General features: G+C 45.2%; 2 protein-coding genes across 2 annotated transcripts; one reads left to right on the top strand and one right to left on the bottom strand.

Moving 5' to 3' along the window:
* Positions 1-21,673: 21,673 nt before the first annotated feature.
* LOC126989143 (uncharacterized) lies at positions 21,674-23,478 on the bottom strand. Its single transcript, XM_050847709.1, has 2 exons — positions 22,683-23,478; positions 21,674-21,736 (listed from the first exon to the last, which is right to left on the bottom strand). Exons 1-2 carry the CDS (start codon positions 23,310-23,312, stop codon positions 21,674-21,676), a joined length of 693 nt encoding a protein of 230 aa, XP_050703666.1. The 5' UTR covers positions 23,313-23,478.
* A 1,144-nt stretch (positions 23,479-24,622) lies between these two features.
* On the top strand, positions 24,623-33,093 carry LOC126989142 (uncharacterized). The gene is made up of 3 exons (XM_050847708.1): positions 24,623-24,752; positions 29,167-30,774; positions 32,984-33,093. The coding sequence occupies exons 1-3, from the start codon at positions 24,623-24,625 to the stop codon at positions 33,091-33,093; spliced, it is 1,848 nt and encodes a 615-aa protein (XP_050703665.1).
* The last annotated feature ends 38,996 nt before the right edge of the window (positions 33,094-72,089 follow it).

Here is a 72,089-nt window from a genome sequence, read left to right as displayed (position 1 = left end):
CCTCCACATGAAAATAATGACTCACGTAAAGTTTAGAGAGTGACTGATGGTATGGATGACATTGTAGTCCACCCCTTGGCCGGGCTTCACTGTTCCATTTGGCCAGCGGATCACCCTGAAGTAGGGTACATTGTCAACCGTGGCCACAAAAAGTTGACGTCCACGGAAATTCTGATAAACCTTCAAAGGACTTGGGAACAGAGTCTGTCCAACGCGGCTCACACAGTCATGCATATGTCGCTCATGACAAGTGGCTATCATCTCAAACCTGTGTTCCAAGAGAAAACATTCATTATTTAATATGAATAAGATGATTCCTTACAGTGATGGAATAAAAGCAAGGACAAATTGATGTGAAGAGATATTAGGAGGATTTAGGGCAGTGTTTGAAAAATTTTGGAAATTATCGAAGTGCAATAATAATTTGTTTCACATACAACCTGCTTCTTATATTAGCATTTACAATGCTCCCTACTACCCAGCCGTCTTATCCCACATTCAAAAGAATTTACGTCGCATTTAATCCTTGGCAACCTCTGGCAACTCATGGCAACCCTGCCTTCATCCTCTGTGACTGTCATTCTTGAGACACACTACCTTGCGGACTCAAGTTTTCTACAGTGCTTTCTTGTGTTTACTGCCCAGCTGTCTCTCATATTAGCCTTATAGCTGAGTCACCTCACTACCAGGAGAGTTTGCTCTGACCGTCTCCTGTGTTGGTCAGTGTCGGCGAGGCTTCCTACGGCCAGGTTGTCATAGACAGGCAGGAGCAGTGCTGGCTGCCCTCTGTTCCTGGCTGTTCCCCCTTGGTTTACAAAGAAAAAGGCGAATCTCTATGAACACGGATCCGTGTACGCTGCTGGTCGCTTGTACATGGCTGTCCCCCCAGTGTTTTCAAGCATGGGAGGGCATATTGTTGTATTCTTTCATAGGAAAAACATACATAAATCCTCTACAGTACTCTGTTTTGCAATAGGTGAAGTGACGGGCCAATAAATAGCCTTCACGCAGTGATTTATGAGTAAATTTACGGGAAATAACATTTTGCTATTTTCAAAAACCAAAACTGCCCTAATTTGCATATGCATGCCTGTAATTTTGGCAGATATTTTGGGGGACTAGAAGGCATCATAGGTTCATGAGGTTCGGGGGTGGGGAGGGACGAGCGAGGTGAGCAAAGCGGAAGCTGACTGGAAGACCTATAGCAGGAGACTGGATGAAGAAATGCAGGGATGCAGTGAGAAAGGGGAGGCAACAATAACCCAGTGGGAACAGAGTATAAAAAGAACATTACTAAAATAAGCAAAGAAAAAGTGGAGGAAACAAAAGATTCAAAGAAGGGAAGACAAGGCTAAAAGGATGGTGGGACAAAGAGGTGGAAGAAGCATGGAGCACCAGGAAAAAATAGAACAGGAGGTAGAGAGACCTGAGCAAAATGGTGACGCAGCATGGGGAGCAGTAAAGACGAAAATGGCAAGAGGCATGGGACACCTATAAGAAGGAGAAGAAGAAAACACAGATACTGATAAGTAAGAAGATAGCAATATGGGAGGAGGAGCAGGCACAGAAACTGAACGAGATGCCTCCAAGAGAAGGAGAGAAAGAGGGATGGAAAAGACTGCGCAGGAACCTGAGAGGTAGAGAAACGAACCAGGAAGGGAAGCTGAAGATAGAGGGAAGAGAAACCAGCAACGATGAACAGATAAGAACGGCAATAGAGAGATGCTGGTGGAACATAGTGCAGACCAACAATGAGAAGACCAAACGGGAGATCCAACAATATACAGTGACAACAAATAAATGGGAGGTGTTACAATAGCACTGAAGGATGTGGAAAAGCACTAAAAGGTATAAAGAATGGAAAAGCAGGCGGAGCGGATGGAGTACTCGGTGAATTTATAAAATATGGAGGAGAAAGACTCAAACATGTCCTGCACGAAATGTTCCAAATAATACTGGAGGAGGGTGAGATCCCACAAGACTGGAAAAGAAGCAGAGTAACACTGATTCACAAAGGAGGAGGGAAACCTAAGGAGGAAATAGAAAACTATAGGACCATTTCAGTCATGAACATCATGGCAAAGATATTTGGAAAAATCTTGAATGAAAAGCTGAAAGTGTGGGCAGAGGAATCCAAAGCGTGGGAAGAACAGAGTGGATTCAGAGAAGGAAGAAGAGGGCTGGAAAATGCGTTGGTTCTCAAGGAAATAATAAACATAAATAAGAAGCAAGGAAAAGAGCTGTTCCTGATATTTATAGACATTGAAAAGGCATATGACACAGTGGACAGAAGCAAGCTAATGAAATTGTTAAAGCACATTGGAATATATAGCAAAGTGGCAGAGGTGATAAAGGAGATGTACAATGAAAATATGGTAAAATTCTCATTGGGAGACACCACCACGGACTGGACGGAGAACAATGTTGGAGTGAGACAAGGATGTGTGATGTCACCAACATTGTTTAACTTTTACTAAGAACTCCTAGAGAAAATCAGAAAAGGAGTAGGAGTAGGAGACAGAAAACTTGGGTGCTTAGTGAACGCAGATGACATCGTATTCATGGCAGAAGACGAGGCAGATATGGAGGAGCTACTGAGGATTACCAACGAGTATGGGAGGGAGTGGAAGATGAAATTCAGTGCCAGGAAATGTAAGGCCATATAATATAACAACAATGCCAATAGCCAGTGGGTCCTAGGAAACATCATAATAGAGGGAGTGGAAAAGTACACATACTTGGGATTGGAGGTCAGCAAAGAAGGAGTAGGAGGAGAGAAATAAAGGAAAATAAACGAAGGAAAAGCCAGGAGGATGGTGGGCATGATCATGATCGAACGCAGGCAGCAGGACTATTAATAAATACGAGGTAGTCAGGAGTATGTGGAAAGGGATAGCGGTGCCATACTGCCTGTACGGGTCAGAAATAACAGAGTACAGGGAAGGAGACCAGGCAAGACTAGAAAAGGTGCAGAACACCATGGGCAGATGGGGACTGGGTGCTCCTAGATGCACAGCCGTCGAGGCCTTAAGGGGAGAAATGGGATGGAGTACATTTAAGGAGAGAATTATAAAGGGCAAGATGGGATTCATGAAGAAAATTGATGGAGTAAGTGAAGAAAGATGGGTAAAAAAGGTGATAAAAGAGGACAGAACAATATCCTCATGGAAAAAAGAAATAGCTAGACGGAAGAGGAGATAAAATCTTGACAATGATTGGGATAGAATGAGGGTTAAGGACATCAAGAAATGCATTCCCACCAATGGCCTGAAAAAATGTCAAGCAGGAGCAGCAGAAAAGTCAACTTTAAAATGATACAAGAGAAAACAAAAGCCCGAAAGAGAGAATTGGTACCGGGGAGACCGACGGAGTAAGCTGCTGTTCAAGGCAAGGACTGGAACTCTAGAAGTGAAGGGGAGAAGTAGAGACGAGCAGGACCAAAACTGCAACGTTTGTATAAGGGAAAAAGAAACAATAGAGCACCTGATAGTGGCCTGTGACAGGTATGAAGAGGAGAGGCAAAGTCTATTAGCATCTGTGGTGGAGATCATTGGGGAAGAGGAGTGATATAGCAGAGTGGAGGAGGAAAACGGAGGAGTAAGTACCGTGTTAGGACTTGTATATGGATGTAAGGAGGAAGCAGTGAAATTAATACATCACACAAAAATTTTCTTGGCATGTTGCTGGGAAAAAAGATCTGAGCAGTGAAAGTTGAGTGAAAAGTGTAATAGTGGAAAATAGCAAAAGCACATTGGCAAGCAAATCAGGGAAAGAAAAGGACAGAAAACCTAAGCTCAGGATGAAGTGCTTAAGAAAGTGATGCAATACTGAAAAGGAAAGTGTGAATAAGTGAATAAGAAGAAAAGAGGAACGAGAGGAGGACCTAAGAAGCAATACAAAGTGTTACAGGTCAAAATAAGAAGAAGAAACCATGAGGTCGGAGGATCCGTGAGAACTGCTCCGTTTATCAAAGAGTCCTTGTTTGTTTACATTCGCTTCTGAGCATACACAGTTCGCAGGAGGACAGCCAGGGATAGGTGGACAGCCAGGAACACAACACTGTTTCCTCATATGGCTCTTATTTGCCTTCGTCTCATCATTCCTCGTCTTCGCATTTCACCAGGAGAGTCTGTGCTTCTTCTGGTTGCAGGGAGGTAATTGGGAGTGCCCTCAACGACCCACACACTGTATGCATTGTCTGTCGTGATGGTTTCTGTGATGTAAACAATAGGTGTCACGAATGTGCTGAGTGGAGTTCCAAGCTGGTTCTCAGTGCCCTTAAGTACCAGCAGAGATTGCAGAAGAGGCAAGAATGTAAAGCTAAGAGGAAATCTTCCCTCTCTTCAGGGAATGTAAGGGCTGGGACCAATCCCACCCCCTTCCCTATCTCGCGTGACGCTTTTCAGTCACCCGCTCCCTAGGGATCAGACAGTGGTTTCGTGTATGGATCGGTGGGACCGGATGATTCAGTGTCCCAGATTCCCAGTTCTTCTAAGGATTCTCCCTGGGACATGTCTACCTTCTTCAAGTGGTTTGCTTCTTTCCTGGGTCTTTCTGAAGGCAGCCAACAAGGTTCTCTCCCTGCCATGTTGTCTGCATTGGTGGCTAAGGAGATAGAGAGTAGGTTAGCTGCTAATACTGCCTCTTTTCCAGCTACCTTCTTACCCTCGGCTCAAGGTGCAGTGCAGTCCACTACCAACCCCCTTTCTGGCCTCGACGCAAGGCAGAGTTATTCCTAGTTGATGTGCCAGTGGGGGGTAACCAGGGGCAGGAGAGGTCTGGGGGTGATTTAGGTTTAGCTCAGGCACCATCCTCCCTTGCTCCCTCCATGGGTAAATGTTCTAGGCCACCCAAGGATATTCCATGGAGGATAAAGCGATCATGCCCTGGTGTGGGTGAGACCTGGCTCCACCACGTCAAGGCTCTTCAGGACTTGATCAGAGCAGGGACAGGTGTGTATGTACAGACCAACACCCCCGCCCACAGGCCCTGGGTGAGGGCCAGGCTGTGAGTCACCAGGGCATTTTGATTGAGGACTCGGTCAAGCCCAAACAGCCAGAGGGGGGTGCAACGCATGCCCTTCCTTGGTCCACAAGGGACACAGGAGCTCCAAGCCACACAGCCACTTCCTCCAGTGTCTCCTACCACCATGCTCAGATCCAACCTGTCGCCCTACACCCTCAGTTTGCAACACCAATATCTTTGGTTGGACCACTACAGAACTCTGGTCCACCACTTCCCCAGTCAGGTATCCTGGGTCCATCTCTAGCTGCTTCCTCCACTGGGGCCCCTGAGGTTCTCTGGGGAGATTTTTTGGAGGATGAATCTGGTGCAAGAGCCAATACAGATGACGGGGCGAGACGACAGTTTACCCCCCAATCTTTCACACTTTGATTTCCTACATTGCCCGCTGTTTTCCGAAGACGCTTGGATATGCGCAAAAGGCTCGCCGTCCAGCCCCATCAGGGGAAGTCAGGCCTGTGGAGGATAAACACATTAGATTTACTAAGGCACAGCCTATGTATTTCTCCCTAGATGCTTCCACCAAGGCTCTTATCTCTGCTATTGAGGGATCTATTGGCCGTCCCTTGCCCATTACCCGTCCAACAGGTTCGGGAGGATCTACGCTGATAGTGGGCATTAATTGGCAGGGAAAGCAGCTAAGCTAAACACTGACTTGGCTCTTGCCCTTACCACTAAGGGTAAGGAGCCTCAGGTGGTGGTCCAGCATGCAGATATGGTTCGCATCGAAGGAGTCTTAGTGAGCCAACACAAGGCACAGAATTTCCTGTTTTGGAGTATTAGAGCATTCTGCAGGCTCTTTTCTTCCTTACAACCTGGACAAGAGGACAAGCTTCCGGCTGATCAACTGTTTCAAAGCATTCAGTTGGCCATGGTGGACACGGCTAAGGATTCGGCTTTTGCCTTAACCAATGTGAAGGCCATGAGGCAGGAGGCGATCCTCTCTCGCCTCCCACTGGTTTTCAAGTCAGCGACCAAAGTGGACCTAAGAAAGTCGGCAATTGACTCTGCTTTCCTTTTCGATGAAGATAGGGTTAAGGAAGCCCTTCGGGTAGCAGATAAAGCAGTTTTCATTTCTTTCCAGCAAGCGGCAACTCAGGTGCTTGTTAAGCCTCGTCCAACTACAGGCACTCCTTTGGTGGAACGTGGTTCCCAACCCAATCCTGTAGGTGCTGCTTCTTATCACCAGTCTTCATGATCAACTTGTCACACGGACATGTCTTACCACCCAAGAGCACCACAACATCAGAAACCTACTTCTGGACTTCTTCCTAATACCCGCCGTAAGAATACGGGTACGTATTTTCACAAGTAGTCCCACACCCCTCGAGGATTCCAGTTGGAGGTTGCCTTGCCAAAAAGTTGGACGACTGGATTGATATTGGAGCGAAGGCTTGGGTTCTCACCGTCCTCAGCGAGGGCTACAAGATCCCGTTCGCTACCCCTCCACCAGTCACCTCCGAACCCATTGGGTTTCGGTCTTACTCCTTGGACTCCGAGAAGGGCAAGGCACTGGAATCCGAGGTTCAACATCTCTTAGCAAATGGAGCAATAGAAGAGGCACCAGCAACTCCATGATTTTACAGCCATCTTTTTGTAGTGACCAAAGCCACCGAAGGCTTCCATCCAATCCTCAACCTATCTTCCCTGAATCGGTATGTCATCACCACTCAGTTCAGGATGGATGTAAGAATAGTCATGTCCGCGGTTCGCAGTCATGACTTTATGACGGCCATCGATCTCAAGGACGCTTACTTCCAGATCCCAGTCCACCCAGACAGCCGCAAGCTCCTTCGTTTTATTGGGAAGGGTCGTCAATTCCAGTTCAATGCCCTTTGGTTCGGCCTCTCCACGGCTCCACATGTTTTCACCAGGATGATGTGTCCAGTTTCAGCGGTTTCATATCGGCAGGGAATTCGCCTCCTCCATTATTTAGACGACTGGCTGCTGTTAACACACTCAGAACAGAAAGCTCTTGAGGCGACCAGTTGTCTTTCCCACCTGTGTGCCTCTCTGGGGATTCAGGTCAATTGGGAATTTGTTTTTCTTACCCCATCCCAGTCGATGACATATTTGGGGATGGAGATTCGTTCTCCTCTTTTGAAGGTTTTCCTGACACGGCAGTGCCTGGAGAACCTATACCACCAAATCGAGTCCCTCCTCAGTGTTCAATCTCCCCCAGCAAAGGTTTGGTTAACTCTCTTAGGTCACATGTCCTCTCTCCTCCATCTAATTCCTGGGGCGAGACAAAGGATGCAATGCGTACAATTACGTCTTTCCCGGTCGTGGAACCGAAGGTCCTATCGAGACGACTTTCCGGTTCCCTGGGACAGCGAAATTCTAGAGGATCTTTAGTGGTCGTCGTCAGATCACTACCTACGAGTAGGACAGTCCTTGTAATTGTCATCCCCAAATGTGTGCCTGTACACAGATGCCTCAAACCTAGATTGGGGAGCGTCAGTTTTACACGACTCAGTGAGCGGTCTGTGGACCCCACACGAGCATTCTCTCCATATCAAGCTCTTGGAGCTCAAAGCTATTCGCCTTGGCCTCTCCCACTTCACAGAGTACGTTCGCAGAAAGACTGTTACGGTGTTCTCTGACAATACCATGGCCCTGCTGTATTTAGCCAAGGAAGGTGGGACCCATTCGGGACTTCTCAATGCAGAGGCACAAGTGATTCTACAATGGGCAGAAGATCATGCCATCCAGATGCTCACCCAGTTTGTGAAGGGGTCGTCCAATGTCCTGGCGGCTTGCCTCAGCAGACAGGATCAGATTATCTTTACAGAGTGGACTCTTCACCAGGACATCTGCAGTCAACTGTGGAGGCCTTGGAGTTACCCCACCTGTTTCCCACAAGGCTCAACTTCCGGTTTCCGAATTTTGTCTCACCATTTCGGGAGCCAATGGCAATAGCCACGGAAACTTTCCTGTACAACTGGGATCACCAGGACCTATATGGTTTTCCTCCCTTCCCATTGATCAGGAAGGTTATCAACAAGTTGAGAACAGCTCATTACACCACCCTCATCGTGATTGTACCATTTTGTCCACAGAGAGAGTGTCTCCCAGATCTCAAACAAGCTTCAGTGGACTCCCCACAGCGCCTTCCACAGCGCATACCTTCTTGGTAAGCCCCACATTCCCAGGTTCCATCAGGGTCTCTCCATGCTGCACTTAGCCGCGTGGAAACTATCAAGTGTATCCTCCGTCACAGAGGCTATTCCTCTCGAGTTACGGAATTCCTGGCGAGATCTAAATGGCATTCCACTCTTATGAACAATCAATATCAGTGGAAGAAGTTTAGGGAGTGATGCAAGAGAGAAGGTCACACTGTCTCTAATCCATCCAGCCAAATGTTTGCAGAGTTTTTAGTTTTTCTAAGGCAGGATTGCAATCTGTCTGTCTCCGCCATTAAGGGGTACAAGGCTATGCTAAATGGCGTGTTTTCCTTTAAAGTCTTCGATCTGTCTTCAAACCTAGTTCTCCGGGAAGTCATAAAGACCTGTTCATGGCAAGTACACCATCCACCTGGCAGAGCTCCGTCTGGCATGTAGACAGGGTCCTTAAGGCCTTAACATGTCCTCCTTTTGAGCCCTTAAATCGGTCACCCTTACGGGATTTGACAAGCAAGACCCTTTTTCTGGTAGCCCTGGCTACAGCTAAGAGGGAGGGTGAGCTTCATGCCCTGTCTAGAGTCGCAGCCACACAGGGGGAGGATCTCATTCTGTTTTACCTTCCTGAGTTTGTGGCAAAGACAGAAACAGGCCTTAACCCCATTCCTAGAGAGCTCCGTCTTCACAGCCTTTCCTCAGTTGTGGGAAGATAGGATGAGGAGTGTCTGCTTTGCCCAGTGTGGGCTCTACATGAATACCTTCAAACAACATCTTCCCCCTCTCGGTATAGGATTCTTTTCATCTCGGTGCGGGATCCCAAATGGCCAATATCTAAGCCGGCAATATTCTTTTTCTTCGGGATACAATTAACCCTTTCATGGCTAAATGCTCGCAGTGAGCGTTAGGCGTATTTGTTGGTGGTGCTAAACGCTCGCTGTGAGCTCCAGCTCCACTCAAATCTCCCGTGTATGAGAGTGTTCTAACAATATTTCTCACAACACAGGATTGCCAATTGAGTAGGTTCTCCACTAAATTTGGTGGAAAATCATATCAGCCCAGCGCGGAAAATTTACGGACGAGTAACTGGTGGATGTTCTTGTCCAATATAGCGGATTTTTGCATAGCTTCACCTATTACCTGACTGATTTTTTGACCAAATAGTTGTAAATATTGCAGTTGGCAATATTACCTTGCCAGAACCTCAAAGAGAGATGTCCGCAGTTCCCTCAAAATGGCTGATCATTGCGCACGCACTGACGTAGGTGTTCACATTCAACACTCCCTGAACGTGCATGTACGTTCACAGGAAAGGCATACATAACCAACTCCTATAGATCTGGGCCTTTCTTTTCTTTGGGGTTTTAGCTGTGATGAATAGTTTTTGAGATACAGAGGTTAAAATGTGCCCAACTGCACCTGAGGGGATAGTCGCGTCCGCACCACACGCAAAGAAAGTGTTAAGACAGCCCACGAGTCTTTTCCCGGGGATTTAGGCACTTTGTTCAAGGTCCGGGCACATGAGATCAGGGGTATTGGCACAATTATGCTTCTATGGTAGAACAGTTCCATTGCCTCCATTTTAGAAGCAGCCTGCTGGAAGACCCATTCAGTCTTTGTGGACTACTACCTTAGGGACATTCAGAGGCAAGAGGAGATGTCTCTGCCCTGGGTCCAGTGATCGTCGCTGGGGACTTGGTCGGTTAACTTCCCCATCAGTATGACCATCCCTCAAGGCAGCAGCAGGTGGTAGGTGAAAAAACATTTTATCTCTGAAAATGTAATTTTCTTTCTACAGTTTAAATCTAACTTGACAAACAGTCTTCAGGATAATCCTTTTATATATTTTAAGAAAGATAAATCAAGGAAAAACCATAAGTACAATAATTGCCAGCAAGATGTAGCTTCCTAAAAAGCAGCTACAGGAAGATGCCAAGAGAATGATCCATTTTGGTTCGGACATTCACCTCATAAAAATACTTAAAAATATTGAAATGAAATCTGAGGAGTAATGTTATTTGTTTATCAGTCTGTACACATTGGCAAGTTGTAAGCCACCACTGACCTCACTTGGTTAAAGTCATTGATGTGAGAAGTGAGCAGTTCATAAACGCCCTGGGGATGCTGAACCACAAGCAGAACCTGAAAGCCACCAGAACTTTTGATGTGAAAAGGTAAATCTTATCACTAGTCAACATGTGTTTGTGTATTTGCCTAGTTGTGATATGCAGGTGTGATTGTGGGGTCCCATCTCTGAACCTCAGCTGGTCATATTTAGCTTTAACCTCTTCAATCTGTCGACTTATCTATACGTCATACAATAATCAGTCCACCATGAACCTCAGCAAACTGTTGTGAATGACTAATCTATTTATGCTTAAGCTTGGTATATTATATTTGGGAGAAAGAGAGGCAGAGAGTGTTATGTGGCTGTAATAGACAGTACAGAGGGGACACAACTCTCTCTCTCTCTCTCTCTCTCTCTCTCTCTCTCTCTCTCTCTCTCTCTCTCTCTCTCTCTCTCTCTCTCTCTCTCTCTCTCTCTCTCTCTCTCTCCCAGACCTGACAAAGTATATCCTATACTGCTTAAAGAAACAGAGAGCGAAATACTCTCCTCCCTCACAGTCGTATTCAATATGTCCTTGCGACAAGGCATCGTCCCTTCGGATTGGAAAAAGGCTAACGTGACACCGATTTTTAAGAAAGGAGACGAAAAATTATCAGGTAATTAAAGACCCATTAGTCTTGATTTCCAGAAAGCGTTTGATAAAATCCCACATCATAAATTACTTTACAAATTAAAGCAAATATGTATTGACGGTCAAGTACACCAATGGATCGCGAATTGGTTGAACAACAGACAACAAAGAGTGGCGATTAACGGATTAAACTCAAAGTGGGCGCCGGTCACTAGTGGCGTCCCTCAGGGCTCGGTTCTTGGCCCAGTGCTCTTCATTATCTACATCAATGATGTGGATGTTGGACTCAATAATCGCATTAGTAAATTTGCACAAAATTTCAGCTTGGTCGGATAGATGGGAGATGCCCTTTAACGTAGACAAGTGCCAGGTCCTTCAAGCTGGAACAAGAAATAAGAAGTTCGATTACGAAATGCGCGGCGTTGAACTCAAAAGCGTTCAGTGCGTTAAAGACTTGGGGGTCAAAATCGCGTCAAACCTCAAATTCTCACAGCAATGCATCGATGCAGAAAATAAAGCGAGCAGTATGTTGGGCTTCATTAAAAGAAACTTTTTATTCAAGAATAAAGATGTAATACTTCCACTCTACAGTAGTTTAGTCAGACCCCACTTGGAATATGCGGTACAGTTTTGGTCTCCCCACCATGCAAAGGACATTGCTAAATTAGAAGGTGTTCAGCGTCGGGCAACAAAAATGATCCCTTCCTTGCGCAACAAATCCTATGAAGAAAGGCTATCCGTTCTTAACATGCTCTCTCTTGAGAAACGTCGCCTCCGAGGAAAACTGATCGAATGTTTAAAATACTTAATGGTTTCACGTATGTAGACAGATCAGCATTGTTTATGATCGATGACACTTTGTGTATGAGGAACAATGGCATAAATCTCAAATGTAGACAATTAAATTCAGACTGCACAAATTTTTTCTTCACCAACGTTGTAGTGCGAGAATGGAATAAGCTCCCACCTTCAGTGGTCCAGTGTAACACGATTGACTCCTTTAAAACAAGCTCGACCGTCATTTCCTTCAACTTAATGTTAACCAGAGTTGAAATGCAACGTTTTGGAGCCATCTGATTAATGTAGAATCGCTTAGCTTTAAGGACAGACCACCTAGTCTGGACCATGAGGTCTGTGTGGTCTGATTTTCTTGTAAATCTCTCTCTCTCTCTCTCTCTCTCTCTCTCTCTCTCTCTCTCTCTCTCTCTCTCTCTCTCTCTCTCTCTCTCTCTCTCTCTTCTGTCTTGATGGATAGACAGGTGAGATGTGCAGACCCAGGGAAGCACATAAACAGCGAGCACCACCTGAGTATCCTCCTGCAGCACCTCTTCCAGGCCACCGGGGACGCCCCCCTCGGCCAGAACAAGCCATCTCGGTAGTCGGTCACCTAGCTGCTCACCGTACACCTGTGGGTATAATCTATTTGTTGACCAGCATTCAAAAAGTGTCACTCACCAATATGCATGCAGAAGACAAATTCAAAATGATAAGTTGTTGGTAAGATTTATCTATAAGGGAAAACAAATATAAACAACAGAATCATAATCATTTAAGAACCAAAAAAGGGTTTTCCCACCAAGACCATGAACACTGAATAACTTTATTTTACATGTGGGTAAAAAAACAAACAACCCTTAAACTGTAGAGAATGCAATGCAGGAGGAAACTACCTCACAGGATAACAGTATGAGAAAGTTGGCAAAGAAAAATGTGAGAGAAATGAAAGAAGAGTATGTGAGAGGGATGTTAACCCGTCCGCTGCGATTGGCACGGATTTGGCTTTCACTGGTAGCCTGGTCAAATACACTCCCAGGTCTTTCTCTGCCTCTGTGGTGGATAGCTGAGTGTTTCCCATGTGGTTTTGGTATGCTGGATATCCCCTCCCAAGGTGCATGACTTTACATTTTTCTTCATTGAATTGTAGCAGCCACATTGTTCCATTTCTTCAGCTTGGTGATGTCTTCTTGGAGGAAATCCCAGTCAGGGAGGTAAAGAAAAATAATGAGCCTGAGGGAAGCAGGGGAGTATTCAGCTAGACACCTCCTACAATGAGCACATAAAGTGATAAGCGGGTGCTGCAAATTTAACAGACTCTCTCCTATGTCCTCACTTTCCATGTTGCATTTCCTTTTATCTTCTGCCAATAATTTCATGCTAACTATTATTTTGTATTTGCCAACTGCATGCCTCTGTCTTTCTTGTGGCCTCACTTCACACAACTTTTTACTCTTGCTCATCCCTATACTATATAAACCCCTTATGCAAGAGTTAACCAGCATACTCATCCTTTTATCCCTGTCACTGGTCATTTCTAAAGCAGCCTTCCTCACAACATGAACACTTTAAAGCGGGGACAATCAGCATGTCCGACGTCGCTCTCCAATCATATTTGAATATTGAATTTGGATTTTCTCGTGTCTACTTTTTGCAAGCATTGCTTTTTTGTTTAGTTTTTGCCTATGACTTCCTGTTATGCTGTAAAAAAGAGAAAAAAAAATTGAGAGGCAGGAATAGTGACATTTTTACTATGCAGGAAGTATTGGTGTATTTATTAACACTGTGGAAACTATTCCATTTATATATACATGTATATGATTGGGAATTATTAATCTACAGCCTTTCAGATAAAATTAAGTAACAAGTGGTGGTAGTTAATTCCACAAAGAGTAATTAGAAGTGGTAGGTTTCATTTTTGTCTATGTGGCAAAGGTCGACGTGGTAACCACAATTGACATTAGAGGTTGGAAACGCAACCGCTGGCTCTCTCGCTTACTAGACTTCAGACTGAACACATCTCACTCGGGCCAGCCTTGCCACGAAGCTGTGTCCACGTTTACCTCGACTTCTGCCTTCTCCCGACTCTGAACTCCAACAGCTAAGTACAGGATAGGATTGGCCAATGCTAGTTTTGTCTTAGTTCCAGATAGGAGTTAAGGAGAAGTTTAAAGGTAGCTCACCACCTTGGATTCTCAGCTTGGTGACTACCCACCATCTTTTCATTTTGAAACTGATTAGTCATTACAAACACAGAGTTTCTTGAAGTATGCTCCGCGGACCCCTTGGGGTTCACAGAACGTTCCAAGGGGTCCACAGGCTACTCTGAATATCAGATAAAATGTATAATAATATCTTGAAACAATGTAACTGACAACTGAATGAATAAAGTTATGCGAGTTAAAACTTGAAAAGTTATGTTAAAGTTAAATCATTAATAAATAATTCAGTAACAATTTTAGTATATATTCTAGCAAACAAACACCTTTTAAACTCTAGACTATTGTAAGGGGGCAATTTTCTCATAAATAAGGGTCTGCCACATGATTAGTTCAAGGAAAAGGGGTTTGCTGCATGAGAAAGTTTAAGAACCATTGTATTAACATCTTTTTTGGTTTGAGTAAAAACACATGAATCAGTGAATGACTACACAAGATGGTCTCTTTCATTTTTACTTGAAACTAAATAAAAACAAACAAATGTTTTTTTGTTTAAAGGCAGCTGCTCTCACAAAAGATTATCTTTTTCTCCCGGCAGAGGAAATAGCACGAAGGCAAGAACCAAAAGAAAAAAAAAAAAAAGGCCGCTCAGCACTGCTCCTACAAAAGCAAGTAGGAAGTGAGTGGTCGTGGTCCTGAGTGGATGTGTGTTGCGTCTAGCTCCACACAAAGTGTCGACATAGCTGTCAGGGCCAAGGGACTGGGGGATTTGGGCTTGTTTGTGTGGAATTCTCAGGCGAGAAGTGGATTGGATGTTGTTTGTGTCATAGGTGGTGTCATGTGAAGTGCGTGCTAACTTGACTGGGATCAAACAGGACAATTACCCAAAATAAATTGGATATGCACCCCATGCCTCCATAAAGCATCTCTGGCTACCAACATTGTGGAAAAATCGGATGAATTCAAGCAAGAATTATCTAAAGAAATATCTGTGGTTAAGGATGAGGTTGAATCAAGGGCTGAGAATGTGCATGAGGAGCTGGGATCAGTTGTTGACACGCTTCATGCTGAGCATGCTGAAGCCAATTGGGCTGAGGTGGCAAAGAGAGGCAGGGAAGTGAAGTTGAATCTCCTGGATCTGGATCTGAGTGTATGATGCGCAGGACACTTTTCAAGTGCATAACACGCATATTTGTGTTGGCTGTTGGGGGGACGGGGGAGCCGAGTGTGCAGGAGAGGGAAGTGAATCAAGTAAAATTGTTAGTGTTGGTGTGTTGTGGTGACAAGTGAGTGTGTATTTGTTCTGAATGAGTCTATTGTACCGCAGTCTAAAATCTGATGAGGGAGGCTGTTCCAGTCGCGTATGGTGCGTGGAGAGTATGAGTGCTTGTATGCGTCAGTGTTAGTGTGATGTGTTTGGTATTTATGGATGTGTGTGTTACGAGTACGCTGACTGTTTGCGTTGTGTAGGTATGTTTGGGGTCAATGTCAATGTGAGTGTTTGTGATCTTGTACATAAGTGTAAGTCTGTGTGCTTGTCTGCGTATGTGAAGAGGTGAAGAGATGTTTATCTGTTATTTGATCCGTGTTGTGATTCCAGGCGTTCGTGTGTAATTGTTTGTAATGAACCTAGCCGCCTTGGTGTTGATTTGTTCTAACCTATCAATGTTTCTGTATGTGTAAGGATCCCACACCGTGGAGCAGTATTCAAGTGTTGGTCTTACAAGTTGTCATAAGCTATGTGTTTGATGTCAGGTGTGCAGTTATGCAAATTCCTCCTCAGGCTGTGGCACTGATGTGGTCTATGTGGGTGTTGAACTTAAGGTTAGTGGATAGGTGGACACCAAGATACTTGTGTGCGTGGACTGATTCTAGTTCTGAATTATGGAGAGTGTAAATGTGATGGATGGGGTTGTGAGCTCTGGTGAATCTTAACAGTTTGCATTTCTCTGGTCGGAAGTGCATTTGCTAGGTGCGCTCCCACCGCTGGAGGGTGTCCAAGTCTATTTGTAGAAGTCTGCAGTCGTCGGTAGTCTTTACTGCTCTAAATAGCACACTATCGTCGGCAAATAGTCTAGTAGAAGAGTTAGGCGTTGACAGTGGAAGATCGTTAATGTACAGGAGGAAAAGAAGGGGGCCTAGAACGGTGCCTTGTGGGACACCTGGAGAAACAGGGACAGTGTCAGATGAAGATCCCTCAAGAAGAACACGTTGAGTCCTGTTAGTAAGAAATGCAGTGATCCAGTGTAGAATAGGTCCTGAAATACCGTAGTATTTCAATTTTAATATCAGTCTTTTGTGCGGGACTTTGTCGAAGGCTTTGGCAAAATCTAAAACAATAGGAAATAGGGACTGGAGAGAGTGAAAGGGTAGAATAGGGTGAGGGTGATAGGGCAGGCCTAGAGTTGTTAGTAAAGGAAGTGAGAGGTGAGTTGTGAAAGCCTCTACCCAGGAAAAGAAGGCAACATATATGAAGGATTAAGTCTCCCAAGTATTTAATGGCATTCAAATAACTGATTCAGGATTCACAAATGGAGGTAATATTGTCATGAACTTTGACAATGAGAACACAAGGGCTGAGGCTGCTCAAAAACTGGAGTCTGTTGAGCAAATTAGTACCAAGAATGTTGGAAAGATGAAACCAATGACAGACTCACTATGATGTTTGAGAATAAGTGCATCGAGGATTATTATTGAGGCTAACATTGTGATTGTTGACGGCCCTCGCAGAGCGCTGCACTAGCAGTGGAGCGGGGCCTGAAACTTCATCAACGGCAAACAGTAAACGGTAAAAGAACGGCTAAACGAGAAATCAACTATTGATGGAGAGGTATCTTGATATTTCATTCCTGAAAGAGTTCAAGTCATAGGCAGGAGGAAATAGAGGAAGGAAGGCTGTTCCAAATTTACCAGAGACAGGAGTGAAAGGATGAAAATGCTGGTTGATTCTTGCATAAGGAAATTGGATAGCAAAGGAGCGAGCTTGAGTAGAAAGTCCTGTGCAGTGGGGCCACGAGAGAGGGGGAGGCATACGGTTAGCAAGATCAAAAGAGTAGTCAGCATGAAAATAATGATAAAAGATAGAGAGGCAATATTGTGGCGGAATTTTAATATACTTACATATCTAAAGAGAGACGTGATGTCAATTGGAATCATGACAATCACAACACTGTTTGTGATGCCTGTCCTTTGCACAGCCTTGCAAAGGTGTGATCCTTGCTGCACCACAGTGGCAGGGACTGCGGCACTGGCAGCTGTCTCCATCACTTGCTTCACAGTTGGCTGACGGAAGTCTGCAAACACAGGAAAAGAAGGTGAGTTGAAAGAATCCCCTTACAAGGGACTAGTAGCACAGCTTACATTTAAATATGCTAACAGAGCCACTTTAGTGCAAGGGATATATGAAACTGCTTGGGGCCCCTTTGTCTAAAGGGCCCATATATATATATATATATATATATATATATATATATATATATATATATATATATATATATATATATATATATATATATATATATATATATATAAAATTTTACAACAAAGGAAACGACTCAAGGGCAACAAAAAGTGTAGAAAAAAAAGCCCACTACTCACCGCTCCCACAACAGACAAAAGTAAAGAGTGGCCAAAAGAGAGATAAATTTCGGGTGGAGAGGTGTCGTGATTCACTCTTCTTGAAAGAGGTCAAGTCACAGGCAGGAGGAAATGCAGATGAAGGAAGGCTGTTCCAGAGTTTACCAGTGTAAGGGATGAAAGAGTGAAGATGCTGGTTAACTCTTGCATAAGGGGCTTGGACAGTATAGGGATAAGCTAGAGTAGAAAGTAGGGTGTAACGGGGCTGCGGGAGGGGGGGAGGCATGCAGTTAGCAAGTTCGAAAGAGCAGTCAGCGTGAAAATATCGATAGAAGATAGAAAGAGAGGCAACAGGGCGGCGGAATTTAAGAGGTAGATGACTGTCGGTAAGAGGAGGGGAGTTGATGAGACGAAGACGTCGAAGAGACGTTGACTCTACTCTGTCCAAGAGAGCTGTGTGAATGGAGCCCCCCCACACATGTGATGCATACTCCATACGAGGGCAGACAAGGCCCCTATATATGGACAGCATCTGTGCAGGGGAGAAGAACTGGCGGAGACGATACAATACGCCCAACCTCGAGGAAGCTGATATATATATATATATATATATATATATATATATATATATATATATATATATATATATATATATATATATATATATATATATATATATATATATATATATATATATATATATATATATATATATATATACACACACACACACACACACACACACACACACACACACACTCACAGTAATCCCTCGCCATATCGCGGTTCACTTATCGCGGTGTTGCTGTATCGCGGTTTTTTAAATTGTATCATATCTCGGATTGTTCGCTATATTGCGGGATTTTACGGTAAAATAAGCATTTTCTAGCCTAAAAAATGAAAACGATAAAAATCAACGTCAGTAGGAACACATCTAAATAAGCACCTACGTCACCCACCTATTTTTTTCCGTCGCGGCATATTGCGCCGTTAGACTTTTCCCTGGTTCACTCCTCCCCCTCTTCCTTTCTTTCTTCTCCCTCTCCGTCCCCGTATTTTTCTCCTTCCTTCTCATTCCTTTCTTCTTTTTCTTTCACCTCCTTCCCAGTTTTTCTCTTTTAATCTCTTTCCCTCCCACTCACACCCTTTCTCTCCCCCTCTTTCTTCACCTTTACCTGACCCTCCCTACCTCTCTCTTTTAATCTCTTTCCCTCCCACTCACACCCTTTCTCTCCCCCTCTTTCCTCACCTTTACCTGACCCTCCCTACCTCTCTCTTTTAATCTCTTTCTCTCCCACTCACACCCTTTCTCTCTCCCTCTTTCCTCACCTTTACCTGACCCTCCCTACCTCTCTCCTTTAATCTCTTTCTCTCCCACTCACACCCTTTCTCTCCCCCTCTTTCCTCACCTTTACCTGACCCTCCCTACCTCTCTCTTTTAATCTCTTTCCCTCCCACTCACACCCCTTCTCTCCCCCTCTTTCCTCACCTTTACCTGACCCTCCCTACCTTTCTCTTTTAATCTCTTTCTCTCCCACTCATACCCTTTCTCTCCCCCTCTTTCCTCACCTTTACCTGACCCTCCCTACCTCTCTCTTTTAATCTCTTTCTCTCCCACTCACACCCCTTTCTCTCCCCCTCTTTCCTCACCTTTACCTGACCCTCCCTACCTCTCTCTTTTAATCTCTTTCTCTCCCACTCACACCCTTTCTCTCCCCCTCTTTCCTCACCTTTACCTGACCCTCCCTACCTCTCTCTTTTAATCTCTCTCTCTCCCACTCACACCCTTTCTCTCCCCCTATTTCCTCACCTTTACCTGACCCTCCCTTCCTCTCTATTTTAATATCTTTCCCTCCCATTCACATCCTTTCTCTCCCCCTCTTTTTTCACCTTCACCTGACCCTCCCTACCTCTCTCTTTTAATCTCTTTCCCTCCCACTCACACCCTTTCTCTCCCCCTCTTTCCTCACCTTTACCTGACCCTCCCTACCTCTCTCTTCTTTTCCCGTCCCATTTCCTCCACTCATTTCCCTTGTTTCCTCCTTTTTCACACCCTCTTATCTTTAGTCTTATCTCTCACTTTATCACTCTTCCTCCCTTTCTCCTTCCCCATTAGATTATATCAATACACACACACACACACACACACACTCATGCGCTCACTCGCTCGCTCGCACGCACACACACACACACACACACACACACACACACACACACGCACACACACACACACATACACAGAAGGGGAAACGGGAAGGGTGTGTGGAGGGAGGGGCAGAAGTGAGTGAGGTCATATCCTGACCAAAGTCCTGACATGTCTCTCCCTTCTGCCACTCCCTCCCCACACCCTTCTCATTTCCCCTTCTGTGTGTGTATGTGTGTGTGTGTGTGTGTGTGTTTTCACACACACACACACACACACACACACACACACACACACACACACACACACACACACAGTTTGGTAGGAGTGGTAAGATATGTGAATATGATTATAAGATGGAAGTGAGATCATATGCAAAGGAATGGAAGAAAAAGATTCGGGAGTGACTATCTCAGAGAACATTTCACCGGACAAACACATCAACAGGATAACGGGACAAACTATGAATTTGCTGAAGAACATAAGGATGGCATTTGTGTATTTGGATGAAGAGATGATGAAGAAAATAATAGTTACAATGATAAGGCCAAGGTTGGAGTATGCAGCAGTGGTCTGGTCTCCTCACGAAAAGAAGAACATAAGAAAGCTCGAAAGAGTACAGAGAATGGCAACTAAGATGGTACCGGAACTTAGGGATCGGACTTACGAAGAGACTCAATAGCATGGGGCTCACAACCCTGGAAAGAAGAAGAGAAAGAGGAGACCTGATAGCGGTGTACAGGATGGCGAGCGGTGTGGAGAATCTGGACAGAGAGAACCTGTGTTTGTGGAGCGAGAGAGAAACGAGAGGACATGGAAAGAAGTTGAAGGCGACCACGTGTAGGCGAGATGTGAAAAAGTTTAGCTTCCCAAACAGAAGCATTGAGCTGTGGAATGGACTGGAGGAGGAGGTGGTTTGTGCAAGAAACATTCATGATTTTAATTAAGGAAAAATTGGATAAGAGCGGATACGGAAACGGGACAGCGCGAGCGTAGCTCTTTATCCGTATGTCACAACTAGGTGAATACAACTAGGTAAATACACACACACACACACACACACACAGAAGGTGAAATGGAAAGGGTGTGGGGAAGGAGGGGCGGAAGTGAGAGTCAGGTCATGTCCTGACTAAGGCCCTGACCTGACTCTCTCTCAGGACCTCACCTGACTCTCCCTCAGGACCTGACATGACTGTCCCTCCCTCCCCACACCCTTCTTGTTTTCATCCTCTTTATCTCTCCCTGTTTCCTCCACTACTTTCCCTTGTTCTCCCTTCTTACATCCTCTATCGGTATTTTTTTCATGACTCACTCTGTCACTCTCCTCCCTTTCCCCTTCCGTATTTACCTGGCTGTGATAAAAAAGAAGTGAGATACGCTCATATTGTCCTTTCTCTGAGTATTCTTCCTCCCCGCCAAACTAATTCCTGCGTGAAGTTCGTATTTACGAAGCAAATGTCGAAAGTCGAAACAAGAATTATAGTATTGTTACACCAACGGCCCGCACCCCACACCCCAAGCACGGGCAGACGGTGTAGCGGGTACTTTCCGAGCCTCGTCGGAGGAGTTAGCCACCAGCACCGTGACTGACTCCTCCCCCGCTCCTTCGAGACTGTCCGGCTGCCACACCATCAGCCAGCTGCAGGCCCTCCGTGGACTCCACCGTGCCTTCCGCTGGCATCGCGCCCGACCGGCAACACACGACCCTGGCCTCCGTCCCCGGGGCAAGGTGCAGTCGCTCCACCGCGACTACCTCTGCACAGCCAACCTCTGGGAGCAAAAACGCTTGTCCGCGCAGCCTCTCCAGCTCCCGTCCACAGTCGGCACATGCCTCGCCCTGCGTCAGGTAGTCGAGGCCCAGCATCTCGATGGGCGACGTCCACCGGCCGGCGCTCCACAGCGCTGCCCACGCCGGTACGAGCCTCCACTGGGCCCTTGGACTGCACGCAGTGCCCCGTGACGCCACACAGCCTCTGTGGCGCGTCCTGGAGTCGTGTGGTGGCCAGCATGTCAGGCCGCCCCAAGGTCCTCTCGGCGCTCCCCGCCAAGCGGCCTGGCTCGTCCACTGAGCCCCGTAGCGCTGTTGCCAACTGCAGCGCCTACTCAGCCTCGCCCCAGCCCTGGGCAGCAGCTAGCATCTCGAACTGGGCCTCCCATGCCAGCTTCCCGTCGTGCTCCGCTGGCTCAAGCCTCCCTGAGCGTCGGGAGGCTGAGGGGCCGCAGCGGGAAGAGGGCGGACCACGTGAGCTGCAAGCCGGCCAGCATGCTGGAGAGGGAGGCGGTGAGAGAGGCAACGAGGCGGAGTTAATGGGTCCGACCCCAGCACCAGCTGGACCCAAGGGAGCAGCTCCGACTGTTCCCCAGCCTCCTGCAGCCTCCACCGGCTCCGCCACGACGCCACCAGGCTTCACGTGGAGCCCAGCCAGTCCGCCACCACGGCGCCCGTCGCCAGCACACGTGACTCTTCCTGTTCCTCCGCGCAGGAGGTTGGGGAGCCAACAGAGCCGCTCCCTCGGGTCCAGCCGGCGCCGAAGTCGGACCCATTCACCCCGCCTGGTGGCCTCCATCAACCCCTCCCTCCCCTCCATGCCGGCCGGCTCGCAGGTCACGTGGTCCGCTCTCTCTCCATTGCAGCCCCTCACTTCCTGCCGTTCGGAGAGGCGGCGACGAGAGGTGGCACCGTCGTGCGCGGAGGAACAGGAAGAGTCACGTGTGCTGGCGACGGGCGCCGTGGTGGCGGACTGGCTGGGCTCCACGTGAAGCCTGGTGGCGTCGTGGCGGAGCCGGTGGAGGCTGCAGGAGGCTGGGGAACAGTCGGAGCTGCTCCCTTGGGTCCAGCTGGTGCTGGGGTCGGACCCATTAACTCCGCCTCGTTGCCTCTCTCACCGCCTCCCTCTCCAGCATGCTGGCCGGCTTGCAGCTCACGTGGTCCGCCCTCTTCCCGCTGCGGCCCCTCAGCCTCCCGACGCTCAGGGAGGCTTGAGCCAGCGGAGCACGACGGGAAGCTGGCATGGGAGGCCCAGTTCGAGATGCTAGCTGCTGCCCAGGGCTGGGGCGAGGCTGAGTAGGCGCTGCAGTTGGCAACAGCGCTACGGGGCTCAGTGGACGAGCCAGGCCGCTTGGCGGGGAGCGCCGAGAGGACCTTGGGGCGGCCTGACATGCTGGCCACCACGTGACCTGCGAGCCGGCCGGCATGGAGGGGAGGGAGGGGTTGATGGAGGCCACCAGGCGGGGTGAATGGGTCCGACTTCGGCGCCGGCTGGACCCGAGGGAGCGGCTCTGTTGGCTCCCCAACCTCCTGCGGCAGTAACTGGCTCCACCACGACGCTACCAGGCTCCAGCTGGACCGCCGCCCTGGCGCTCCCCGCCAGAACTGAGCCCCGTTCCTCCATGTACGGCCTGCCACCTCTCGCTGCTGCCTCTCCGCCACAACTTCCTCCCTCAGGCCCTGAACCTCGCCTTCCAAGGTCTGCTGCACCTCCTCCAGCCGTTCACTCCTCACGCTGTCGCAGGCCCGGTCCGTGCATGGCTGCGTTTCCACTTTCAGAGACGAGAAACTGCACAGGATAATCTCGGCAAGATGGCGGGCCTGCTCTTCTGCCCTCCGAGCTTGCTCGCATGCCCTCTCTTCTGTTCTCTGAGCCTGCTCGCGTGCTATCTCGTCTAGCCTTCTGGCCCTCTCGTCTGCCCTTTTATCCAATTCCTCCCTCATACTGGCCAGCATGGCAGCGATGAAGTCCATCTCGCTCGGTGTAAACTCTCCCGCACCAGCCTCGGCCTTGCCCGCCTCCTCGTCTTCACGGCGGCCATCCTGAGACGCCATGAAGACACGGCGAGCCTCACTGTTCACTGTTCACTAATCCTCACTCCTATGACTAGGGGTGGGCAGGTACCGGTACCAGTACCGGTACTAACGGTACCAGCTAAACGGTACGGTACCGGTACCAGATTGCTCGAATTTATTTATTGGATTTATTGATAATTCTTCATGTCCGATTTTTTTTTTTAGGTTGCTACTAAATATTGTTATTGTTATTAGACTATGATCGAGTACATCCATAATAACTATACATGCTATTTTTTTATCGAAAAAATAAATATTCACTTCATTCAGACAGAGAGAGAGAGAGAGAGAGAGAGAGAGAGAGAGAGAGAGAGAGAGAGAGAGAGAAAGCAGGACAAAATGGTGGGAGCCTGGGGGGACGGTCAGCGAGGCAGTGACTCAGCGTCTCCATACATGGCCCATACCGCGTGATGCCACATGGAGGCGGGCGGGTGAGCGCCGAGCGTCACTAAGATCCAGACGGTACCGGTACTAGCGGCAATGCGCAGTGCCGAGTGATCATGACGCTTCCCGGCACCCAAGTGATTATGAGACTTCTCGGTACCAGGTACCGGTACCGGGTACCGCGAGGAATCGATTCCTCGCGGTACCCGGTACCGGTACCTGGTACCGCGAGGAATCGATTCCTCGCGGTACCACATACCGGTACCTGGTACCGCGAAGCCTCATGATCACTTTGGTGCCGGGAAGCGTCATGATCACTCGGCACTGCGCATTGCCGCTAGTACCGCTACCGTCTGGATCTTAGTAACGCTCGGCGCTCGCCTGCCCGCCTCCATGTGGCATCACGCGGTATGGGCCCTGTATGGAGACGCTGAGTCACTGCCTCGCTGACCGTCCCCCCAAGTTCCCACCATTTTGTCCTGCTTTCCGTTTCCATCACAGCTCCCGTTTCCATTATTTTATTATTTTATTTATTTATTGGAGTTACTGGATAATTCTTCATGTCCGATTCTTTTTCTTTTTTAGGTTGCTAATAAATATTGATATTGTTATTAGACTATGATCGAGTACATCCATAATAACTATACATGCTATTTTTTTATCGAAAAAATAAATATTCACTTCATTCAGAGAGAGAGAGAGAGAGAGAGAGAGAGAGAGAGAGAGAGAGAGAGATTTCTTTACAGGAAATTTATTTGGGAATTTCATCAGAAATCATTGAGATGAAAAAAATACTCCTTCGGGTACGGGTACCTGTACCGGTACTAACGGTACCTGAGTTTTCGGTACCGGTACTACCGGTACTCAAATTAACGGTACTTGCCCATCCCTACCTGTGACACCAAATGTTACACCACCGGCCCGCACACCACACCCCAAGCACGGGCAGACGGTGTGCCTCAACCCCAGACCACCGCACGCGGGTCGTGAACACTCCAGAACAGCAAGACACACCACGAGGCCACACTCCCCAAGGCCGCCAACACACCACGAGCGGACAAGGCAGGGCAAAGAGGCTCACAGTGTAGGTTTTCTACTTTACTGAACAGCTTCAACACGCACAGAACACTGGTTTACGAGGCACAGTAACTCCCAGTACTCAGAGGGGGGCAGACACAGCACAGGGCTCACAAAAGCGGGCAAGGCACACAGGGGCAGGGCACACACAAGCGGGCAGCACACGTCTCTTCTGTACCGCAGCACGGCTCTCTCTCCCTGCCAGTGTTGCCACCTCGAAAGAAAAAAATGTACCGCATGTTGCACTGAAAAAGTACCATTCGTACCACTAAATTTTAAAAATGTACCACAAAATGTACCACTTTCTATTTAATGAAAATATGATGGCTGATAAATAAATATACAGACAAATCCTTGATAATCAATGCGACAAGGGAATACATCCATTGTTTACTTCAATTTAGTTGATATTAGCGTAACCCGTTTCTGGGTCGTGATCTGGCGTGTTCCATTTTGCGGAACCGATCAGCTGACGCCGCAACCTGCACCCATTTTAGAGAATCTGGGTGACCCGGAGAGACCCCACTGGAGAACAGGGTTGGGCAGATCACTTTCGACCCAAGACCCAGACCAGGACCAAGACTATCGCCGCCGCCGCCATTTGCATGCCTTATTTCCCATATTTGGGTATTTTTTGCTACAACCACTGCATCCAGGTGGTGCCTGGTGATCCGAAATTGTAGGTACTGTATGCCAGTTTCATATTTACCCATAGATATGTGCCGAAAACCATGAATAATAAGTTAAAAGTGGTGCAGTGGGCGGGGCGTTGAAATTTTAATTTCGGGCCCAGCAAGAGGCCTGTAGTGGCTTTCAACGAGAACAGTTGGATGAATAAATGTGTGGAGAGCCATATATGTATGGCGGGGCAAGGGTTTTGTGGCCGGGCGAGTGAGGGGAGTGAAACGCGACGGCTGTGTTTTATATAGAATAGCACCCACCCGGATGTCACACTGGCCCTGTGTCCCGGGGTAATGGGCTCCCTCCCACCACAGGCTCAAGGGCCAATGCGACGGGCATGAGCACCGAGGCCACGCGCTGCTATAGCGTATGCCCTCAACTTTACCTTTACCTTACAGTAACTGACGTGTTTATTGCCGATACATGTTGATTTACTATTCATCATTATTATAACCATGGGTAGGCTACTATTTCATTTTCATCATCATTGGTAACCCCCATTTATGCATAATGTAAGGATGAATCGTTTGTTTCAGTGACTTTATTGTGTTATTTGGGTCACTGATATCACAAAAAAATACCAGTTAGGTTAGATTATCAATGAGTGAAGCAGTAACAATTCAGTATTATATTTAAATGGTAATCAATTGCTAATCTAGCAGCAGTAGATTGCTATCCATCAAGTAAGGTTCAGTTGCCTTAGATTGTAGTGCGGCAACTAGGCCTGATAAGGGAGCCTCCCATAACCCACTTGTCGAGTGGATTACCTCTTTGGCCGACTCGGTAAGGAGTGGCTCTCCCGTCACGCTGGTCGCGGGTTCAAGATAAGTACAAGATAGCTAATAATGCGGCTATAGGTCCAAATATGTTAAGTTTCCTAAATGACATTTTGTTTAAAATTATATTTCATCATATTTTTGTTGCCGAGGTATAATTTGATGGCATGAATAGCATTCCAATTGTTGTAGAAAGTATCCAATTTGGATTATCAATATACAGTCATCTATCAAAGGTGGCATACACTGGGGGGCGCGTCGCCTCACCCACCCTACAACGCCAAGTCCGAGGGTCCATCCGGACAAGTCTCCATGCAGGGCCCCCTTTCATCCTGAGTACCTCCTGGCAGGATTTATCAACTTGCTCAAGTCACAAACTCTGTAGGTGTCATTATTAGTTTCTTCTAATCTTAGAGTGAGTCAAAACTGTAAAGTTCACATGTACCCAGTTATGATAATCATTATTAATAGTTTCGGGTATTTTTTAATTTCGAGTCTCAACGTGTTCCATCAATGTCCCCAATCACAGCTGGGAACCCAGCAATGTCTTGAAATTCAGTTTCTTTCTTGATTAATCTGTGTAATAAGAAAAAAAAATTGTACCTGTTGTTAATTGTGCTCAATGTTTTTATTAGTTAAATAAATGCATTTGTACAGTTGTTTTTCTTTATTTTCTTATGCCGGAGGATAGAATTGATCTTGATTTTCATGACCCTATTTGTGCTGAGTGAATGAGGGAGTTATAGTTCAGCAGTGTTATCATTAGGTAAAGTTGGAGGCATTTGATAAGCTGTGTGTTGTCTTGATCTTGACAAGTAATGCACAGGGCACCAGTACAGGTGCATAACACGGATATTTGTGTTGGCTGCTGGGGGAACTGGGGTGCCGAGTGTGTAGGGAAGGGAAGTGAATAGGTGTACTACTAGTTAGTCTTGGTGTGTTGTGACAAATGAGTGTGTATTTGTTTTCTGAATGAGTCTATTGTACCGCAGTCTAAAGTCTGTAGGGGGAGGCTGTTCCAGTCACGTGTGGTGCGTGGAAAGTATGAGTCTGTACATGCGTCAGTGTTAGTGTGATATGTTTGGTATTTTTGGCTGAGTTTGTTACAAGTACGCTGACTGTTTGCGTCCTGTAAGTATGTGTGTGGGTCAATGTCAATGTAAGTGTATGTGATCTTGTACAGAATTTTAAGTGTGTGCTTGTCTGCACATGTGAAGAGGTTACATGTTAATCTGTTGTTTGATCTGTGTTGTGATGCCTGGTGTTCAAGTTCATTGTTTATAATGAACCGAGCCACCTTGGTGTTGATTAGTGCTAACTTATAAATGTTTGTGTGTGTGTGTAAGGATCCCACACTGTGGAGCAGCATGCCAGTGTTGGTCTCACAAGTGTGTTGTTCATCAGCGCTTATTTTTTCTCCGGCCCTTAAGCCTGCGTCAAGTGAGAACCTATTACTATTTGGCTGGAGTAGGTAGGAAGACACCTACCGAACGGGCGTAAGCCACTCCCGGTGAGGTATATATGGGGGGTGAGAAGGGAGCTGAAGCCCTCCAAAGATCCTTCCCATGTCCTCACTAACCGTTTCCCTATTGTCTCACCAACACCAGAGAGTAGTTCAGCATGCTCTCTTAAGACAGATCCTCTCTTTATCCACACCACACTACATTCACACAACATATACACCTTTTCCCAAAATTCAAATTTCAAAATGGCGCACCTACAAATGATGACTGGTTTTCAGTGATGGGCACCGATCACTTTTTTGCTGTTCCAATCCCCGATCATCCGATCACTTTGGGCAATTGATCCGATAAGTACTGCTGTTCCGATTAATCATTCCGATCATCCGATCATTAAAACTTATAATGATATTTATAATTTTTTTTTTAAATAATAATTAAAAAAAATATTCTAGGCGTTCTTTACATAATAATTTCAAATAAGTAATAAGTTAATTATTTGCTTATAAATATTTTTTTCCTCTTTCTTTTGGTATAAAGGACATGGTAAAGAAAAAAAAAGTTATCTTAAATTCTTATTTTAGGCATTTATTTAAGTCTACCCTCTTTATTCAGTTTATGAAAGTATGGAAAAATAATTATGTTCACTATTCTAACTATTGACGTTAATGACTTAAAAATTACGTCACCACAACAGCAGCCGCCCGGCACGGATGAGATAGACTCCGTCCCTCCGCCGTGCGCCTTTCCCTGACAAACATGGCCAGCATTAACCACGACTTATTGATTGCTGTCGCTGTACTTGCTGCTGAAGAAGGGATAACAGCTAGCTAGTTAAGGCCCTGTGCCACCAACGCCCAGTACATCTCGAATCGCGCCGAATTGGGTTACTTCGGCACGCCCACGGAAAAATCGGCACTGGTCGGCGGTCAACGAACGCACATCTTTCCACGCCGACACGCACCAGCTAGCGGCCAAAAAAGCCGCAGTCGACAATAACTTTATCCGAGAGCGGCCCGACAGAATTTTTTGATCACGAGATACCGTGCCGACACCGTATAGTGTTTTTCATTACCGTGTCTCTGCCGGGCAAGCACCGTGCACGTATCGGCTCTTGCCGGACGCGTATCGGCCTTTACCAGGTCATAATTTCTCCCCCCGGTGTTCTCACGGTGTGAGTACGGTGTCCTAGGAATGCGCACGGCAGGGTAAACCGTTGTACTGGCTGGCAGTAGCTGGCAGCTCACTGGCCCAGGCTTATATAAAACCGACCACCCTATATAGAGTGAGTCACCCTCCTCTCTGGTGTCTTGGGGAGACGGGCGGTGGTGGTATTTCTTGACCTCGAGAAAGCTTTTGAGCTCGCCTCAGCCACGCCCACCCACGCGTGGGTGGGCCATTACCTGGAGGGACGGAGAGCGGCCGTCCGATTTCAGGGCCATACGTCCGCGATAGCGACTTTTGAGAACGGCACGCCTCAGGGTGGCGTCCTGAGCCCCGTGCTGTTCAATCTGCTCGTCGAGAAGTTGGCGGCCCTTCCGACGAGCGGAACTGCAAGAGTCCTATCGTATGCGGACGATGTGGCCCTGGTGGTGTGGGGCCCCAACCAGGTGGCCTGCGCCCGCCAGCTCCTCCGCCGGCTGACTCAGACGTGCGCCGCCCTAGGGCTGGTCGTCAACAGGACTAAGACAAAGGCCATGGCCTTCCGCCACGGCCACCTTCCTGAGCCCTTCGACCTCGAGGGTACGCCCGTGCCGTGGGTGCACACTTACAAGTACCTCGGGGTCACTGTTGACTCCAGCCTGTCCTTTGGCCCGCACATCGCCCGTGTGCGGGACGAGGTACGGCGGCGCACTAATGTGATGAGGGCCCTTGCCAGAACAGCGGGTGGGTCTGGGGACAGGGTCCTGCGGACTTTCTACATCCAGGGCGTTCGGTCCTGTATTGATTACGGGACGCCGTGCCTGCTGACGGTGGGTCCGGCGGCGCTTAGGCCGCTGGAGACAGCTCAGAACGCCGCCCTCCGCGTCATCGTTGGCGCCCCCATGTGGACGAAATGCGTGTGCCTCCGGGCGGAGGCACGCGTGTGCAGCGTCGCCGCGAGAGTCACCCAACTCTCAGTGGGGCATCTGGCGGCGCTGCTCAGATGCATGGGGGCGGAGCAGCTCCGCGCCTCCGTCGGGCAGGCCCTCCTGCAGGACCCTCTCCTGTTCCGCAAGAGAACGTGGGCGACTGTGGCGGCGGCCACGATTCGCAATAGCGGACTCCCCCACGCCCTTGTGACGGCTGTGGACGCCCCCCACCCCACCTACGTTGCCCGCCCCCCGTGGGAGCCGCCTGCCTTAACAGCCACCATACGGCCGCTCGCCAAAAGGAAGGCCCTCCTCACCCCTCTGGAGTTGGCCAGGGAGGCAGACAGCAGAGAGCGGGAAGCAGCGCACCCTGGAGCCTCCGTGTACTTCACGGACGGCTCCGTCAACCACCAGACGGGGGCTGTCGGCGCTGCTTTTGTGTGCGGTGGGGTCACTGCTGTATTTCGTCTGCCAGACGGTTGTTCCTCCACCCAGGCTGAGCTGGCAGCCATTGGCGGGGCGCTGGATCATGCAGTGGAAGGGGGTCGGGGCCCTGTCTTGATCCACTGCGATTCAGTCCCTGCCATCCGCTCTCTGCTTCAGGACCCCCCGCGCGACAACGTGTCTCTCCTCACCTCCATCCTTGCGAGGCTGGCAGAGTTGAGAGGAGCGGGGCGCCCAGTAAAGGTTAACTGGTTGCCCAGCCACTCGGGCGTGGCAGGCAACGAGGCGGCGGACGGCGCTGCTGCTGAGGCAACGCTCCTGCCTGCTGTCACGCGGCCTGTTGTGGTTAGCATTGCCCAAGTGAAAAGGGACATGGCCGCACGATCTGCTACTGGGGTCGTCAGGGAGCTGGAGGAGGCCCTGGCTGCGGGCTCGCCGTCCGCGTTTTGGTACTCGGCGGCCACTAACACCGGCGCCCGCCAGCTACCGCCAAATCTGCCGAGACGGGAGACATCCAACATCCGCCGCCTCCGTCTCGGCTACAAATGTGCGTCGGTCCTTCACCCTGATGACCCTGCCCCTGTCGTGTGCCCTTACTGCGAGGAGGAGGTCCTCCAGCCGCTCCTCCACTACCTCCTCGAGTGCGGTGCGACGCGCAACCTGCTTCCCAACCGGGAGGGTCTCTCAGCGCCAGCCTTGGTGGGGGCCCTGGACGACAGGGCGCTTACTGCCCTAGTGCGGGCATATGAGCCGCCCAGGTAGGCTCTCTGTTCTGTATATATGGGCGTGTTAGAGCGTGTATGTATGTGTGGGTGTTTGTGTGTGAGTATGTGCGTGAATGAATTTTTAAGTCAGCTACAGGACGCCTGGTGCGCCTGTGCCCCAACCCACTTAGTGGGAAGGGGTGTCAACTATCTATATATGTGCGTACATTGGCGTGTGTGTGCGCGTGTGTATGTATTTATGTACATGCACACGTGCGCGCGGCGTGCCGTGTATGCACATATATAGCCCCAGCCATGACTGCGACGGGCCGTCGTAGTCGACAAAGGCCCGTTCCCCTTCTTAGGGGTTAATCTTAAAAGGAAGGAAGGATATAGAGTGAGTGGAACGCCAGCACTCCTCGGGCGAGCAGCTGGGGGGTCCTTCTGCGGCGGCGAGGTTGACCCGCCTGGTTATCCTCGCTTAGGGCCCCACCGCGGCAGTCAAGTCGACCGGTCGGCTGCTCGCCCGTGCACCGCTACGGGTGTCTACTGGGCGCCTGCCCGGGGAGCCCGTGCCTCCGTCGCTGCTCGCCGGCTGTTACCCGTGGCTGTGGCGGCGGCGGAGGCGTCCCGCAACGAGCTTGCATTGCTCGCCCACACGAACGGGCTGCTCCTGAGCGCCTGCTCGGAGGGCCCGTTCCTCCGTCGCTGCTCGCCGGCTTCTACCCGTGGCTGTGGCGGCGGCGGAGGGGTCCCCACACCCGCCGCACGCCAGCGGCAGGTTCCCCTCTGCGACGGGCCGTCCACGGACAAAGGCCCGTTCCCCCTTTTTAGGGGGTAAATCCTAGAAACGAACGAATCCACTCAGAGACACGCCAGTCCTCGTCGACAGACCGACTTGGTCGGCTAGATTTCGATCGCCGATAGAGTCGGTCTGTCGGCTCCTTGCTACGGGCCGCCTTTGGCAAAGGCCCGTGCTCCCTCTTGCAAGAGGGAGCAATCTCCCCCCCCAGGGTCACTCTCAGAGACACGCCAGTCCTCGTCGACAAACCGACTTGGTCGGCTAGATTTCGATCGCCGATAGAGTCGGTCTGTCGGCTCCCTGCAACGGGCCGCCTTTGGCAAAGGCCCGTGCTCCCTCTTGCAAGAGGGAGCAATCTTTCCCCCCCAGGGTCACCTTTTCAGAGACACGCCAGTCCTCGTCGACAGACCGACTTGGTCGACTAGATTTCGATCGCCGATAGAGTCTGTCTGTCGGCTCCCTGCTACGGGCCGCCTTTGGCAAAGGCTCGTGCTCCCTCGTGCAAGAGGGAGCAATATTTCCCCCCCAGGGTCACCGATTGGCTTCCCGGACCTGGCAGCGCGCACACCTCTACCCCACCGTCTAGCAACAGCTCTCGCGGACGAGCGATTGAGCTGCTCTGCTACTGCCAGGCTGCGAGTCACCGTTAGGGGTGGGCAGGTACCGGTACCAGTACCGGTACTAACGGTACCAGCTAAACGGTACGGTACCGGTACCAGATTGCTCGGTACCGGTACCAGTTGCTCGGATTTATTTATTGGACTTATTGATAATTCTTCATGTCCGATTTTTTTGTTAGGTTGCTAATAAATATTTTTATTGTTATTAGACTATGATCGAGTACATCCATAATAACTATACATGCTATTTTTTTATCGAAAAAATAAATATTCACTTCATTCAGAGAGAGAGAGAGAGAGAGAGAGAGAGAGAGAGAGAGAGAGAGAGAGAGAGAGTTTTCTTTACAGAAAATTTATTTGGGAATTTCATCAGAAGTCATTAAGAAAAAAAAAACCTCCTTCGGGTAAAAGTACCGGTACCGGTACTAACGGTACCTGAGTTTTCGGTACCGGTACTACCGGTACTCATATTAACGGTACTTGCCCATCCCTAGTCACCGTGTCAGTGCTCCCTGTTCACGTGTCACTCCCCGGAGTTGCCAGCCCTCACCACGCGCCTTCCACCTCGCGCGCGCCGACTCCCTGCCCAGCATTGCACACTTCACCCTGCTCCGCGCTCTGCCGTGCCAGTGTACACTGTCTACGTGTCACTGGTCACGCGTCGCCAGTTACACGCGACTGCAGCCTTCCTGCTGCTGTGTGCTTCTTCGGGCGACAGCGGCGCCTGCCGAGCCCTTTAGAGGGTGGGCTGGCTGTAGCCCTCCGCTGCCGTAGGTTAACCGGCTCTCCGTAGGCTAGCTTTTTTTTTATGTTATATAGCCCCCGGGCTGTCTTATCTTTAGGATGTCCACGGACAAGCGTGTCCGCCCCGCTAGCGACTCGGAGAGCTCCGACTCCGAGTCGCCTGCAGATAAGCAGCTACGCCTTGAGTCGGGGAGTGAGAGCGATGAGGCGGCCCTTATCCCGCTCCCCGACTCTTCTGATGAGGATTGGGTGGTAATGGGGAGGGTGCGTGACCGTAACCACCGCTCCAACCCACCTCCGCCACCTTCGCCTCCCCGCTCCCGCTCGCCACTTGACACCGCTAACTTCCCGACCCCCACCCTGACCAGCGGCTCACGCCCGACGCCGTTCCCCCGTACGATGATGATGACGATCCAGGGTTGTTCAGAGACACGCCAGTCCTCGTCGATAGACCGACTTGGTCGGCTAGATTTCGATCCCCGATAGAGTCGGTCTGTCGGCTCCCTGCTACGGGCCGCCTTTGGCAAAGGCCTATGCTCCCTCCTGCAAGAGGGAGCAATCTTCCCCCCCCCAGGGTTGTAATAATTAAAATAATTAATTAATACAAAGGCCCGCTTCCCTTAAGGGGATGAATCTTAGAACCAGGATTGTACAGAGACACGCCAGTCCTCGTCAACAGACTGACTTGGTCGGCTAGATTTCGATCGCCCATAAAGTCGGTCTGTTGGCACCCTGCTACGGGCCGCCTTTGGCAAAGGCCCGTGCACCCTCCTGTAGGAGGGGGAGCAATCTTTGAAGGCCACGGTTGCCATTTGGTATTGAAGCACTGTGATTGGTATTCGACTCAAATTTGGTAATGAAACGAATGAAATTTGGTATTGTACTATAAAAAAATAAATAAAAAATAAAGGAATACTTCCACTTATACATCCCCTTACACACACACCAAAAAAAAAAAAAAAATGTACATAGACAGTTCAAGCTCCCCATTAACCATCTATCTTTTTAATAGTATTTAAAAGTTTAATATTTTCATATCTTAGTTGGAACGTTCGGGGTGAATTTTTACCTGTGCTGCATCATTCAATTTTCACCGTCACCCTGCAAACCAGAGACAACAGGATTAGTATTAAAAGGCAACGAATAAATAATCATTAGTTACGGCCATGCAGGTAGCGACCCCCGACAACTCTTTTAATTTCCTCCCCAGGCCATCCCTACCCTATTCCTCCCCCTCTCATACCCTCCGGTTAACACGCTTTTTTGTACTAGAGTCTCGAGACGTGTATAAGTCTCGTAAAGTACAGATACGCACAACGCAGCGACACACCACCTCCCGCCTCCGGTTAGTTGCCGGCTCTTAACTGTGAAGGTATCACTGTGTCGAAGTGGAAAGGTTCCCATGAATCTGGTCGTACTTATCACACCGAGTGGAAACAATAATTAAGAAAAACATATATGTAATATTATTAGTTTGGTATTGGAAAAGTCAAACTGGTATTTAAAATTGAAGTATTTGATATCAAATCCCTGAGTAAACCTGGCAACCCTGACCTCATCTCAGCTATCATTGCTTTGGCAAGGGTGCCCGATATATAGGCGGTGCTGCTTTAGCGGGGTGTTTACCGGGGTGAACCGTGTGATGCCGAGCACTTGCCGGGCACGTATCGGGCACACACCGTCCTGCTGGTACCGTGTTTTGCCGTGCGAGGATTGACCAAGACCGTAGTGGTTTCCGCCTTTGTCGGGGGTTAGTTCTTGGGACACCGTGCTCGCATCGCCTGTCACCGAGGGAATGCTGAGCATATGTACCTTGCACCTTATATATACTGTGTAGTCGTCAGGTCGGTACTGGAACCTAGGGGTGGGCAGGTACTAGTACCAGACTGCTCGGTACCGGTACCAATACTAGCCAGTCGCTCATGATGTCCCTCATTTCTTCCTCACACGAGTGAGAGGCTGAGACTGAGTGCATGAGTGGATATCTCGGTGTTATGGATATTCTCTCTCTCTCTCTCTCTCTCTCTCTCTCTCTCTCTCTCTCTCTCTCTCTCTCCCACACACACACACACTGAATGAAGTGAATATTTACCCAACCGCCACCATGAGATTTTCCCCCTCGGAAAAAAATCCAACCTGGTAACTCTGAGCTCGTTTGGCCAGGGAAGACCACGAACCGCGTCATAGATGGTTTTATGAGCGTGATCTGAACACACGGTTCTGAAACCATACCGCGTCATAGGAAACCGCGCCTTACGAATCCGCGTCATACAATACTTTACTGTACTTCCATTTCATATTTTCATATGTAGAATATTCAACACCACCGTCCCCGTCACGAACCCAAAAGTTAACTTGGATTCATCTCTGCCTGGGCCGACGGAGCTCCACGCGCGGGCCCGGGTGGACCCCGGTTCCCACTGTCACCGCCGTCGATGACGTCACTGACGGTCGACGGATCCGTGAAAACGGAATAGTGGGAACCACGCCTTAAGCCAGTTAAATTCCGCCGCAATGTTGCCTCTCTTTCTATCTTCTATCGATATTTCCACGCTGACTGCTCTTCTGAACTTGCTAACTGCATGCCTCCCCCCCTCCCGCGGCCCCGCTGCACTCGACTTTCTACTCATGCTCATCCCTATACTGTCCAAACCCCTTATGCAAGAGTTAACCAGCATCTTCACTCTTTCATCCCTAACGCTGGTAAACTCTGGAACAATCTTCCTTCATCTGTATTTCCTCCTGCCTACGACTTGAACTCTTTCAAGAGGAGGGTATCAGGACACCTCTCCTCCCGAAGCTGACCTATCTTTCGGCCGCCTCTTTGGATTCTTTTTAGGAGCAGCGAGTAGCGGGCTTTTTTTGTTGATGTTTACTTTTTTTGTGCCCTTGGACTGTCTCCTTTGCTGTAAAAAAAAAAATATATAAATAAATAAAAAGCCGCGTCCACACTAGGCCTCACGAGGCGACTCCTGAGGCGACTCGTGTATGCCCCTGGACTCACAAAAACAATAGAATACGGACGGGCATGAGGCCGCTGCTGGCAATGGACATGTTTCCGGTTCTGGGAAGAGCCTAGAAATGCATTGTGCCACGTACCAATGATAACGTAGTGCACATATTACGTCCTATAAATCGCTAGGTGACTGGATATTGGAGAGATATCACAAATTCTTCTCATCTCACGGGGAAAAGCCACCATTAGCTCGTGACGTCATCAGGCTGAAGCGGAGTACAGCAGACGACAGTACCAGTGTTGTGTCCATTGTTTTTTTCATCAGCTATGGCCACTCCAGCTCCAAACTGCGCCCAACAGGTATGTTATAGGTGCTTACAGAACACCTTAAGAGTGTTGAAAATATGCTATATTATTAAAATGCGAGTGAAATTAACTGATTCGCCTCTGCTCTGCAGAAAATAGTTGAGTTCATGATTAAAAGTTAGTCCGAGAGGGGAGCTATAAAGAATAATCAAGGTTGAATTTATATTAGTATTATGGAAATTTATCTAGCCTAACCTAGAGAAAACAATGCCTCTGGAACGTCAGAGAGAGAGAATCAACGCCTGAAGATGAATAAAAAGAAAACGAATGCAGACCAATATTCTATAATCAGAGGACGTGACAGCAGAGAGAATAGTTGAGTTCACGATGAAAATTTAGTCCGAGGGGAAACTAAAAAAATTACTGCAGGATTCACTAGCACAGACAGAAATATCTTATGTGGAGTACTTTTGTCCGTATATATATATATATATATATATATATATATATATATATATATATATATATATATATATATATATATATATATATATATATATATATATATATATATATATACTCTTGCACATTGCCACGAATCACCAACGACTGCGGGTTACGTCTCCAGGCAATGCTAGCCACTAGAAACATACACCACAACACGAAATCTCGGAGTAACTCAAAGTTGGCGGCCTGCTGACTGCATCGTGACGTCACGACCAATCAGCACCCGTTTCCAGGTCACGTGATTTTTCCTCTACTTCAATCCATATTTTATAACACATTTACTATTTTACATGAAGAAAAAAATAGCAACATAGCTGAATTTAGGGCCTATTTTATCCATACAGACAGAATTTGAAATAAATATGTTGACCGGAAACATGTCCATTCTGGCGAGAGGTATTTTTGGGGCAGGAGGCGTGAACGTGGCAACATCAGCTGCGTGCTGCTCTCAGATCAAAGCTGAAAACGTTGAGGACAACGTTGAGTGAGCTCGGGGCAACACTCATATGATGACTGACATTCTGAAACAGCACCCCTGCATCTTGCAGGTGAAAAATAAACATTACAAGAATAACAATGACTGGCGAGGCGGTGCAAGAGTAGCCTCGTGAGGCCAAGTATGGACGCAGCTTTAGAGTCGATAGATTACGTCACTATAGTAACATATAGCCTAGTCATATTCACATACATGAATTACTCTAGTTAGAAGGTAAAGCCTTAGATTATATACAAATGCGTTTGTCCCTCACCAGGTACAGCGGTTAGTCGGTTTAACTAAGTTAATGGAGTGAGCGCCAAGTAAATAAAGCGACTTTGCGCCTGCGTGTTTCGTTCACGATACCTTACCAGGATTAAATAAATCAACGATCAATAATTATCGTTTAATATTATAAATAAATACGCTTATTGAAGAAACTATTTAGCAACTAGTATAAAAATAATTGTAAGAAGTGAGTAGTGAGGTTACAAAATGTCTGCAGTCAGTTGTTGCCATGACAACGTTGACCACAATTTTTTTAATGTGATCGGTGATCGGAAGTTAGTTTGTGAAGTTCCAATCTCCACAGTCCGATTACCTTTTACAAAGATGATCCAATCTTTGCATTCCGATCGCCAATTGCTGTTCCGATCAGATCGGAAGATCGGACGATCGGATTGATGATCAGATGTGCCCAGCTCTGCTGGTTTTCTATGCTTGTCAAATGTAACCACGACTCGTGAACTACGCACATGTTTGTTTACGGGACTCCCACGAACACAAAAACTCGGCACAACAATATCCTGCCATGCAAATATCTTTTCAATATGATCATATTCGTCATGGAAATCTTCACCAGCAAAGTCAAGACATATTCACAATCATCATGCACTATACAATGAGGCGAGAAAACTGCATCAGACAAATCGAAAATTAAAAAAACTAGCCTAGCTTTTTCAGGCGTGAGGCTTGCGGCACAGGATGGCTGCGTCAGCTGTTGGTGTCCCATTTTCTTTCTACTGTAGGAAGCGAGATCCTCGATGTTTTGCTTCGACAAGACGGCCTTTGTACGTCTCGTGACCGTGTACGAGTTATGTTCACCTCACCCTATATATATATATATATATATATATATATATATATATATATATATATATATATATATATATATATATATATATATATATATATATATATATATATATATATATATATATATATATATATATATATATATATATATATATATATATATATATATATATATATATATATATATATATATATATATATATATATATATATATATATATATATATATATATATAGGAAGACATCTACCGAACGGGCGCAGGCCACTCCCGGTGAGGTATATATGGGAGGTGAGAAGGGAGCTGAAGCCCTCCAAAGACCCTTCCCATGTCCTCACTAACCGTTCCCTTATTGTCTCACCAACACCGGAGAGTAGTTCAGCATGCTCTCTAAAGACAGATCCTCTCTCTATCCACACCACACTACATTCACACAACATATACACCTTTTCCCAAAACTCAAATTTCAAAAAGGCTCAAATAAGCAATGCCTCGGAGTCCCCGCCTGGGGGGGGGGGACCACAAACTCCCCCAGGGAGGACTCCCCTTCTGGCTGCCGACCCGAGAGGTGTCTTGAAAACTCCTCGAACCTCTTTCTTCTCAATTTCTGCAACATTCGCGGTCTTCGTTCTAATTTTCTTTCTGTGGAACACCATCTCTCTTCCTCTAAACCTCACCTTCTCTTCCTCACCGAAACACAAGTTTCTGAGGCTACTGACAGCAATCTCTACTCTGTTCCCTCCTACTATCTCTATCCTAAATTTCAATCCAAAGCTGGATGTTGCGCCTACGTGCGCAATGACATCACTTGCTATCGTGCCCACAATCTTGATTCTTCAGAATTTTCCACCACCTGGCTAAGACTTCATTGTCATTCTATTACTAAATACATCTGTGCTGTTTATCTCTCACCTAACTCTACTAACTATGTAAAATTCTTTGACTGTTTGAATTCTAAAGTGGAGCACATCTTGACCCACTCTCCCTTCACTGAAATCTCCATCCTAGGAGATTGCAATGTTCACCACCAGCTTTGGCTTTCATCCTCTTTCACTGACCATCCTGGTGAACAAGCCTACAACTTTGCTATCCTCAACGATCTACAGTAGAGCAGTTGGTCCAACACCCTACACGTATTCCCGACCGTCTTGGAGACCGGCCCAACATTCTAGACCTCTTCCTTACCTCAAACCCTTCTGCTTATTCTGTCAAACTGTTTTCTCCGTTGGGCTCCTCCGATCACAATCTTATTTCTGCATCCTGTCCTATCGCTCCTGTACACCCTCTGGACCCACCGAAGAGGCGCTGCTTCTGGCATTTTGCTTCAGCTCGGTGGGACGATCTGAGGATGTACTTTTCCGATTTCCCGTGGAATGATTATTGCTTCCAGGATAGAGACCCCTCTGTGTGTGCTCAGCGCATCACAGAGGTGATTGTCTCTGGAATGGAGGCATACATTCCACGTTCTTTCTCTACTCCTCACGCTAAAAAGCCTTGGTTTAATCACGCTTATTCTCGTGCTGTCAGTGATAGAGAGGCAGCTCACAAAAGGTACCAGAGCCTTCAAACTAATGCTAATTATGAACTTTACATTTCTGCCCGGAATCGTGCCAAATCTATTCTCCGACTAACCAAAAACTCTTTCATTAATAGAAAATGCCAAAACCTTGCTTTCTCTAACTCTTCCCGTGACTTCTGGCATCTAGCCAAAAACATCTCCTCCAACTTCACTTCTTCATCTTTCCCTCCACTCCTCAGTCCTGACGGCAACACTGCCGTCTCATCTATCTCTAAGGCTGAACTCTTCTCTCAGACTTTTTCTAAAAACTCCACTCTGGACGATTCTGGGCATATTCCTCCTACTCATCCCCCCTCTGACTCTTTTATGCCTGTTACAAAGATTCTTCAAAATGATGCTTTCTATGCCCTCTCTGGCCTCAATCCTCAGAAGGCTTATGGACCTGATGGAGTGCCTCCTATTGTCCTTAAAAACTGTGCCTCCGTGCTGTCACCCTGCCTGGTCAAACTCTTTCGCCTCTGCCTGTCAACATCTACCTTTCCTTCCTGCTGGAAGTATGTCTTCATACAGCCTGTACCTAAGAAGGGTGACCGTTCCAATCCCTCAAACTACCGTCCTATAGCTTTACTTTCTTGTCTATCTAAAGCTTTTGAATCAATCCTTCACCGGAAGATTCAAAAGCACCTTTCCACTTCTGATCGCCAGTATGGGTTCCGCAAGAGGCGTTCTACTGGTGATCTCCTTGCCTTCCTAACTGACTCTTGGTCATCCTCTCTTAGCCGTTTCGGTGAAACCTTTGCTATTGCGCTGGACATATCAAAAGCTTTTGATAGGGTCTGGCACAAATCTTTGCTTTCCAAACTACCCTCCTACGGTTTCTATCCTTCTCTTTGTACCTTTATCTCCAGTTTCCTTTCTGACCGTTCTATCTCTGCTGTGGTAGACGATCACTGTTCTTCCCCTGAACCTATTAACAGTGGTGTCCCACAGGGTTCTGTCCTATCTCCCACTCTCTTTCTGTAGTTCATTGATGATCTTCTTTCCAAAACGAACTGTCCTATCCATTCCTACGCCGATGATTCCACTCTGCATTACTCAACTTCTTTTAATAGAAGACCCACCCTACAGGAACTTCACGATTCAAGGCTGGAGGAAACAGAACGCTGAGCCGCAGACCTTACTATTATTTCCGATTGGGGCAAGATGAACCTGGTGTCCTTCAACGCCTCAAAAAAACAGTTTCTCCACCTCTCCACTCGACACAATCTTCCAAACAACTATCCCCTACTCTTTGACAACACTCAGCTATCACCTTCCTCAACACTAAACATCCTCGGTCTATCCTTAACTCAAAATTTCAACTGGAAACTTCGTATCTCATCTCTTACTAAATCACCTTCCTCGAGGCTGGGCGTTCTGTACCGTCTCCGCCAGTTCTTCTCCCCCGCACAGTTGCTGTCCATTTACAGGGGCCTTGTCCGCCCTCGTATGGAGTATGCATCTCATGTGTGGGGGAGGTCCATTCACGCAGCTCTCCTTGACAGAGTGGAATCAAAGGCTCTTCGTCTCATCAGCTCTCCTCCTCATACTGATAGTCTTCTACCTCTTAAATTCCGCCGCCATGTTGCCTCTCTTTCTATCTTCTATCGATATTTTCATGCTCACTGCTCTTCTGAACTTGCTAACTGCATGCCTCCACTCATCTCGCGGCCCCGCTGCACACGACTTTCTACTCATGCTCATCCCTATACTGTCCGAACCCCTTATGCAAGAGTTAACCAGCATCTTCACTCTTTCATCAGCTCGCCCGTACTCACGTACCCAGACCCCACTAAGCCTTTTATACTGGAATGTGATGCCAGTGATGGGGGGATTGGTGGAGTGCTGTCCCAAGCATGTGCCGACATGGAACGGGTTGTGGCCTACTTCAGCAAGAAGCTCACCCAGCCGAGAAAAACTATTGCGTGACCCGGAAAGAACTCCTGGCAGTAATCAAGAGCCTTGACTTTTTCCATTCTTACCTGTACGGTGCAACTTTTACCATCCGCACGGATCACGCTGCATTGCGGTGGCTGAAGTCATTGAAAAACCCTGAGGGCCAGCTTGCTCGTTGGATAGGTAAACTAGAGCAGCATCACTACACTATTGTGCACCGATCTGGGCTAACACACGGTAACGCGGACAGCTTCAGCCGGCACCCCTGCTTACCTGAGTGTCAACATTGCCTCCAGAGAGAAAGCGTCCAGAATATGTGCCGCCGCACTACAGTGGAACAGACAGCGGAGGTGCCATGGGAAGACTTGGGAAAACTGCAGCGGGAAGACCGAGATCTGCGACCAGTTATGGAGTGGCTGAATCAGTCGTCAACACGACCTGGGTAGGAGGTAATCTCGAGAGAAAGCCCTGCCACCAAGAATTACTGGACTCAGTGGGACACTCTACGGATGGACAACGGGGTGTTGCAGCGACGCTGGGTTTCTCATGATGGTCTTGACCACTACTGGTCCACGGTGCTACCTATGAAGTCCCGCGAAGGCGTCTTGAAAGAAATGCACGACAGCATCACCAGCGGACACCTTGGGGTAAAGAAGACACTAAGTCGCCTGCGCCAAAGGTTCTATTGGGTTGGCATGAGGAAGGATGTGGAAGAATGGTGTCACGCATGTGAGGTGTGCTGTGCAAAGAAGGGCCCCAGGAAGCGTCACCGTGCCCCATTGCAACTATACCAGGTTGGAGTCCCAGTGGAACGGGTGGCAGTGGATATAGCAGGACCCTTGCCTCTGACGACGATGCATCTGCGTCGCAATGAATTACTTCACCAAGTGGCCGGAAGCCTACGCCATCCCTGACCAGGAAGCCACTACCATCGCTAAGGTATTGGTGGAGTTCTTCTGTTGCTTCTGTGTGCCTAACGAGCTCCATTCCGACCAGGGAAGGAATTTTGAGTCAACAGTCCTTACTGAGCACTGCAATCTTCTGGGTATCAAGAAGACCCGGACCACCCCTCTGCACCCACAGTCAGATGGAATGGTGGAGAGATTTAATTGGACGTTGGGCCAGGAGTTGGCCAAGCAGTGCAACAATGTCCAGTCTTCATGGGATCAGAAGCTGCCTGCGCTCCTCATGGCCTACAGGTCTGCCGCCCACGAGACTACGGGGTATTCGCCGGCAAAGCTGATGGTTGGACGTGAGCTGCGATTACCGGTGGACCTACTGACAGGAAGATCTCCTGGGGAAGGACTCCCAAGGGATCGACGCCTCCAGTTTTGCCCGTCAGCTAGAGGAACGGCTGGAAGAGGTGCACCATCAAGTCCGTGGTGCCTTGAAGTTCTCCGGGGAGGCCATGAAGCGCGGTTACAATATGAGGGCAAGCCACGTTGACTTCAAGGAAGGAGACCAAGTCTGGCTTTACAACCCGCAGAAGAAGAAAGGACAGTTTCCGAAATTACAAAGCCCCTGGGAAGGCCCATATACTGTGCTAGAACGCCTCTCCGACGTGACTTACCGAATCCGGAGAACGGAAAGGACCAAGCCGAAAGTTGTCCACGTCAACTGGCTATGGAGGTACCACGGTCCCGGAAACTACACCTGGGACAACTACAGACACCCAGCAGCCGAAGAAAACGCAAGGGACGTCCAGGACCGAGAGGAGGTCGACGACGACATAGGTCTTCTGGACCTTTCAGCCGAGGGAGATATGCCAGATGTGCCAGGGACATCCCAAGAAGCGGACGACGACGAGGCGCACCAGGGCCCGAATTCACAAAGGCTTAGTTCGTAGTTTTGGGCCCTTAGCACGTAGTTTTGAGAACACTGAGATTCACAAAGCTCGCGCGGTAATAACTACCAACTAATCGATGACGTCACGGGTTAGCGCGCGGATTTACAAAGCTTTACCGCGCTCTGTGTGACGCTAAATTTGCTGTTAAATAACTACTGCCTCGGGAATGTAGTAAACGCTAACAATATTATCATATTTACGTATAAATGCTTATAAATCGCGTTTTTCAACTTGAAATATAACTTTGCGAGTAGAGGAAGCCCATTTCTTTATAAAATGATGATATATACACCCTTTGAGAGGTATATGATAAATGTGGGCGGTATGGCAACACCGACGCCCGGCCAGGGGATTGCCAGACCTCCCTCCTCCTTTATCTTCCTACCTCCTCATCCATTCATCCATCCATCTCTAGATTTGTCCCTCCGTGGAGGGACCATGGACCTTTGTCGGGTGACAGCTAGCCCATGAATTGGGCTGCAGATATGGCAAGACAGTCTTAATTTTCCCTCTCTCCTTCCTTCCGTCCTTCGTTCCTGTCTGAATGGATATATGTCCCATATTTATATTTTCTTTCTTCCTGCCTCAATCTCCTCCGTATCTTCTTTTTCTTCATCTTAAGCATGTTCGTAGGTAACAAGACATCGAACGGCAAAGTTATTTTGACGTAAATGTGCAGCAAACAGTGAAATAATTGAATTCGTAGATTACGATTTAGTACAGTTTGGAAGAAAAATGGGAAAAGAGAATGGGTTTCTTGAACCAGCAGCTGGAGAGGGCTCCCTAGGATTGGCTGACGGTTCTGTAAACGTGCTTGCGATTCTCTGCAAGGCCAATTACCTCATACTCACAGATACTCACAGATGACTTCTGGAAGAGGCCCCTTCAGGCCTGTGACTCCAGTCCCAAACTTACTATATCCTGGTCTGGGTGCCGGACGCGCTGGCCAGCTTCAATACTTGCTCTGTAATCGTATTTTATACTTTGTCCTTTCCATATTTTATCCAGTTTCTTTTCAAAACTTATAACAGACTCTGCATTCACCACTTCTTCCGGCAGACTATTCCAAGTATTTACCACTCTGTTACAGAAAGCATATTTCCTTTTGTCCAACCTTGACCTGCTCTTGTACAACTTTTTACTGTGTCCTCTTGTTCCTGCATCTACACTCATGGTAAATAAGTCCCCACATACTTCTCCATCATATATTCTGCTTAATATTTTGTAAGTTTCAATCATATCTCCTCGTACTCTTCTATATGCCAGTGTTGGTAAATCAAGTTTAATCAGTCTTTCCTCATATGTCATGTTCTTAAGTGTTGGGATTTGTTTGGTGGCTCTTCTCTGGACATTTTCAATAGTTTCGATGTCTTTCTTTTTAAAAGGGCACCATACTTGATTTGCGTATTCAAGGTGAGGGCGTACCATTGCAGTAAACAAGGCCTTGAACTTTGACTCATCCAAAGTTATAAATGTTCTCCTAATAATTCCCACAATCTTGTTTGCCTTGTTTACTTTTTCAGCCAGGTGTTCATCAAAACTCAAATTATTGTCAATTATTACTCCTAAATCCTTTTCATGTTTAACCTCCCGTAATTCTTCTTCCATTTTGTATATAAAACTCTCTTCCTGAGCACTTCCGATTCTCATGACACAACACTTTTGGGGGTGAAACCTTAACAACCATTTCTTAGACCAACTTTCCATTCTCAGTAAGTCTTCTTGCAATGCCTCACAGTCTTCCTTATTCTTAATTTCCTTAAACAATTTGGTGTCATCTGCGTACAAAAATACACTGCTGTTATGGATTTCTTCTACCAGGTCATTCACATATATCACGAACAAGAGTGGACCCAAAACTGATCCCTGAGGCACGCCACTTATAACTTCTTTCATTTCTGACCTCTCCCCATTCACAATGACCCGTTGTTTCCTACCACACAAAAATGATTTCATCCAGTCAAGTAGTTCTCCAGTAATATTATAACTCCTGAGTTTTTCAAGCAACCGTCTATGGGGGACTGTATCGAAGGCTTTCCTTAAATCACAATAAGCCACATCCACTGCACATCCTTTATCAACAGACTCGGTCCACATATCCAACACTTGAATCAGCTGTAGTACGGTAGACCTCCCTGGTAAGAAGCCATACTGTCTTTTGCTAAATAATTTATTACTCTCCATGTGTTTCATAATGTTTTCCCTCACGATGGTTTCCATAACCTTACTTAATACACTAGTAAGACTCACAGGTCTGTAATTGCTTGGATCACTCTTATCCCCTTTCTTAAATATTGCTGTAATATTAGCAGTTTTCCACTCCCAGGGAACTTGACGCATTTTCATGGAATTTGTGAAGATAATCCATAATGGTTCCACAAGCACGTCAGCAACCTCCAATATAACCCTAGGGTGTAGTCCATCTGGTCCGGGGGATTTATTTCTCTTTAACTTTTTCAATGTTTTTAGTACATCATTCCTTGATATCTCCATAGTTGACAACTGTGGGGTTTGTCTCACTTCCAATTCTGGCACTGCTCCTGGTGGTTCAATTGTAAATACTGATGAAAAAAATTCTCCCAACTCATCGGCTTTCTCCTTGTCACTTTCTGTCTTTTTATTTTGGTCACCTCCCTTATATAATTCTGTAATCCCAGATACTGTCTTTGTCTTGGAGTTAACATACTTCCAGAAAATTTTTGGATTGTGTTTTACATTTTGTGCTATTGTTTGTTCCTTCAATTTAACTCCTTTCCTTGTTTCTTTCCTAACCTGATTATTTAAATGTCTGTACTCACTTAAAACTCTCTGATATTCCTCATTTCCACTGTTATTTCTTTCTGACAATTTCTTCAATCTTTCCCATAGCCTTTGCTTTTTCTTAATCTTCGCCCTAAGTTTTCTGTTCATGGGTAAATCACTGTTTACGTTTTTCCTTGTTTCCCTTTCTTTAAACACTCTGCATGGTATGCATTCTCTGATAACTTCTTGCATTTTAGTTGTAAATCTATTCCACATGTCATCTATACTTCCAGTATTCAAGTATACTTTCCAGTCTATACTTAGCTTCTCCTTCATTCTTAAGTAATTTCCCCTTTCATATAAGTACACATTCTTCTTTGTCTTCCTTATCTGTGGTTCTATATCACAATGAAAAATTATACTACTATGGTCACTTTTGCCGAGTGGGCTGGTTACCTCAATCTCCTCTACTCTCAGGTCATCATCAGTAAACACAAGGTCAAGCACATTCCCTTTGTCGTTTCCTCTACATCTTGTTATGTCTTTTACATGTTGCACTAAGAAACAATCTCTTATTCTTTCTATAAAACTGTGACTATACTGATCTCCATTTGATACTGTGCAAGTTGTCCAGTTTATATTAGGCAAGTTAAAATCCCCTATAACTATTTTATGATTCGTTCGTTGGTCAGCAATTTCTTGTAACAGATCCAATAATCTATTATCGTTCACACTGGTGCTGTTTGGACTCCTGTATACAGCCGTGAGCAATATGTCCTCTTTACCTTTTATATTAATTTTTATATTCACAAAATCACCACCCTTCTCAATACTGTAGCACACCCCATGCCTCACATATAACAGCAAACCTCTCCCACAGCTTTCTTCGGATATATTTCCCCTGACACCTCATATCCCTCAATGTTGAACTCCACAATACTCCTTTCATATCTATAGTTCTTTGGCTTCACCTCAAGTATTACTATCACATGGGGTTTCACTTCCATATCTTCTATTCTTTCCTCAAGTTCATTCACTTTGTCTCTTGTAAATGTATCAACATTACTAAACATCACACATATTTTATTTTGACACTTCATCTTTTCCCCATTCTGCCTCAAGTTTGCTGGATATTTCCTTCTTACTTTCTCCTCACACACAACAGGTACCTTTTCCATGGCTTTCCTCTCACCACATAAAAATTTCCAGTGTCCTTCTCCTCGTCACTCTTTTCTTTGGCCTGTTTCCTTAGTTCTTTCTCTCTCACGTTCCTCCCTTGTCATATCATGGTACACTACCACATTCCTGAATAAAGGTTCCTTAGCATTTCTTAGTTTATACAAGTTCCTCATGATCCTCATTTTCATTCCTTCCTTTAATGTCACAATCATTGGTCTTGACTTTCTTTCTGGTGCACTGTTCTCACCTCCTTCATTACTTGCGGGCTGAGGCACCATACCTATCCTCCGTAATTCCACAACGTCACTATCAAAACAATTTAGGTCCAACTCTCCACAAAACTCTTTAAACATTAGCTTATCATGTCTCATCTTGTCTTCTCTATCCTCCATATTAAACCCACTTATCATGACTTCCGGCATTCTGTGAAGAATTATATTATTCTCTCTACGGAGAATGTCCTTAACTTGTTCCACTGCCTCCTCTGCAATCCCACTTTTACCTGCTTTTGTAGTACTTTGTGAGTTGTAAGTATTCTGAGTTTCCATCACATAATCCTTGCAAGATTTTACTAAATCATCCTTTACCTCATTGTAAATTTTCTCCTTAGCTTCTTCAATTAGATTACCTTTTATGACATTCATATCCTTATGCACCTCTACAAGCTTAACTGTCTTTCCCATTTCCAACACTCTAAGTTCTTCGATTTTCTCTTTCACTCCATCCATTTCTATACTAAGTCGGCTCTTAACTTCGGCTACTTCACTTTCAACAGCACCAAGCTTAACATATGTCTCCTTCTCAAAATTCTTCATCCTTGTTTCCATTACATCTTGTCTCTTTTCTAACTTTGTAATGTGGTTCAACCAATCAGCGGCCTCGCTGACTTAGCGCGCCTCTAACTACCATCTAAGGTTTGCTACGTGAATCTGACGCTAACGTCGGTCGGTAAATCAATAGTGCGTAGTTATGTTAGTTTGTAGTTAGTGAGTATGTTTGTGGATTCCGCCCCAGGAGGCAGACACGCAGGAGACAAAGAACAGAAGACAGAGACAACGCAGGCGTCCACGGCGATACGACGATTATTATGTTTTTGATTAATTTTCTTTTGTTTGTATATAGTTAAGTGTGTGATCAGGACGATCACAATTAAGAGGGGGGGATAGTGTTGTGCTGGAAGCTTCCCCCGGGGTCTATGGGCCTCTTGAAGACTCCCGCGGGGCCCGCGGTCAGGCGCCAGGCGGGAAGTGTTGCCAACTCGCCCAGATTTTTCCTACATGTTCATTCTTGTATGATCGAATATACTGTAACGTTCTAGACTGTACTGTTCGGTGTGTATATATATATATATATATATATATATATAGAGAGAGAGAGAGAGAGAGAGAGAGAGAGAGAGAGAGAGAGAGAGAGATTTACATAGATTTACATAGAAAATCAGACCACACAGACCCCATGGTCCAGACTTGGTGGTCTGTCCTTAAACCTAAGTGATTTTACATTAATCAGAAGACTCCAAAACGTTGCACTTCTACTCTAGTTGATATTAAGTTGAAGGAAGTGACGGTCGAGCTTATTTTTGAAGGAGTCAATCGTGTTACACTGGACCACTGATGGTGGAAGCTTATTCCATTCTCGCACTACAACGTTGGTGAAGAAAAATTTTGTGCAGTCTGAATTTACTTGTCTACATCTGAGTTTTACGCCATTGTTCCTCGTGCGCAGACTGTCATCGATCATAAACAATGTTGATCTGTCTACATTCGTGAAACCATTAAGTATTTTAAAACATTCGATCAGTTTTCCTCGGAGGCGACGTTTCTCAAGAGAGAACATGTTAAGGGTAGAAAGCCTTTCTTCGTAGGATTTGTTGCGCAAGGAAGGGATCATTTTCGTTGCCCGACGCTGAACACCTTCTAATTTAGCAATATCCTTTGCATGGTGGGGGGACCAAAACTGTACCGCATATTCCAAGTGGGGTCTGACTAAACTGTTGTAGAGCGGGAGTATTACATCTTTATTCTTGAATACAAAGTTTCTTTTAATGAAGCCCAACATTCTGTTCGCTTTATTTGCTGCATCGATGCATTGCTGTGAGAATTTGAGGTTTGACGCGATTTTGACCCCCAAGTCTTTGACGCATTGAACGCTTTTGAGTTTAACGCCGCGCATTTCGTATTCGAACTTCTTATTCCTCGTTCCAACTTGAAGGACCTGGCACTTGTCTACGTTAAAGGGCATCTCCCATCTATCCGACCAAGCTGAAATTTTGTGCAAATCCTCTTGGAGGCTTTGCCTGTCTTCGTCAGTGAGAACCGAGTTACCAATCTTTGTGTCGTCTGCAAATTTACTAATGCGGTTATTGAGTCCAACATCCACGTCGTTGATGTAAATAATGAAGAGCACTGGGCCAAGGACCGAGCCCTGAGGGACGCCACTAGTGACAGGCGCCCACTCTGAGTTAAACCCGTCAATCACTACTCTTTGTTGTCTGTTGCTCAACCAATTCGCGATCCATTGGTTTACTTGACCGTCAATACCTATTTGCTTTAATTTGTAAAGTAATTTATGATGCGGGACTTTATCAAACGCTTTCTGGAAATCAAGATAGACTACGTCCAGTGATTTGGTTACGTCATAAACAGTGAAGAGGTCGTTATAAAAGGTTAATAGGTTTGATAGGCAGGATCTTTTGTTTCGGAAGCCATGTTGTGAGTCCCCAATCAATGAGTGGCTTTCAAGGTAACTCACAATTTTGTCTCTAATTATGCCCTCAAGTAGCTTACCTACAACCGAAGTTAGACTAATGGGCCTGTAATTACCTGGTACTTTTTTGTCTCCTTTCTTGAAAATCGGTGTCACGTTAGCCTTTTTCCAATCTGAAGGGACGATGCCTTGTCGCAAGGACATATTGAATACGGTTGTGAGGGAGGAGAGTATTTCGCTCTTCGTTTCTTTCAGCAGAGTTGGATATACTTTGTCAGGTCCAGGACTTTTATTTGTTTTAAGTGAATGGAGAGCTTTAAGGACTTCATCGGTTGTTATTTCAATAACAACCGAGAGAGAGAGAGAGAGAGAGAGAGAGAGAGAGAGAGAGAAGAGGGCGAGAGGAGTCAGTCACAGTCATAGTAAGCCATTGTCAGCTATTGGTCAGTGAAGAGTCAGAGTGAATTGTAATACTAAGGAGGAATATTAAACTACAGAAGCTGTGCAAGGTGTTTTACATATCTCCCTCTACGGAGTCTCCTGACGGCGACACGGAACCCAAGTAACACGTCCGGCATAACATTATATATATATATATATATATATATATATATATATATATATATATATATATATATATATATATATATATATATATATATATATATATATATATATATATATATATATATATATATATATATATATATATATATATATATATATATATATATATATATATATATATATGAACTGTTCATTTTGAGTTTGGTTTATTTAAGAGCATACAGAATTTGTAGTAATGAATTCATAGGAGAGGAGATAAAATACATCACATCAACTTTCAGGAAACTAAGTTATCCTGAAGGGCTCCTTCTTAAGCTTAGGAATAGAGCGATAAGAATAACAACCAGAAACAGAGAGAATGAAGATCCTTGTACAAACAATGATAGGGAGAAATATATATGTGCACCGCATTCAGATAATGCTTCAATACTTAACAAGTGCCTATCAAAATCCGGTCTGAAAATAACGACATCAACAGGAGAGAAAATTGGTGAAATAACGAGGGCTAAAGAGACCAAAGTCATCAATAATAACAGTGTTATATACAGTATACCATGTAGAGGATGTAAGAAAGAATACATAGGAGAAACAGGCAGTGGACTGAAAAAAAGGATAACCGAACATAAGAGGGATGTTTTAAAACACAAGACGTCAAATTCACTCGTAGTGCATATGGATAGTTGCAACCACCTGCCAAAATGGGAAGCCGCCAAAGAAATTAAGATAGGATTAAAGAAAAGAATGAGAAAGACTATAGAGGCGGCCCTTATAACAACAAGAGAGGTCTCTAATCATAGGGAAGGGTTCGTCAGGTGGGCGGATAATGCCGCTAGATTAGCCCTCAGGTCAGGTACACGGAAAGGATCGTCAGGTGGGCGGATAATACCGCCAGATTAGCCATCAGGTCAGGTAAACGGAAAAGGATCGTCAGGTAGGCAATACTCTATGCAGATGCTAAGTAGGAAATTTTGTATGTTGATATAAATAATGTGTTTTCAACCCAGTGTATCAGTTTCTCGAAACGTTAGAAATTAAAGAATCTAAACTCCTCCCTGTGTTTATCCCCCACCAAACCTATCCACTTGTCAAAATGAACAGTTCACATCTGTCGAGTGGTGGCGGGGAAGCAGGTGCAAGTGAGCGAGAATTCAACAGAAGGAGGAAACTCATTAGTTGTATCAACGGGCGGAAGTTCCTACTGGACTGCATAGAAGAACAGGTCATCCCGAAGTCTGTTCAGAAAATACTGAAAAACAGTGAACATCCATTCAGTGACGCGGCCAGGACCTACCTAAAAGAAGAGTGCCAGAAACTAAGCTACAAAATATACGAACTTTTGGACCTTAAGAAGAATATAGAAATAACTCAGGCCATGGAGAGAAGATTAGAAGCGGACAACAGGAAGCAAACAGAGAGCCTACACCGGAAGCTACAGTTACTATGCGAGAACAGTGCATGGAAGGAGGTAGGAATAACGGATATAATAACGAACATTTCTAATAAGATACTCACAAGATACGAACTCGAAGCTCTGTCTCTAGGACTAAAATTCGCCACCGGTAAAGACACTAACACATATGCAGATTACGTTCTCAAAAACTATAGATGGAGGGACGACGACGTGGAAAAAGGATTCATCCAGGGTATTCTAGCGTGCTATTCAGCTCTAGCCAGTGAACAACCCAGTGCCATTCCTTAACGATATCGGGTAGCTTTAAGCAACTTGAGCAAGGACGAAAACATCATGATCACCAAATCAGATAAAGGAGGAGGTGTGGTTGTAATGAGCAGAGCTGATTACAACATGAAGATGATGGACCTCTTGAACGATACGTCAACGTACGAAAAGAAACACCAATGATACAACAACACTGCGTCCGAGAACTTCAACAAAGAGGCAAGGAAAATACTTAGAAGGTCTGAAAAGGGCAAGAAATTGCTGCACTTGCTGGAAGAAGACCCACGCCCGCCAAGGATGAGAGGACTCCCCAAGACTCACAAACCCAATATCCCGATGAGCCCCATTACATCAGGAATAGGTAGTGCCCCCCACGTACTCGCCAAGCGGCTAGCTAGACCACTCTCCAATACTCTAGGCTCAGTAAACAATGCGCACCTGCGTAACTCCGCGGACCTTATACAACGGCTCAACGCGGTGGACTTCCACGACAAGAAGATGGCAAGCTTCGATGTGAATTCCTTATTCACCAACGTCCCAGTGGAAGGTGCGATAGAAGCAGTAAAAAGAGCGTCGAGAAACATCAACGATGAAAATCTACCAATCCAGAGGGAGGACTACATTAATCTTGTTGCACTTTGTGTGAAGTTTGTTGCCTTCACATTCGAGGGAGAAGAATACTTACAGCATAAGGGCCTTGCGATGGGCTCCCCTCTAAGTGCAGTTATGGCTTCTTTATACGAGTATATGGAAACGTTAGAGACAGATAACTATATGAGAATCATGGATAGGGGTTCAACATGGCTTATATACGTTGATAACGTGTTAATCGTAGTACCAAAAGGCACAAATATCAATAATAAGTTGAGAATGCTTAACAATGTCAATAAAGATATCCAGTTTACTGTGGAAAAAGAGAAAGACAATAGATTGCCATTCCTAGATACGGTAGTCTGGAGGGGAGCAGAAGGGGTCAAATTTTCCGTTTACAGAAAGCCCACTAATAAGGATGACTTAATTCACTACCTTTCAGCCCACAATATGAGAGTCAAGTCTGGTGTGGTCATTGGTTTTTATTTAAGAGCATACAGAATTTGTAGTCATAAATTCAAAAGAAAGGAGATGAAATACATCACATCAACTTTCAGGAAACTAAGTTATCCTGAAGGGCTCCTTCTTAAGCTTAGGAATAGAGCGATAAGAATAACAACCAGAAACAGAGAGAATGAAGATCCTTGTACAAACAATGATAGGGAGAAATATATATGTGCACCGCATTCAGATAATGCTTCAATGCTTAACAAGTGCCTATCAAAATCCGGTCTGAAAATAGCGACATCAACAGGAGAGAAAATTGGTGAAATAACGAGGGCTAAAGAGACCAAAGTCATCAATAATAACAGTGTTATATACAGTATACCATGTAGAGGATGTAAGAAAGAATACATAGGAGAAACAGGCAGTGGACTGAACAAAAGGATAATCGAACATAAGAACATAAGAACATAAGAACGCAAGAGTCTACAAGAGGCCGGTAGGCCTGTACAAGGCAGCTTCTGTGACCCTAAGCTCCTGTGTATCTAACCCCACCTAATATCGCTGTCCATGAATTTATCTAGTCTATTTTTGAATGTGACAATTGTATTGGCACTCACCACATGACTGCTAAGCCTATTCCACTCATCCACCACCCTGTTAGTCAACCAATTTTTGCCTATGTCCCTGTTGAATCTGAATTTATCCAGTTTAAACCCATTACTTCGTGTCCTACCCGGTTCTCTTACCAACAAAACCTTATGAATGTCTCCCTTATTAAAGCCCTTCATCCATTTATAAACCTCGATCATGTCTCCACGAACCATTCGCCTTTCTAGAGAATGCAAGTTTAACTGCTCGAGTCTTTCCTCGTATGGCAAGTTTCTCAACCCCTGAATCATCTTAGTCATCCTCCTCTGCACCAATTCTAACATTTTGATATCCATTCTATAGTAAGGTGACCAGAACTGAACCGCATAGTCAAGATGAGGTCTAACTAATGCTAAATATAGTTTGAGGAAGACTTCGGGGCTTCTGTTGCTTACGCTCCTTGAAATAAATCCCAGTACCCTATTAGCTCGATTTCTAGCTTGAATGCATTGTGCCCTTGGACGGAGATCAGAGCTCACTAAGACCCCTAGATCCCTCTCGCACCCAGACCTGCTTATGAGAGTGTCATTTAAGCAATAGTTATGTGAGGGGTTGTTCCTACCTACACTCAGAATACTGCACTTCCCTACATTGAACTCCATCTGCCATTTATCCGCCCAGTCATACAATCTGTTGAGTTCACCTTGGAGAATACTAGCGTCCTGATCCGACTCAATTACTCTACCGATCTTGGTATCATCTGCAAATTTACTAACATCACTACTAATTCCTGTATCTAAGTCATTGATATAAATAATAAACAAAAGTGGACCTAATACCGAACCTTGTGGGACCCCACTCGTAACACATCCCCAGTCAGATATATTTTATATTTTAAATTATAAATTATATTTAAAAACACAAGACGTCAAACTCACTCGTAGTGCATATAGATAGCTGCAACCACCTGCCAAAATGGGAAGCCGCCAAAGAAATTAAGATAGGATTAAAGAAAAGAATGAGAAAGACTATAGAGGCGGCCCTCATAACAACAAGAGAGGTCTCTAATCATAGGGAAGGGTTCGTCAGGTGGGCGGATAATGCCGCTAGATTAGCCCTCAGGTCAGGTACACGGAAAGGATCGTCAGGTGGGCTGATAATACCGCCAGATTAGCCATCACGTCAGGTAAACGGAAAAGGATCGTCAGGTAGGCAATACCCTATGCAGATGCTAAGTAGGGAATTTTGTATGTTGATATAAATAATGTGTTTTCAACCCAGTGGATCAGTTTCTCTGAGGATGGCTTCTTAGCCGAAACGCTAGAAATTAAAGAATCTAAACTCCTCCCTGTGTTTACCCCCCACCAAACCTATATATATATATATATATATATATATATATATATATATATATATATATATATATATATATATATATATATATATATATATATATATATAAAACCAAGGCTAAAAAGCCTTGGTTTAATCACGCTTGTTCTCGTGCTGTCAATGATAGAGAGGTAGCTCACAAAAGGTACCAGAGCCTTCAAACTAATGCTAATTATGAACTTTACATTTCTGCCCGAAATCGTGCCAAATCTATTCTCCGACTAACCAAAAATTCTTTCATTAATAGAAAATGCCAAAACCTTGCTTTCTCTAACTCTTCCCGTGACTTCTGGCATCTAGCCAAAAACATCTCCTCCAACTTCACTTCTTCATCTGTCCCTCCACTCCTCAGTCCTGACGGCAACACTGCCGTCTCATCTATCTCTAAGGCTGAACTCTTCTCTCAAACTTTTTCTAAAAACTCCACTCTGGACGATTCTGGGCATATTCCTCCTACTCATCCCCCCTCTGACTCCTTTATGCCTGTTATAAAGATTCTTCAAAATGATTTTTTCTATGCCCTCTCTGGCCTCAGTCCTCAGAAGGCTTATGGACCTGATGGAGTGCCTCCTATTGTCCTTAAGAACTGTGCCTCCGTGCTGTCACCCTGCCTGGTCAAACTCTTTCGCCTCTGCCTGTCAACATCTACCTTTCCTTCTTGCTGGAAGTATGCCTTCATACAGCCTGTGCCTAAGAAGGGTGACCGCTCCAATCCCTCAAACTACCGTCCAATAGCTTTACTTTCTTGTCTATCTAAAGCTTTTGAATCAATCATTAACCGGAAGATTCAAAAGCACCTTTACACTTCTGACCTTCTATCTGATCGCCAGTATGGGTTCCGCAAGGGGCGTTCAACTGGTGATCTCCTAGCCTTCTTAACTGACTCTTGGTCATCCTCTCTTAGCCGTTTCGGTGAAACTTTTGCTATTGCGCTGGACATATCAAAAGCTTTTGATAGGGTCTGGCACAAATCTTTGCTTTCCAAACTACCCTCCTACGGTTTCTATCCTTCTCTCTGTACCTTTATCTCCAGTTTCCTTTCTGACCGTTCTATTTCTGCCGTGGTAGACGGTCACTGTTCTTCCCCTAAATCTATTAACAGTGGTGTCCCACAGGGTTCTGTCCTATCTCCCACTCTTTTTCTGTTGTTCATTGATGATCTTCTTTCCAAAATGATCTGTCCTATCCATTCCTACGCCGATGATTCCACTCTGCATTACTCAACTTCTTTTAATAGAAGACCCACCCTACAGGAACTTAACGACTCAAGGCTGGAGGCTGCAGAACGCTTAGCCTCAGACCTTACTATTATTTCCGATTGGGGAAGAAGAACCTGGTGTCCTTCAACGCCTCAAAAACACAGTTTCTCCACCTATCCACTCGACACAATCTTCCAAACAACTATCCCCTATTCTTTGACAACACCCAGCTATCACCTTCCTCAACACTAAACATCCTCGGTCTATCCTTAACTCAAAATCTCAACTGGAAACTTCATATCTCATCTCTTACTAAATCAGCTTCCTCGAGGCTGGGCGTTCTGTACCGTCTCCGCCAGTTCTTCTCCCCTGCACAGTTGCTGTCCATATACAGGGGCCTTGTCCGCCCTCGTATGGAGTATGCATCTCATGTGTGAGGGGGCTCCACTCACACAGCTCTTCTGGACAGAGTGGAGGCTAAGGCTCTTCGTCTCATCAGCTCTCCTCCTCATACTGATAGTCTTCTACCTCTTAAATTCCGCCGCAATGTTGCCTCTCTTTCTATCTTCTATCGATATTTCCACGCTGACTGCTCCTCTGAACTTGCTAACTGCATGCCTCCCCCCCTCCCTCGGCCCCGCTGCACTCGACTTTCTACTCATGCTCATCCCTATACTGTCCAAACCCCTTATGCAAGAGTTAACCAGCATCTTCACTCTTTCATCCCTCACGCTGGTAAACTCTGGAACAATCTTCCTTCATCTGTATTTCCTCCTGCCTACGACTTGAAGTCTTTCAAGAGGAGGGTATCAGGACACCTCTCCTCCCGTATTTGATCTTACTTTCGGCCACCTCTGTTGTTTCTTTTTAGGAGCAGCGAGTAGCGGGCTTTTTTATTATTGTTTCTTTTTTGTGCCCTTGAGCTGCCTCCTTTGTTCTAAAAAAAATATATATATATATATATATATATATATATATATATATATATATATATATATATATATATATATATATATATATATATATATATATATATATATACACACACACACACACACAAACACACACCCTGCCTGATCAAACTCTTTCGCCTCTGCCTGTCAACATCTACCTTTCCTTCCTGCTGGAAGTATGCCTTCATACAGCCTGTGTCTAAGAAGGGTGACCGTTCCAATCCCTCAAACTACCGTCCTATAGCTTTGTTTTCTTGTCTATCTAAAGCTTTTGAATCTATCCTTACCCGAAGATTCAAAAGCACCTTTCCACTTCTGACGTTTTATCTGATCGCCAGTATGGGTTCTGCAAGGGGCGTTCTACTGGTCATCTCCCTACCTTCCTAACTGATTCTTGGTCATCCTCTCTGAGCTGTTTCGGTGAAACCTTTGCTATTGCGCTGGACATCTCAATTGCCTTTGATAGGGTCTGGCACAAATCTTTGCTTTCCAAACTTCCCTCCTACGGTTTCTATCCTTCTCTCTGTACCTTTATCTCCAGTTTCCTCTCTGACCGTTCTATTTCTGCTGTGGTAGACGGTCGCTGTTCTTCCCCTAAACCTATTAATGGTGAAGTTCCGCAGGGCTCTGTCCTATCTCCCTTTCTCTTTCTGTTGTTCATTGATGATCTTCTTTCCAAAACAAACTGTCCTATGCATTCTTACGCCGATGACTCTACTCTGCATTACTCAACTTTTTTTAATAGAAGACCCACCCAACAGGAACTAAATGATTCCAGGCTGGAGGCGGCAGAACGCTTAGCCTCAGACCTTACTATTTTCGACTGAGGCGAGAAGTACTTGGTGTCCTTCAACGTCTCAAAAACACAGTTTCTCCACCTAACTACTCGACACAATCTTCCAAACAACTATCCCCTATTCTTTGACAACACCCAGCTATCACCTTCCTCAACACTAAACATCCTAGGTCTATCCTTTACTCAAAATCTCAACTGGAAACTTCATATCTCTTCTCTTACTAAATCAGCTTCCTCGAGGCTGGGCGTTCTGTACCGTCTCCGCCAGTTCTTCTTCCCCGCATAGTTGCTATCCATTTACAGGAGCCTTGTCCGCCCTCGTATGGAGTATCCATCTCACGTGTGGGGGGGCTCCACTCACACAGCTCTCTTGGACAGAGTGGAGTCTAAGGCTCTTCGTCTCATCAGCTCTCCTCCTTTTACTAATAGTCTTCTACCTCTTAAATTTCGCCGCCATGTTGCCTCTCTCTCTCTTTCTTCTATCGATATTTTCACGCTGACTGCTCTCTCTCTCTCTCTCTCTCTCTCTCTCTCTCTCTCTCTCTCTCTCTCTCTCTCTCTCTCTCTCTCTCTCTCTCTCTCTCTCTCTCTCTCTCTCTCTCTCTCTCTCTCTCTCTCTCTCTCTATCTATATATCTATCTATCTATCTATCTATCTATATATATATATATATATATATATATATATATATATATATATATATATATATATATATATATATATATATATATATATATATATATATATATATTACTCCTATCCTTTCTAAGATTTTTGAGAGGCTTTTGGCTAAACAGCTTTCCATATACTGTGATAAATTCGATCAGTTACCTGATTCTCAGTTCGGATTCCGCAAGGGTTTGGGAACATGTGACGCTCTCTTGACTCTGTCTCATGACCTGCAGTCTTCTTTGGATCGTGGGCATGAGTCTCGAGTTGTTGCTATTGATTTTAGTTCTGCCTTTGAAGTTGTGAATCATAGGGCTCTAATTTATAAACTACAACTCCTTGGTATTGGTGGAAGTCTTCTCAGTATTCTTAAAGAATTTTTAACAAATCGATTACAGTTTGTGGTTGTTGAAGGTGCTGCTCTGCTTCTCTGCCTGTTGTTTCTGGTGTTCCTCAGGACAGTGTCCTTGGACCTTTATATTTAAACATTTTTATTTCTGACTTGGCCATTAACCTCGAAAATAAGCTTATTTCATTCATATGTTGATGATATATCTCTATACTCCTCCGTTCACTCTCCTAGCAACAGGGGTGAAGTTGCTGCATCTCTGAATAGGGACTTGACAATGATCACTGCTTGGTGTCAACTTTGGGGTATGAAGCTTAATGCTAATAAAACGCATTCCATTGTACCTTGTACATTGTACCTTGAATCCACCTCATCCTTGTTTGCATATTTTTGGTGAACAGATCAAGGGGGGGGTCGTAAAATCTCAAATCCCATGTTAAATTCCTTATGTTCTAAGTGTATCTCCTCCCTTATTTATGGGCCGATTTCTTTAATTTAAAGAGCATTTTAATCAAGAAGGATATGAAATTTAAGGCTACTCTCTTTTGGTTTTATACAATAGTAAAAAATATTTTTTGAAGTTCGATGAAATAATACAAAATCTTTTGACATATAAATATTTCTCAAAAAATAAAATCAACTTCAAAGAATAGTTTCGAGAGAAGCCTTTATTCCTTACACATACTTTCATAAGCTGCAGTGGAAGATATGTATATAACAAGAAGTGCAAAGGAGGAGATATTTTTTAAAGTGCAAAATCATGTTTTTGAGATATCAAGCGATGAAGTTTAAATATTTTTTAATTTTACCTATTCCACCTAGGGACTTGATATCTACAGGATATATACATCAGGATATGAAGAAAAAAGCAGACATGGTTTCCCTTACTTACTTTCATTGATTGTGTTAACAGGCTGCTTTGTTTACCGAAGGTTACGTCATTTTTACAGGGTCATAAATCCATGTACTCGAATTTTACCATATTTCGCCATATTTCAAAGTAAAAACCAGTGTTCTACTGTGTAAAATCAATAAAATATAATGAAAAAGGACAATTGAGGCGGATACATAGAGTATTTTGTTGGATTTATGAAAAAAATATTGTTATGGATAAATATAAAAATCTAATAGTGAGTGCTAGAATTTTCCATTTTTTTAGCCAGTGATGAGAGAGAACCTAAGAGTCTCATGACAGCCCAATAAAAAAATCCTATAATTAAAAAGGGGAGAAAACATGGATTGTAGCCCGTAGCGCCGCGCGGAAACTCATTGCAGCACGTTGCATTGCATGTTGCATACCACTGTATTATTTTTTCATCAGATTCATTCATATACCAAAAGAAAGATGAAAATTCACAGAATTTTATAAGCCAAAAATAACAAAAAATATCTTTTTCAGGCCGACCATGTACAACCCCACCTTAAACCTGCTGAGGTCTCATGGTACACTATTTTGACGCAGCATCTGCACAAAACAAGTTATTACAGGCGACTTATTTTTTTCAAAGTTTTCAAATAAATAGTTTTTTGCAAAATTGTTTCATTATCCCCCAATACCTTATAAAACAATGTTTGAAGTGTAGGATGCAAGAAACTAGACTCCTCTAGGTAGTTTAGTTCCAAAGATATAGCCCTTTAAACGTTTGTCACAATTATGACTCATGATACCAATACCGCAAAAAAATCTTATGATTCCTCAGCAGGGTTAAGGTTAAGAATGTCTCTTGTATTCATTTGTTGGGAGTCACTCTGGGTTCTAAACTGACATTTGAGAAGCACCTCCGTTCCATAGTCTTCCAATAAGGCTTACTTCGTAAGTGCTTCAAAATATTTGCTTGTGACTCAACTGTAATCAAATCTTTTTATGCATTCATTTTGCCCCACTTTGAGTATTGTGCTCCTGTTTGGATGTCTGCTGCCAGTTGGCATTTAAAGTTACTTGACAGAGCTATCAATTCAATTAAATTTATTTCTCCGGCACTTGTTCTTGATCTTCATCATCGGCGTCAAGTTGGTGCCCTTAGCATTTCATTTAAAGTTTTTACGAATAATCGACATCCCTTACACAATGCTTTGCCTGATCCTTTTACTCCTGCCCGGGTCACGAGGTTTGTTCTTAGTCAAAATGATCTTGCTTTTAATCCTATAATTTTTTGTACGACATTATTCTCACAATGTTTTTCTTTCGTCGTTGACAAATTTATGGAATCAGTTACCCAATGAGATTGTCCTTTCTGCAGACATTTCTACATTTGTCTCGTGTGAATGTCTTTTTGAAACAGTAATTTTATTTTTCCTCCATTTGGCTTTGACTGGCCAGTCTCTTAACTATTCGTTGCCTTTGCTTCACTCTAGTACCTCTTGTGTAATTCAACTTATTGTATCTGCACCCTGGAAGGAGGCTTTGGTTGCTTATCATAATATTAATAATGATAATAATAATATATATATATATATATATATATATATATATATATATATAATATATATATATATATATAGATATATATATAATATATATATATATATATATATATATATATATGGTACCTCGTGATTCGAACGCCTTTCAATTCGAACAATTCCCATTTCGAACACAAGGGTAGGCGGTGGCTGAATGGATAGCAAGACTGCCCCGCGTTCAGGTCCGGGAGGGCAGTATGAGCCAATGCAGGATGGCGCCACTATAAACACTTGCCTGCGCCAGAACGGGCTGGGCCGACCATCAGGCCCCACCGGGAAGAAGCCTTGGACCGACCATCAGGAATTCAGGATCCACCGGGAAGAAGCTTACCGGCGCAATAGGCTACGACGTAAAAAAAAAAAAAAAAAAAAAAAAAATTATCAAACAAAGTTTGTCCTCCAATTCGAATGTGCGTCGCAACTCGGTCACAAACAAACGGCTGCAGACGAAGCCACCAGTGTAGCCAGGTCGGTGAATGTGATCCCGCGGACTCCAGCCTCAAAAACCGCCAACCCGCGACTGCCATTTTATTCCGCTCACTCCCTTGAAAAATAGCCCAATTGCGCGGGATAACGATGTGTGTAACACTAGTATTTACCACTACTTCATGTAAAATGACACCGGTCATTAAGAAAATCAAGTGACTTAATGCCTGTACCTAAACAAACTAGTGGATGGCTGTACATCAAACCTGACAACACGCGCAAGACACGCTATGTTTCCTTAGTAGACAAGGATCATTGAGGTAAGACAGACCTTCTTCATAAAACTGTTTAACTTTGTTTGATTGATAAACAAACAATTTATGGATAACACTGAAGAGATATTGAAAAGATTGGTCATTATTCTATATTTACAAGTGCCTGTTTTTCCATTTTGCACTTATCTTTTAACATTCTTACTTTACATACGAGTTCAACAAACACTGAAGCACATTCAAGTTTGAAATTTCACACTTCCTTAAGTTTTAAAATACACTAGAATTTTACAACTAGACTTATGATGAAGAATAATAATAAAGAAATATGATGCATGAACTTTATACCCGTTACCCCTCTGAATGTTGATGTCTCTGCCATGTTTGTTTACATCTCAAAGCAGTGCCGTCGAGTCTATGGGCCGCTTTCACAGTCGTTTTGTTTGTTTTGATCGTTACCAATGGCGGCGATCGCCGCTATAGAATTTCCACTTAAAACTGGGCGATGGGGTAGTGGCGGCTGCTGGGTTAGCCTAGCCCCGCACCTTGCCACACACTCAACACCTCTCGTTTCCTCTGCAGCCGCCACTACCCCATAGGCTAGTTTCACGTGGAAAACTATAGCGTCGATCGGCGCCATTGGTAACGATCAAGACAAACAAAACGACTGTGAAAGCGGCCCTATAAGACAGACCAATTCTGGTAGGTCCCAGCAAATATTAAGTGTTTTAAATGTATTTATTTGAGTGATCTGGCCACAAGGCACAACATAAACCCATAAAAATGTAAAAGAAATATGAGGATTTGGGGGCCTGGAACGGATTATTTTTTCCTACATTAATTTCAATGGGATAAATTGCTTCCTAATTCGGACATTCACAATTCAAACAGGCCAAATGAACCAATTAAGTTCGAATCACGAGGTATATACATATATATATATATATATATATATATATATATATATATATATATATATATATATATATATATATATATATATATATATATATATATATATATATATATCGAGCCAGGCGCAAGGTTAAGGCATCGAGCCAGGCGGACCAGTGTAAAAGGTATGAATGCAGAAACGAATACTTGTTTCTTGCCTGGTATCGACTCCCTAACCATTATATGTCTGTTTCCAGTACATTATTTGTCGGGAGGGGAGCCGCGTCCCACTTAAAAAGGAATAGGTGACAGCAGGTTTGTGACAATCAGCGGGGTGTGTTGTCAGGCAAGAAACAAGTATTCGTTTCTGCATTCATACCTTTTACACTGGTCCGCCTGGCTCGATGCCTTAACCTTGCCTCGAATCGAGGTGTGGTATCGACTCCCTAACCATTATATGTCTGTTTTCAGTACATTATCAGTACATATATATATATATATATATATATATATATATATATATATATATATATATATATATATATATATATATATATGTGTGTGTGTGTGTGTTTTGCAAAGAAAATAAACTCAGCATTTATATGAATGTCATGTACCTGAAAGATGTTGATTGTTAAACTATAACTCCTACTACATCAAATCAACCAATCAATACAAACTGATATTATTCTTTTTATTACGTTCACACACAGTCACACCTGAGGTAAGACACACCTGAGTTGCTGGATGCCTCTTCTGTCAACCCTTCATCAGCAATATATAAGTTGAGAGTTGGATCTTGTTCACTTAAGATGAGGATGATGTTTGATATTACGTCTCCCCTGCAGTGGAGTTCCTGTTGCCTGGACAACAAAAGCATGCGTCAGAGATATGCTGGGAAAAAAAACCTTCCTATGACATGATAAAGAAAAAACACAGCATTATTAATGTGAAACTGAATTATCAGCCATTATACCTCTATCCTCAGTAGCTCAATTAATTAATTACGGGGGGCATAAGCCAGGGGACGCATTGCCTCGCCCACCCTGCAATACCAGTAGCAGTAATTGACCCATGAGTGTGCACGACCGTGGGGTGAGGTGTCCTGAAGGGCCTGGGTTCAAGTCCCGCCCGTAGCTACAAGCAGACAATTTTCAACCATCGGCGAGGGGCGTAATAACACTACCCGCATGTTGTCCGGATGACGAGCTATCAACCCTCCCTAAGAGGATAAAAAATAAGCATCGGGGACAGCATGAGCCAAACAAGATGGTGCTACTATAAATCACTTGCCTGCGCGATAACAGGCTGGGGGTGACCTGCAGGCCCCATGAAGAAAGTCTACCGTGCGGCGGTGTGGTGTGACATGTGTGTGACATCCCGGTATCGTGAGACATCCCATCCTGAATACATACATGAATTTCGACACAGTACCGTGTCTTTTGTCAACTGCTTGTCGGGATCTGTCCCACTCAAGTTTATTTACATTATTTTAAAAGGAAATGATGACGTATGTATGTATATAATTAGGATATCAACAATCACTCTTCTTCTTTTTCTTGTGACCTGTTCCGCTTTGCATTACTTTTTCGGTCCTCCTTGGTACTTTTTTTACACTTAGATGCTTAACTTAGTTACTCTGTGATAGTAAAGATTGGGCTCTGCGATGTGAGGTCCAGGATGGGATGTCTCACGATACGGGATGGCAGACGACACAACACAGCTATTAGACCGAACATGAAAATAATAATAATGATAAAAAAAAAACGTCCTCTATTTCCTGGAACCTTTCACTGCCTCCTACAGCCTCCCCTCTGCGACAAATTAATATCATTTACACATCTTATTCCCTCCGCGATGATGAATTCTTATGCGAGTGTTGTATCAAATAATGTACAGATAAATGTAAGTGTGAAATAATCTTTGGCCATTTTTACCTCTTCTCTATCCCTTCACGTCACAAAGTATAAGTGATCGTTGAGGTACACTGACCGACAACTGAGCAGTGGCTGTGAGAAGAGGTGTGGGGTGTCTCTCCTTGTCCTGGGTGTCCGGGCGAGTGGCTGACGCTCCAGTGCAACGCCGACTGCACACCACCTCAACACTGCTCAAACGGGGGTGGGGGTGGGGTGGGGGATTATTATATTGCATTCCCCCCTTTCCCCTCTCTCTCTCTCTCTCTCTCTCTCTCTCTCTCTCTCTCTCTCTCTCTCTCTCTCTCTCTCTCTCAATGAAAATAGCTGCTATACACCACCATACACAAGAACATAAATTAGTGAGCCAACAAGACTCCAAAACTCATCCCTGACACTCATCTGTAATGGTCCGGGACGCGTGTAAGGACTTCGAAGGACTTGAGCCGCGGCCACTTCTCGGGATTGGCGCTAAAAAAGTCCGCTTCGTGGCTCCAAAAATCCTGAAGACATATATTTCTCACGTGCTTTACGCAGTGCCTCGACATTGCTCAAAGACTTCGAAATGCTTATGTGGCTTCCCTTCTCCCAATTTTATCAGTCGCTTTGTGCTTCGAATTTTTTCTAAGTGTATACACGTCTTACATTTTTAATGATTGCACAACTTGAAGAAACACCTCTTCGAAAATGCAAAGCATCCACTTTGGTGAAGGCCTCGGGAGTCATTATTCCCGTTTCGGGTCACTACACCTCATCTACAGGTCCATCAAACCTCTCTCTACAACAACCAATAACCAAACAACTGTAAAGTTCCCTCCACTCGTATACACTACAATTTAGGCTCTGAAGGGAGAAGAGCAGATACGGATTTACGAACAGGGTAGTGGATGAGCGGCGGAAACTTTGTAGTTGTGTGCAATGTGTGGTTATCGATTGAAGCAATGTAAGGTTGGAGGGATCTGTATATAAGGACTCATTACACCCTCTATCGACTATTTAACCCGAGAACGTCGACAGACCCTTTTCTGGGCTTTCACGAGTCGTGGCTGTGGTACGGTGGACCCTAAAAAGGGCTCACCATAAAACCCATAATTCGAGCTAGTTGTAGGCGGTGGTGGCATAGCGCAACCCACCATACATGCCCTGGGTCACAGTGGTGGGTGAGTGATCTTGAGTTGGGCTTTTTTGTCATAGGTGGTGCTGTAAGGTCATGGCAGATTGAATTAGCTATTCACACAGTAATCACTTGTCAAATTCTCTGAAGTAAACAACAAGCGACTCTCGGCTAGATGCCACGCGTCACAAGACTGTTTATTTTGTAACAAACACCACCTAAAAAGAATTGAGTTTGAGTAAAAGTAAATATTTTTAACAGCTTTATGTTTATCAGAAGAGTACTCTGATGTACGTTCCATGCTCTTTTCTTAGTCTCAAAATGCTGTGTAATTTGCCGTTTCTCGGCCACTTCTCGGCTTTCCCATGGCCGAAGCCCACGGGTTAAGGTCGTTTAGGAAGCAACGCACATTATTCCTTTCTGAAGTTAAATATGTCTACATCTTTCTTCGTTCAGAAAGTTGCTATCTCATGAATAATGTATATTCATTCTTCTCTACATATATTCTAATGAGTTATCCATATCAGGCAAACCAACCAACACAGTCTAGTATTGGAAACGTCTCACTAATGCTACTTGTTGCTTGGTAGGAGCTTCTACACTTGTTAGAAATACCAGATGGCACACTTACCCAACACGATGAGACTCAGAGGTACAAGGTGGCCGCTCATTGTGATATCCTGGAAATGGGGATTTTAATTATAAATCACTTCTCAGTTATATAGATTTCAAGAATAGTGACAACTATAATGACAATGACACCTGTTTATATCTTAACACTTCTATGTGCGGCTACTGCACAAACAGCACACGGAGAACACTGAAACAATCTCAGGGAGCTTCTATCCTATCACTGTCTTGTCTGTAGCCACTCGAAATGGAATGAAACAATGATTTGTCTTTAGTTTAAAAAATGATCTGATGTTCCCTATGAAAGGGAGAGGAATAAAGATGGCAGATTTAAGACATAATGACTGCCTGAATCTTCCATTAAGCCATGATTAAGCCATTTTTCCAACAGTCGATCAACACTGATTGACGCATGTAAGTGCCTAAAAAGATGGTTTGATGATCCAGGGGCGTAGCCAGGGGGGGCACAGGGGACACGTGCCCCCCCCTTCAGGAACTCCTTTTTTGTGGGTTTGTTGGAAGTTCTCGCGAATGACATGCCGTGCATGGCTGTGACCGCCCAAATAGTGTAGATCAGTGGTTCTTAACCTGGGGGTCGTGACCCCCTGGAGGGTCATTTGGGGTTTCTCGAGGGGTCGCGGAGGGTTTGGGAGAAAATAATTTATTTCATTTATGTGAAGCGGCCAGCTGCTGAAAACATCAACCACAATCAGTCAGTCAGTCTGATCATAGCTACGGGGGGGGTTGGGGGGGGCTCTGTATGTGCTCCGCTCCTGGCTGTGACTCCCAAGGCGCAGCAGTTGCACCAAAGTTTTGAGTCATGAAAGTATGAGGCCAAGCAAACTGAAGGATCATTTTGAGTCATACCATAGCCAACTGGCGGACAAAAGCTTGGACTACTTCAAGCGAAAAGAAGCTGCTCTGAAGGCCAGTCGCATCGATTCCACTGGTCAGTTGGCTCGTCAGAACAAAGCAGCGCGCTGGAGGCTTCGTACATAATTGCTCTAAAAAATCGCGCAGACCAAGAAGCCTCATACTATTGGTGAAAATCTGATTAAGCCTTGCATTCTGGAAACAACGAAGGTGATTCATGTAGAACAACAGGCACACAAGTTGAGGGCAATTTCCCTTTTGAATGATACAGTCAAAAGTAGGATCTCAGACATGAGTGAGGATATTCTCCTGCAAGTGGTGAGTGCTGTGAAGAGTAGTCCTGTTTATTCCTTGCAACTGGATGAGTCGACAGATGTTGCCTCATGTTCCCAACTTATTGTTTATGTTCGCTACCTTGACAAGGAAGGTATGAAGGATGAGTATTTGTACTCTGAGCCAGTGGCCACAGCAACTCGTGGAGAAGATACTTTGAAAATCCTAGAAGCCTTTCTCCTTATTAAACATGGGCTGAGTTGGGAAGCACTTGTCGGTCTGTGTACAGATGGGGCTCCTTCCATGATTCGAGAAGAATGTCGCTCCGCATGTCTCCTTCACTAATTGCATGATTCATCTTTACACTTTGGCGATGAAGACTATCCCACCTGGACTTCAAGAAGTACTCACAGACGTTGTGAAGATTGTGAACCATATCCGAGGGAGCGGAACAACTTCAAGGATTTTTAAAGTGCTTTATGAAGAAATGGGCTCTGACTTCTCTGTTCTCCTGTTTCACACGGAGGTACGTTGGCTCTCACGTGGCAAAGTTCTGAATCGCGTGGTGCAACTTCGAGAGGAAATAACGATGCTGTTGCAAGAAGGTCGTACCTCGAAAGAAAATCTTCACGAAATGATGCAAGATGACTGTTTCGTAACAAAGGTTGCCTTCTTGACTGATTTATTCTCTGACGTGAATTCCCTGAATATTTCACTCCAAGGAAACCTTGCAATGCTGCACACAGCTCGTGACAAAGTGGCAGTATTCAAGTGTAAGATTCAACTTTACGTGAAAAGAGTTCAGGACAGTGACACAACTTTCTTCCCTCATATGACAACTATCCTAGATTCTATGGCAGAAGCTGAATGTAGTTTCCGTGAGGAGATCTCAGCTCATCTTCTGGCAGTGAATGACGCCATCGAAAGATACTTTCCAGGACTGGATGACCGCTGTGCTGATGCGTGGATCTCCAGACCTTTCTCAGTGAAGGACAGTGCCATCTGTGATACTGATATTGCTGCGAAGGTAGAATTTCTTCAAATTCGTGAGGATACTCAGTTGAAAGTCGATTTTTCTGAACAAGAGACTCCGACATTTTGGGTGACACTGAATGACGACTATCCTCTTCTTTCGGTGCGTGCACTGACCATGCTGGACCTCGACCTATCGCTGCGAGGCTGGATTCTCGTCAATGATGGCACTGAAAACGAAGGCACGCAGTAGACTTGTGACTGACTGCGACATGAGGTGTTGCCTGTTGAGTATTGCTCCTCGTTTTGATGTACTTATGGCTGCAAAACAATGACGTCAATCCTCCCACTGATTGAATAAGTAGGTTTTATTGTATGTGCATTAGTTCCATGGATTTTGAAATAGCACTTGTAGGGGATATGTGGCATTTTTCAAGGTCTTTTATTTGTAATATTTACTATAAATCAGGATCTTCATATAGTTTTGTTTTATCTTACCTTTACACAAAGGTGACCATTACAAAATTTATTATAGGGGTCATGGCAATACCCTGGAGAGTCTCAGGGGGTCATACGATGAAAAAGGTTAAGAACCACTGGTGTAAATCCTTATCAGTATTGAGACAGACTGGTAAAGATTGTGCCCCCCCATAACTGAAATCCTGGCTACGCCCCTGTGATGATCCCTCTCCAGGAAAAGTTAGTGTAATATAAGTAAAACAAGACAAACTGTTCCGGAGTCTACCATTAACTGAGGAAAAGTCGTGCGATAAGAAGCACAGGAGACAAAAAATAACGATACATGAGACTAAATCCTAAAAAAGTAAAGGAATGATAAATGCAGGATAAAGGAATGTGAGGAGAGGAGGCCATTTGGGACCCCTTTGAGGGTGGGAGGGGCGCCTGGAAGCCTGCAACTGACGTCTGAGGAACGTGGTGAGGCGCAAGCAGCCAGAGAAAATGGTGAACTCCTCTCCTCGCACTTCATTCATCATTAAATATCGACGAAGGTTACTTAGTCAGCTTTAGAACAGGTAAGCATTAGAAGAAAAAAAACTGACATGGGAATCTTCAACTTACAGGAAAAAAAAATGTAACCATGAGTGTTAAACAGAGAGAGAGAGAGAGAGAGAGAGAGAGAGAGAGAGAGAGAGAGAGAGAGAGAGAGAGAGAGAGAGAGAGAGAGAGAGCACTTACGGCTATACAGTCAACCCCAGCCGGCGTGGACGAACCCTGGAGAGGGATCGAGGGACCACGACTCGCCGCGGCGTCTTTTATAGGGCAGATCTAGGCACAGTGGCGACCAGTGGCAACCCTGGTGGGCATGCGGTGTTCGGAGCGGCCGTGAAGTAGACACGTGACCAATGTGAATTATTAAGTCCCGTGCATATTTGCTGTTGCATTAGTGTTGAGGTCATCGCTTATGATTATCATCCTCCGGACATGAGTATCTCCATATTTACGAGGCAGAGGAGTGTCACTCTCAAATTCGCGATTTTTCGTTTTCTGTTAAGGCTCCTTTCCTAGCGTCACCACCAGAGGTCATGCAACAAGATACATTCCTGAAAGGTGAGTTTGCAGCGAATCATCAAGTTAAGTCATTTGATTAATCCTGAAGAGAGAGTTTGCAGATAATCATAAAGTCAACTAATCCTGAAGGGGAGGTTTCCACTTGGGCGTTTCCAGTGTTAAATGGCTTGTCTTCTTTTCAATTCTCGTCCCTTATTTCTTAACCGATTTGCTTCATTCAAAAAGCATTTTATTCAGGAAGGATGAGGGGAGAAGGTGGAGTCATTTATTGTTAATAAAAAAGGAATTTTTCTGTGTGTTCGATGAAAAAAAATAATAATAATAAGACAACTATTTTCTAAAATCAAAATGAACTTCAAAGAAAATCTAGCAGACTCTCAATTGTTCCTTTTGTATTGTTTCATAACCCTGAAGCATTGAAACTAGTATAACAGTAAATGCCTATAGTCCTACCAAATTGTCGAGTCCGTTTGGGCGGAGGATCCCGCGGATCCATTTATCCCCTCTGCTCTGCCACACAGTCCTAACACCTATTTTTTTCCTATCATATGCTACCTTTACCTTACATATGAGAGGAAGAGATAGGTGTTGGGACTGTGTGGCAGAGCAGAGTGGAGAAATGGACCTGCGGGAGCCTCCGCCCAAACGGACTCGACAATTTGGTTTCACTATCGGAGGAGATATTTTTTAAAGTGCAAAATCATGGTTTTGAGATACCAAGCGATGAAGTTTAAATATTTTTTTTAATTTTACCTATTTCACCTAGGGACTTGAAATCCACTGGATATATATATCAGGATATGAAGAAAAAGCAGACATGATTTCCCTTATTTATTTCATTGATTGTGTAAACAGGATGCTTTGTTTACCCAAGGTTTAAGTCTTTTTTACGGGGTCATAAATCTAATACTCGAATTTTACCATATTTCGCCGTATTTCAAAGTAAAATCCAATGTTCTACTGTGTAATATCATTAAAATATAATTAAAAAAGACATATGAAGCGGATACATAGAGTATTTTATTGGATTTATGAAAATAATGTGATATAAATCGATTTTTCACGAATACGAAAAATATTAGTGACTGCTAAAATTTCCCATTTTCTTAGCCAGTGGTGAGAGAGAACCTAAGAGTTT

The sequence above is a fragment of the Eriocheir sinensis genome, unplaced genomic scaffold (genome assembly GCF_024679095.1).
Source record: "Eriocheir sinensis breed Jianghai 21 unplaced genomic scaffold, ASM2467909v1 Scaffold1071, whole genome shotgun sequence".
NCBI lineage: Eukaryota > Metazoa > Arthropoda > Malacostraca > Decapoda > Varunidae > Eriocheir > Eriocheir sinensis.
Note: the sequence above shows the minus strand (reverse complement) of the source record. Positions and strands in the feature narration are given on the sequence as shown.

Coding starts and splice junctions, on each gene's coding strand:
- LOC126989142 (XM_050847708.1), top strand. CDS start 24,623: ATGTTACACCACCGGCCCGCACACCACACCCCAAGCACGGGCAGACGG. Junction 24,753..29,166: donor ACGAGGCCACACTCCCCAAG/GCCGCCAACACA, acceptor CGTCCGCGATAG/CGACTTTTGAGAACGGCACG. Junction 30,775..32,983: donor CCTCCGTCTCGGCTACAAAT/GTGCGTCGGTCC, acceptor CTGCCGTGCCAG/TGTACACTGTCTACGTGTCA.
- LOC126989143 (XM_050847709.1), bottom strand. CDS start 23,312: ATGGCGTCTCAGGATGGCCGCCGTGAAGACGAGGAGGCGGGCAAGGCC. Junction 21,737..22,682: donor AACCCCTCCCTCCCCTCCAT/GCCGGCCGGCTC, acceptor GCCGGCTTGCAG/CTCACGTGGTCCGCCCTCTT.